This window comes from Vulpes lagopus, chromosome X, assembly GCF_018345385.1.
Source record: "Vulpes lagopus strain Blue_001 chromosome X, ASM1834538v1, whole genome shotgun sequence".
Taxonomy (NCBI): domain Eukaryota; kingdom Metazoa; phylum Chordata; class Mammalia; order Carnivora; family Canidae; genus Vulpes; species Vulpes lagopus.
In genome coordinates, this window is record NC_054848.1 from 105,994,096 (window position 1) to 106,065,308 (window position 71,213).

Here is a 71,213-nt window from a genome sequence, read left to right on the forward strand (position 1 = left end):
CTTCGTGCAAAGAGCCAGGAAATCCTCCACTTAGATGAGAACAGACAGTCAAGTGATACTAGCTCCAGAATTAAGGAGATGTCAGAATGAACTCATAAAGCATCGATCCCAGAAATAACACTTACAAGTCCACGGCGGGGGCACCTGGGTGGCTCAGTCGCTGAAGCGCCTGCCTTCGGCTCAGGTCATGATCCCAGCGTCCTGGGTTCGAGCCCCGCATCGGGCTCCCTGCTTCTCCCTCTCCCTCTGATTGCAGCTCATCCTGCCTGTGTTCTCACTCTCGGGCTTTCTGTCTCTCTCTCCCTCTCCCTCCCTCTCTCTCTCTCTCTCTCTCTCTCTCTAACCAATATGACTCTTGTTTAAAAAATGACAAGTACATGTTCATACCAGGCTCTTTGTAATAGCCAACAGCTCGAAGCAACCCAGGTGCCCTTAATCGGATGACTGTTGCAACGCACCTGCGGTATACCTATACAGCCATACAAAGAAGCAAGTATGGTTGGTTACACAGAATGACTTGGAGAAATCTCCAGGGAATTGTGCTGTTTGTGTGTGGGGGGAGGTGGGGGGGATTCCATCTCCAAAGGCTACAGAGCATAAGATTCCATGTAGAAAACATTCTTGAAATGACAAAATGATGTGAGGGGAGAACAGAGTGGAGCACCTGGGGAACTCATGGGGTGAGCGCCTGACTCTTGATCTCAGCTCACGTCTTGATCTCAGGGTCGTGGGTTCAGGCCCTGCACTGGGTTCTGCACCGGGCACGCAGGCTACATTTAAAAAAAATGGACATCAGACAGATTAGTGGTTGCCAGAGGCCAGAGAAGATCAGGGACTGTGTCACAGGGGTGGATGTGTAGGGCAGGGTGCAGGTGAGTAAAGCCAGGCCTTTCTCATGCCACTATCCTGGATTGGAAGTATAGTTTTTTACAGTCCCCATTGGCCAAACCTTGGAAGAGTAAAAGAGACCTCTCTTTGTGTCTCTTGATTAAATCAGTAAAATATTTTTAAAAATAAAAATAGGTTATGACTGTTTTGCTCAGCATATGAGCAACTGCCTTTCACTTAGAGAGTTATCTTGGTGTCCCGGGATTTAGTACCACAGGCTCCCTGCATGGAGCATGCTTCTCCCTCTGCCTATGTCTCCGTGTTCGTGTTTTTGTGTCTCATGAATAGATAAATAAAATATTCAAAATTTAAATATAATAGTCAGTGGAATAGTATGTGACCCTTGATCTCAAGGGGGGAGTTTCTGCCCCTGCTTCAGAAAAGAGATGACTTAAAAGAAATTAAACATTAAAAATGTTTAATTTAATCACTTTTTTAAAAAGTGATTATCTTGCTTAGTGCTTGAGCATCTGCCTTTGGCTCAGGATATGATCTCGAGGTCCTGGATCATTTCCAGCACGAGTCTCCCAGGGAACGTGCTTCTACTTCAGCCTGTATCTCTGCCTCTCTCTGAGTCTCTCCTGAGTAAATAAATAGAATCTTTACAAAAGACAATTGTAGAAAAAGTAAAGTGACATAAAATCTTTAATAAAAAAGACTTTGCGTCGCTTGGGTTTGTCAGTGTTTGAGGATCTGCCTTTGTCTCAGGGCATGATCCCTGAGTTCCAGGATCAAGTCCCACATTCAGCTTCCTGCATGGAGCCTGCTTCTTCCTCTGTCTCTCTGCCTCTCTGTATTTGTTTCTCATGAATAAATAAATTACTAAATCAATAAGTAAACAAATAATACATAAATAAAAATATTTTTTTCATAAATAAAAATTTTTTTTTAAATTTTTTTTTAAATTTATTTATGATAGTCACACAGAGAGAGAGGCAGAGACACAGGCAGAGGGAGAAGCAGGCTCCATGCACCGGGAGCCCGACGTGGGACTCGATCCCGGGTCTCCAGGATCGTGCCCTGGGCCAAAGGCAGGCGCCAAACCGCTGCGTCACCCAGGGATCCCCATAAATAAAAATTTTAAAGGACTTTTTGGAAGGGTGTCTGGGTCTCAATGGATGAAGCATTTTCGTTTTGCCTCGGTCATGATCTCATGGTTCTGGAATTGAGCTGCGCTTCAGGCTCTGCTGCTCAGAAGGGAGCCTGCTCCTCTCTTTCCTCCACTCATGCTCACTCTCTCTTCCTCTCTCTCTCTCTCAAATAAATCAATCTTTTTTAAAATAAAAGGCTTCTTGTATATTCCAATGCTGATGGACATTGTGTATCACCCTTTGCGTGATGTAACACCTTGTCTAGTTCCCCACTCTTACTGGTCAAGGGAATACTTTATTTACAGAACAGTTGCTAGTATCTCATAGATCTAGTACTCCTTGAAATACTTTGGCAACTCTTTTCCTAAACTTTAAAGTGGAGAGCAGAGCCCCAGGCCCAGGACACAGATGGGAGGTGGTGGGGATCCTTAACAGATTGGCAGTGAGCTTCTAAATATACTTTCCCTTCCCAAATCTGCTTTGTGTGCTGCTGGGCTGGTCATGGTTAGAATCCTTTCTTGTGTTTTATCTCAGATGTTCATGCCCCATTTAAGTAATGTTCTTTCCAAGTTCTCTTAGCCTGTCTTACTGTAAATCCAGGGATTGTACTGGAACTTTTTTAAAGGGAGCAAGTCCGGGCAACTGAATGGCTCAGTCAATTAAGTGTCTGACCTTGGCTCATGTGATGATCCCAGTCCTGAGATGGAGCCCCACATCAGGCTCCCTGCTCAGTGGAGAGTCTGCTTCTCCCTCTACCCACCACTCTGCCAACCTGTGCTCTCTCTCTCTCTCTCTCTCTCTGCCAAATAAGTAAACACAATCTTTAAAAAAAATCAATAAATAAAAAAAAATCAATAAATAAAAGGAGCAGCTCTTTTAATGTTAATTCACAGGGCAAGTAGCTGGGGTCCTCCAAGCCACTAGGAGTCCCCAGTCATTTGCATGGTGCTCCCAAACTGCAGCCTGAAGTTGTGATAGCTCTTAGGCATTTTGCCAGTAGCTGATGACTGGTGGGACTTGAAACAGAAAAACAAGAAACAGTAGAGCTGGGCAATGAAAGCCCAATGTGAACCATGACAAAGATTCATAGCTGGACCTCCATCAAGCTGATGACCACTGGTGACTGTGTTGGCCATGAAGAGGAGTCACCCCCCCAGAGCAAAATTTTTGAGAACCTCTGGGACAAGAGGCTCACATTCAGAGGATGCTATGTGTGGTCATGTCTCTGCACAGCAGGGAGGAGGAGCAGCCTAAGGGGTGGCCTGGTCCTTACCACAGAGAGGTAATAATGGGGACATCAATAAATATAGTTTCACCTGCTCTGGAAGACCAGAGAGGAGGTGCTTTGCCCTCCGCATGCTGGGGAATCCCTCCTGCAGCACAGTAGATGTAGCAGCCATGGCCCTGCTTGACTGGAGCACTGTTCACACCCGCACCCCAAGGTCCTTATGAAATCCCAGGGCGAGACCTGTTGCCCAGCAACGGATATCTATAGGGAGAACTGATGACAGAAGTCTTGTTCTCCTTTCTGCCGGGAGAAGATTTTAATGTCTACAATGCAAACATTCCTTAGACAGCTGTAAACTCAAAATTTTCTGGGACTGGGGCTCCTGAAACCAGATTTAATTATAAATGCCAATTGGTTATGCATTTAGTACATTATCAGCATATCTTGGTGACTCTGTCAATTAAGCATCCCTCTCTTCATTTCATCTCAGGTCATGATATTGGGCTTGTGGGATTGAGCCTGCAGTAAAAGTCCAGCTCTGCACTCAGTGGGGAGTCTGCTTAGCATTCTCTTCCTCTCCCTCTTCCCTTCCCCTGCCACCCCCATGTTGTGCACTTTCTCCCTCTGTCTCTCAAATGAATCTTTAAAAATGTGTAATGCTTTCTCCCTCTGTCTCTCAAATGAATCTTTAAAAATGTGTAATGCTTGGGGCCCCTGGTTGGCTAAGTCAGTTAAGTGTCTGCCTTCGGCTCAGGTCATGATCCCAGGGTCTTGAATCCAGAGATTCAAGCACCACACTGGGCTCCCTGCTCAGCAGGGACTTGCTTCTCCCTCTCCCTTGGCCTGCCACTCTGCTTACCTGCGGTTTCTGTGTCCAATAAATAAATAAAATCTTAAAAAATGTGTAATATATGATCAGCTCTAGAGAATAAATGTAATTACAGTTCATTGAAAAATTTACATAGTAGGTAGAATATTGACATATGTAAGGAGCTGACAGCAGTAAAAAGATTATGACACTGACTTATGTATTTTGATTCTTGACCTTCAAAGCCAGATCTCACCTCTACACCTACAAGGCTGCTCACTATAATCACCTATGACTCTGCCTGAGGAGTTTTTCTCACACTTGGAGCTTGCTGGACATGACACAAGGCCGTCAGAAGTGCCGGAGGTTTATTGATCCTGAAAGTAGCTAGTCCTTTATTAATAATGGTTAGATATTTGGTGGCTACATACTCCAGCTTACTCGTCCCATCCTCGAGGTGGATGTGAAATATGTTCTACAGTCTCCCATAGTGCCCCCCTCCAAATAAACTACACTTGCCAAAATGGTAGCTTGCTGGATCATCCCCCACTTTAATTAGCTGCCTTCCTTGCAAGTCTCATTTCCCCACATCCACTTGGTATTTCCTTTTTTTAAGATTTTATTTATTTATTTTTCAGAGAGAGCACAAGCAGGGGGAGTGGCAGGCAGTGGGAGAAGCAGGTTCCTTGCTGAGCAGGGAGCACAATGCGGGGCTCAGTCCCAGGACCATGAGATCATGACTTGAGCTGAAGGCAGATGCTTAAGTGACTGAGCCACCCAGGCATGCCTGATATTTCCTTTCAAGTAAGCTATTTGTACTGACAGGTTTGTCTCAGGGTCTGCCACACTTGGACACATTGTAAATTAAAAATGCATTTAATTTGGGACCCTGGGTGGCACAGTTGGTTGAATATCCAACTCTTGGTTTCACCTTGGATAGTGATCTCTGGGTTGTGAGATCTCTCTCTCTCTCTCTCTCTAAAATAAATAAATAAATCTATGAAAATAAAGTAAAAGTGCATTTAATTCAGAAACACTAATTCAAAAAGATATACATAGCCCTACTTTTATTGTAGCATTATCTACAATAGCCAAGATATGGAAGAAACTTAAGTGTCCATCAATAGATGAATGCATAAAGAAGTGAGATACACACATTTGAATACTAGCCACAAAAAAGAAGGAAATCTTGCTATTTGCAACAGCATGGATGGATCTAGATGGTATCATACTAAGTGAAATAAGTTAGGCAGAGAAAGATAAATGCTGTATGAGTGGACTTATATGTTGAATCTGGAAAAAAGTGAACAAACAGAAACAGACTCAAAAGTACAAACAACAAATTGGTGGTTACCAGAAAGGACGTGGAGGGAAGGATGGGCAAAATAGGTGAAGGGAATTAAGAGGTACAAACTGTCAGCTACAAATAAGTCACAGGGAAGAAAAGTACAACATAGGGAATATAGTCAATAATACTGTAAGAACTATATGGCGACAGTATATCTATCATCCTAAACATTGAGTAATGCATATAATTGTTGGATCACTATGTTGTACACCTGAAACTAATATAATATTGTTTGTTAACTATTCTCAAATTTTTAAAAAATGCATTTAATTCACTCTGACACGTGTCTGGTTGGAAGTAGATTACCACACTCAAAGTTATTTTCCACCAATATTGGGTTTTTAAAAGATTTTATTTATTTATTTATTTATTTATTTATTTATTTGAGCAAGAGAGAGCACGAGTGGGGGAGAGGTGCAGAGGAAGTGGGACAAGCAGACTCTGCCCTGAATGTGGAGCCCAATGTGGGGCTGGATCTCACAACCCTGCAATCCTGACATGTGCAGAAATCAAGAGTCTGATGCTCAACTGAGCCTCCCAGGTACCTCTCACCAGTATTTGGACAATATACTCTATACCATTCTTTCTTTCTTGTGCATTTCTGCTTGCCTCATTTTCTCCCCTTTTGTTATTCTCTTTTGAGGAAGTATATCAGGAATACAGAAATGTATAGAATATATAGGAAAATAGTGTATACTCATTTCCCAGCTAAGGGAATAGAACTTGAAACAGGGTGAACGATCTGTCCTTCATGTCAGCACCATCTGAATGTGGGATTTGCCATTCCCGCATCTGTGTGACTGTCACGTAGAGCAAGCAGGGGCAAAACCCCAGTGATTTTCTCTTTTTTTCATGTATTTATTTAAGAGATTTTATTTATTTATTCATGACAGAGAGAGAGAGGCAGAGACATAGGCAGAGGGAGAAGCAGGCTCCATGCAGGGAGCCCAATGCGGGACTGGATCTCAGGACTCCAGGATCACGCCCTGGGCCAAAGGCAAGAGCTAAACCGCTGAGCCACCCAGGACTCAACAGTTTTTTCAGCTTCTCCCAAGATCGCCCCTCTCAATTCCAAACCCCTCAGACGCTTCCCTGTTAGTAAACCTCTAGGGCGGATTGCAAGCCACCACCAGTTTGTGGCCTGTGGGTAGCACAAAGGGAGGTCTGAAGTACATAGATCATGGAAAAAAATAACACACCAAACCAAAATAAGTGAAAGCACAGCTTCAATTTTAATGGTTTCATCAGGGGAAGGATTTGTTGATCCACATCATTTTCTGGGATTTCTTATAATCCCCAAGGATCATGCGTGAGTAAGTCACGTGACTTTTTGGCAAATGCCATCTCCACACTGGCGTCATTTGTGTCAGTGTCCACAGCCATTCCATCAGATCCTCATCATTTTTGTGAGGATCCCCAGTTGCCTCCCCAGTAAAAGCTCAGCACGTTTTTAGAGGCCAACATGGGTTTTAGGTATTCATCTGCCTTCTTCCTGGTGTTCTGTGTGGGCATGCTGGGACCCACTTCAGAGAGCCCTTTCTCCATGACCAGTTGGACACCACAAACAGCTTTAGGAAGAAGCACAACTGGAAAAAAACTGTAAAAGTAGATGGATTCGAGAATGACCTATAGGAGAAATAACAAGTGCCCCAGAAGCCCCTCCGCACCTCTATCTACTTACACATGTGTGTTCATGTATCTAAACACACGGACATGCAAACACATACACACACACACACACACACACACACACACCAATTTAGTCATAAGATACTGCTTTGAGGTTGACATCTGCTGTGAAATGCCAGCTTTATCATTTATTTGATCCCCGCATATATGGGAAAATATTTCTGGAATCTCAATTTTATTCCATCTACAGGTTTCTCAATTCCTGTTTCAATTGCTAACCCTATAGAGTATGTTTCAATAGGCAGTATGACAAGCTCCCCCTTTGGATAATTCCTCACATTTTCTCTTCTAGTTCCAAATATACACTCAAAGTCCTATTGTGATTTATGATTGGGATTACACTGAAATCAGAAATTTAGAGGAGAATTGGTATCATTTCAAAGCTTAGTCTTGGGGATCCCTGGGTGGCGCAGCGGTTTGGCGCCTGCCTTTGGCCCAGGGCGCGATCCTGGAGACCCCGGATCGAATCCCACATCGGGCTCCCGGTGCAAGGAGCCTGCTTCTCTCTCTGCCTCTCTCTCTCTCTCTGTGTGTGACTATCATGAATAAATAAATAAAATCTTTAAAAAAAAACAAAAAACGAAAAAAAAAAAACCAAAGCTTAGTCTTGCTTCCTTCTCCCTCCCCAAAATAATTTAAAATATTATTTTAATGTCCAAACATGAAGTACATAAGAAGGTTCATGTACATTTTCCCTGGGTTTTTTTTAAAATTTCATTATAGTTGTGTTTTACAGTGCTTGTGACTAATTTAAATTGGACATTTTATTTCTATTATATTTTCTAGTAGAAACGTACACAAAATTTAAAGGTTTTATGTGTTTAACTTATATCAACTGACCTTTCCTGATCTATTTCCTGAGTGATGGCTTCGGTTTTTCTGAGGAAATCCCTTTAGAGAAAGGCAGTTTTGCTACTTTCTTTTGGTAGCATAATACTGGACACTAATCATAGTTCTTCCCCCTTTCTGTTGTCTTTTAGTCCTTGAACACAGTATCTGAGTGTCTTGACGTGGTTCTATAGGGGGTGGCAGGAAAGTGGGGTGAGTGGTCCTTCCCTGCCTCTCAAGGAAAAACGTATGTACCTTTCATCAGTTCAACTGCATCAGGTGTTACATGAATAAGGATAATAACTTCCCGTCCTCTGGCACCTCTCACTCACTGTTTTCAGCCCTTAACCAGCTGTAATGCAAGTGTTACGTATTCAGATCTTGCATGCGGGCACAAGGTTCTGAGAGTCATTGTGAGTCACCTCTGGGCCTTAGCCAATAAAGCCTGAGGGCTCAGGGAAGAAAAAGATAAGGTAAGGATCTTCCCCTCTCATCCCTGTCCTGTTCCAGACCATCCTCTACAGAAACATGAGTAGTCTGTGAGGTAAGCCATCCAATATAATGTAATATGGTTTTGTGCCATTACCACACTAACCCACCTGGTGAACCCCAATCCAAGTAGCCAAAGGGGAGAGGTTATAGAACTCTCTCATTTGTTCACACTGGCCCAGAGATGCTCTGTAGAGAAGTGAGGAGGGGCACAGCCCCTAGATACTGGCTTTCTCACTTCTAGTCCCAGGTCTGTGTAGCCTTGAGCAAGTGCCTTAATTTCTCTTCTGAGTCAAGGATTGAGAACACAATAAGTACCTGCTCCCCAGCAATAGCACTGCATCAGATTAAAAAAATACTGCACAAAATTGGGGGGGGGGCAGTCTGGGGGAAAACGGTGAGGTATTAGGAGTATGGGGTTTGTGGTCTGGTATCGGGGTGAGTGCAGTCTTCAAACACAATTGGTCATTAGCCTCACAGATAGCCCTGGTCCTCCAGACCTTAAACAGATTTTTCAGCACCTAGTTCCCCAGCCTTAGATCTTTTCCTCTTTGAAATCCTTTTTCTCTTTAACTAACGGTTCTTGTTTGATGTGGGGAATAAGACAGATAAAAACCATCTCGTAGGACTATGTTGGAAACAAAGTATGTGTGGCAGGGAAGTGGCAGGAGGAAGCGTCCCTTGGGGGGGGGGACATAGAATCAACTGAATTTCATCAACTTTTTCAGGTTTACTCCATTGTGTTCCTTTTGTGAAGCCATTTGTGGTGTTAGCCAGTCATGGAGAAAGAAAACCCTGAATTCAAACCCAGCCCATCTACAACCAGTGATGAGAAAAATGAGAAGACAAGTGGACGCTCAAAGCAAACCGTGCCCACCAAGAATGTGTTGCACTTTTTACTGGAGAGGCAGCTGGGGAGGCACCGGAGTGATGTGGATCTGTCTAGGTGGCTGTGGATGCTGACATAGCCACACCAGGGTGGAGGTGGCCCTTGCTAAAAAAAAAAAAAAAAAAAAAAAAAAAAAAACCACATGGGTCTTACCTGCTTATGCCTACCCCAATTTTTGAAAATGCAAAAAAAAATTGATTTAAAATAACAAAACAACTTCCTTGTTTCAGCTACAACAACAAAAGCTGCATTTTCACTCTATTTGGTTTGGTATGTTTTTATTGCCCAAACAGCATTTTAGTAACATGGGACAGGGGATTTCACCATGGTAACCTGGAACACAGGAGCTCTCATAACCTGCAAGGCAGGGAGGTCACAGTGCAGGTCACATCTCTTCCACCCTTAACCTGAAACAAAAGCAAGGGGGCAGTGATGCAGAATTGGGGACCCCCGGGAACCAAGACCCCTCTCCTAGACATTTGAGGAGACACCGCTGTTTCTCACTGGAAAACCTGGCTGCTACTCTGGTGAAAGTTTAAAAATGGGCCTCCCGCAGCATGGGAAGTTTAGGATATCCATATTTTTTATTCTGAGCCTCATGAGGATATCATTTAGAAACTACAGCGTTATGTTTTTGTTGGCTCTATTTCATATAAAAAAAATCAGAGTAGGGCAGCCTGGGTGGCTGAGTGGTTTAGCACCGTCTTCGACCCAGGTTGTGATCCTGGAGACTGGGGATCAAGTCCCGTGTCGGGCTCCCTGCATGGAACCTGCTTCTCTCTCTGCCTGTGTCTCTGCCTCTCTCTCTGCGTGTCTCTCATGAATAAATAAAATCTTTTTTAAAAATCAGAGTACATGGCATTTTAGTATGGGAACGTGGCACCTTCAGGGCCTCCTGAAGGGTAACGGCCCTTCTCTGGCCTGGTGGGGTGAAGCCAGGTGGGCGGTGGCTGGCAGAGGAGAACATACCAGACTGAGGGCCCCAGCTCCTTTCAGCAAGACAGGGGCACAAGAGAAAGTCCCCCCCAGGAGGCTGCGGGGCATGACGATGCCTGGGGTAACAGGGTGCGGGACAGAGGACCTACAGGGCATGGGGAAGCAGCCAGCCTGGGGTGGGGGGCAGCCCAGGGACACAAGCAGGAGTGGAGCCGGGAGCAGTGCAGCCACGGGCACACCTATCCTGGGTGGCGGGGGCCGCCGCCTGTCCCCTGCCCCCTCCTTCACTGCCGTCGGTCCCTCGGGCATGGTCCCCCCACCACTTCCCTTCCTGCCTGCCAGCACCTCAGGGTACCAGCTCCTCCCCGTCCGTCACTTAATTGGGACAACTCTGGCCCTTCACGTCCCATCCTCTGGTCCCCGGGCCTGTCCCCTCACCACACGTAGTCTGACCAGGCCTCTGGGATCCCTGGAGGGGCAGCTTTTTGCCCCAGGTCCCGCACCGCTCACAGCAAACAGAGGTGCCACAGACCTGGACGCTTGGACCGAGTGTCACTGTCATCACCTGGAACAACGGGATGAGCCGCGCTGGGGGCCATCGCAACGTGCCTTCTGGTGCTGGGCAGCATGGAGCACGGAAGCTTGCACACAGGTCCCCGCCCCGGGGCAGCTGCTGGCACTGCCTACCACGCATCTCCCGGAGTGCCTGATTCTCAGTGGAGGCCGGCCGGAGGCAGTGACACACGCCGTGGCAACTCTTGACCGTAAACCCACTGAAGGCGACTCTCATGGGGCAGAGGCCAGGGCAGGGGGCTTGGAAGTTAGAGAGACCTCCTTACAGAGCCTCTACTGTGTGCTGATTGTACTAGAGGAACATCCCTCCGGCACAAAGTTACTGGGGGAATGCTTTTCAGTGTCCCTGTGGAGGGCTCACTTTGTGTCTCCATAAATTAGAAGCACAAATAAGACATTCAAAAGGGCAGGGGCTGGCAGAGACAGAAAGAGACAGACAGGGAGAGGGCGATGGAAAGGAGGGAAGGAAAAGGAAATTGACCCCAGAAGTTAATCCTGGGTCCTTTGCATGGGCTCGTCACATCCACAGCCATCCTCCTTGAGAGCCTCCGACTTTTAGTTTGTTTAGGGTTTCAGACCCTCTTCCAAGAAGAGTCCGATCTATGGGGTTTAACAGCAACCCTGTCCAGTGTCTGGAGAATCACTGCCAAACATCCAGGGAAGACACTACATCACTCCCAAAGGCTCTGGAAGAGGGAACACAATGACCACCCCTCCTCTGTCTTCCTGGGGTTGGAGAAAGGAACAGGAACAAGATGTGAAAATGAAACTGGGGAGGGGTGGGCCACCTCTCTTTCGATCTTCTCAAATGGCTGCCCTCTGCCCCTTCCCTCCACCCCAAGTTAGAGCCATCTGGAAGGAAAGAGGAGGAAGAGGCTCCCTGAAGTGTGTAAAGATGCCCATGCACTGAGTGTTACCAGAGACCCTATAGCAGAAGGGTACGTGGACACACTGCCTGTGCATCATGGATATGTTTATAACTGTAAGAAATCTTTCTTTTTAAAAAGATTGTATTTATTTATTCATGAGAGGCAGAGGCAGAGACACAGGCAGAGGGAGAAGCAGACTCCCTGCAAGGAGCCCGATGCAGGACTCGATCCCAGATCCTGGAATCACACCCTGAGCCGAAGGCAGACACTCAACTGCTGAGCCACCCAGGCATTCCTGGAAGGAATCTTTCTAGAAAAGACATACATCTGGGGGTGCCTAGAAGGCTCAGTCAGTTAAGAGGCCGACTTTTGGTTTGGCAGTGGGTCAAGATCTAGGGAGGGAAGGTTGGGAGATCCAGACTGGCCTTGAGCTGAGTGCTGGGTGCAGAGCCTGCTTGAAATTCTTTCCCTCTCTCTCTGTTCCTCCCCGCCCCCTGCCACACTCATGAGAGCTCTGTCTCAAAAATAAAGAAACAAGTAATTTTTTTTGAAAAAGAAAACATACAACTGTCTAGGAACAAAAGTTCTATTAGCATCAAGTACAGACCCTAAGATGATAACTTCTTTGAAAGCAAAATTGCCATAAAAAGCACTTTGTTCCTTTGGTTACTCTCTTCTCTCATGAGTTGAGTACAGATCAATGTGAGGCAGGCCATCAAACAAACAAACAAACAAACATAAGCGATACACTTTTGCCTGCTCATTTTCCTGGACATAGAACAGTTACAGAAATCTTTCAAACCTGTGTCTCTTTTCCCTGAAATAATTCAATTATTATTCATGAAATCACGAAATTACATTTACTGTCATAACATTTTAGAACTGTTGAAATCTTAGAATATATTTCCTCTTAACGCCACATGTTATGCATAAAAAGCTGAGACTTAAGTAAGGCATCAAGACTTGGAGTGGTCGGTCCATAGTCTGTTGCTCAAATACCCAGATGGAAGCCCTCGGTCCTATTACCTAGAACTCTAAACTTTGTTTCTCCACAGGATTGCAATGGGCATTTTAAGTCTACCCAACTTGATGGCAAGTGGTTTTTTTGTAGAATAGAGATTAGAAATACATTGTGAACCACATCATGGCAGGTGGTGCCCACGGCCATGAACGGGCACAAGGCACCTCGAGTGCTGGCCTTGAGTGGCCTCAGACGCAGTCCTGCAGGTGGCAGCACCTGAGGGCAAGTGGAACCGTAAATGCTCCAGTCTTACAAGCACGGTGAACAACTAGGCCATCTCAAGCTGGTTCTGCTGGAGCTCAACTTCTTGTCAACCACAGGGACCCAACTGACCAAACAGCAGTTCATTCTGGCCGGTAACATTTTGGAGATTGGGGCTCAGTGGAGCATCCTGTGCAAGGACGTCCCTTCCTTCCAGCACTACATGACCCAGCTCAAATGCTACTATTTCAACTGTGAGGAGCAACTCTCCGAGTCAGCCAACATGTACCAGGTCTCAGGCCTCAACTTCCTCTTCCTGCTGTCCCAGAACCGGGTGGCTGAGTTCCACACAGAGTTGGAGCAGCTGCCTGCCAAGGACATGCAGACCAAGGTATATACATCAAGCGTCCTGTGTCCCTGCAGCAATATGTGATGGAGGGAAGCTATCACAGGGTTTTCTTGGCCAAAGTCAACATTCCTGCTGAGAGCTATACCTTCTTCACTGACATCCTGCTTGACACTCTGATGAGATTGCTGGGTGCATCGAGGAGGCCTATGAGCAAATGCTTTTCACTGAGGCCACCCAGATCCTCTTCTTTAACACACCCAAAAAGATGGCAGACTACGCGAAGAAGCGAGGGTGGGTTCTGGGCCTTAGCAACTACTACAGCTTTGTCAGCCAGCAGCAGAAGCCAGAAGATACCACCATCCCCTCCACAGAACTGGCTACACAGGTCATTGAGTATGCCTGGCAGCTAGAGATGATGGTCTGAGCCCACCAGGCACCCAGGTGAGGCAGGGCTTGCGGTCTTTAAAGCAGTGGCAGTACAGGGCTTCCTCCAATAAAGGTGGATAGCCATTCTCTCTTCTAGGCCTTTGTTGCCCCTGGTGGAATGGTGGGGAGACAAGTTCTGTTGCGCGCGCTGCGGCATGTTGCATGTTCCCTTCTGTTGTTGATCAGGGTCCTGAGGATAAGGGGATGAGGAAAATAAAAGTAAAGAGATGGGGACAGGAGGGACACAGTGGATGATGTCCAAGCAGTGCCAGCTTTATTCAAGGTTTTACAACATTTTATAGCAAGAGCAAAACAAAGCCAAGAAGGTGTTTATTTTTAGCAGGTTTGTGAAACCCTCCAAAGTTCCCCTTTCTCAGCATGCAAGACAGACTCACGGGTGCCAGAAGACCTTGGTAAATAGATAAGCTTGTTGCTCCAGATGTGCATACTTCAAAGGAATATTAGGTATGGTAAACAGACCAGCAAGGACAGACAGACCCTTATTTACATTTATGACCAGGTCAGAATAAGTTTTATCTATTGTGTTATGTGGGCGATCACGTACAAGCGAGCCCTGAGAACCATTGCTCAAGCCCTTTCTCAAGCGTCTACCAACTATTCACCGTTTAGGCTCTCGAGCCTTTTGAGTGAATGAGGGACGCAAGTCCGGGCCTGGTTTGGTTCAGTTACTCCAGCTAGTTCGTGGTTGCCCACAAAGTTCCTTATCTCTGAAGAAGTTAGACATTTGGGGGCCCTTTTGGGTCTGAGATAAACCCTCTGTTGGGTCAGTTCCTGTCCAGTGGCCACTGCTCAAGTTCTCAAATGGCTGCCCGTTGCTGGGGCTCAGATGCAGAAGAACACACTTTCCAGGTAGAGGGACTGTTGGAGCCAGCCATGGATGCACAATACAGGAGGACCAGGGCAAGGCACGTGTTTTTCAGCAAAGGGAGTGAAGCATCACAATTTTAAAAAATGTTTGCAATTAAACTGGCATTTTTTTAAGGTTTTATTTATTTATTTATTCACGAGAGACACAGAGAGAGAGAGGCAGAGACACGGGCAGAGGGAGAAGCAGGCTCTATGCAGAGAGCCTGATGTGGGACTCTATCCCAGGACTCCAGGATCATGCCCTGGGCCTAAGGCAGGAGCTTAACTGCTGAACCACATAGGTGTCCCCTAAACCGGTATGTTAAATGAAAAAAAAAAAAAAAACCTCCTCATTGTGATAGCTGTGAATCAAAAATTAAAATATTGTGAATAAAATTCCATCTACAGTAATGGTAGGAATAGAATCAGCTACAAACCACATATAAAGGAAGAATGCAGAGCTCCCACTAGTCTTTTCGGATATTATGTAATGTGCAGATTTCATTAGACTAAAGAAGGGGGCACCTGGTTGGCTCAGTTGGAGGAGCCTGCAACTCTTGATCTCCGGATTGTGTTTGAGCCCCATGTTGGGTATAGAAATGACTTAAATAAATAAAAAAACTTTGAAAAAAAAAACAAAAGAAGGAGAGATGAAAGCATGAAGACAGGCAGGAAGACAGTAGGTCAGAGAGCCCAAAAGTTTCTAGCTCCAACAAAAGGGTATAAAATCAGAGGTGGGAACCACTTAAGAACTACCTTTTTAACTACCAGTGACCTTCCCTTTGTTCATACTCCACACCCATCCCCTCCCCACCCAAACCTGTTATTAAGCAATATCAGGCTGAGTTAGGGTTGCTGTGATTCAAATCAAGTAGTAAGCGGAAGTTTAAATAAAGGAGATAGTGGATTGATGTTATTAGAAAAAAAAGTAAGAAACAAAGAAATAAGAAGAGCAAGGTAACACAACAAAATACAAAAGGCAGAGAAAGTATAATTCTGGAAAAAGAATTACTTCCAGGTAGTGTAAGAGAAAATTAGACATATTCTTTTTTAATAGAATTAAGACATTTTAAATCACGGAAAAAATGAAATTAAAGAAGAAATAAGATAAAGAAGGAAATAGATAACAATGAGCTAGCAAAGCCCCTGTAAAAAGAGGAAGAAATAAAGCCACTGCTTAAATGAAACCACATTAGAAGCATCAGGAATCAGAATGGAGAGTGCTGAAAAACAGAAGAAATGGAGGACTGGTAGAAGGAAATAGAATATAAAAGGAAAAAAAAAAACCAAAGAAATAAAACCACTCAAAACCAGAGATGTGGAAGGAAGAGAACAGTGCCTTAACCTAGGGATTGTTGTGACCCTTACAACAATTTGCAACTGGAGAAGTCATTGTTTTACAAAGGGGAACTAGCAGGCTGCTTTTTCAATTCTCTTCTGCAATTTGTAGTGTCTGAAGGTTTACTAGTTTGCCACAAACTCAGTGGATTAAAAAACAGAAATGGATTGTCTCCCAGTTCTGGAAACTGGAAGTCAGATCATATGTGAGCAGTCTTGTTCCTTCAAAAGGCTGTGAGGAAGAAATCTGTTGGAGGCCTCTTGCTTAAGCTTCTGGTAGTTTGCAGGCAAGATCTGGCATTTCTTAGAAGTGTATTTGTCAGGGTTCCCCGAAGACACAGAGCCAATAGGATGGATGGATGGATGGATGGATGGATGGATGGATGTTAGCATGGGTGGATGGACGAATAGAGAGATAGAGGATAAGTAGATAGACGAATTTATCAGAAAGAAGTGGTTTGCTTTATTATGGAGGCTGAGAAGTCCCAAGATCTCCATTCAGCAAGCTGGAGACACAGGAGAGTCAATGGTGAAGGCTTCAGTCTGAAAGCTGGCAAGCTTGGCACCCAAGAAAAGCCAATGCTTCAGTCTAGGTTGGAAGGCCAGAAAAGATCAATGTCCTTGCTGAGTCAGGCAGGAGGAGTTCCTTCTTATTCATAGGAGGGGAAGCATTTTTTGTTCTCTTCAGGTCTTCAACTGATAAAGGAAGGGCCACCCACATTAGGGTGCAATTTGTTTTACTCAATCTACCAATTGAGATTTTGTTTTGTTTTGTTTTTAAATATTTTATTTATTTATTCATGAGAGACACACAGAGAGAGGCAGAGACACAGGCAGAAGGAGAAGCAGGCTCCATGCACCGGGAGCCCGATGTGGGATTCGATCCCGGGTCTCCAGGATCGTGCCCTGGGCTAAAGGCAGGCACCAAACCGCTGCGCCACCCAGGGATCCCTATATTGGTGTTTGTATGTTAACACTGTTTTAAATATCTTGCTTCAGATCATTTAGCTATAAAATATAAAGTTGGAATCCATTTAGTACACAGTTCACTAAAATGTGTTTAAAACATTTTGCTGAAAAATGATTGTGAAAGTCTTGGCTAAAATAGAGTTCTTCTTGGTTGAAAAGAACACTCAAAGAGAGTTCTTTGAGGTATTTAATAATGCTAGATGTCAATGTGAGTGGATGTCAGTATATAAAATTTCGCTTAACCTCAGCATCCAAACAAATTGTCTTTTCTGTGAGCCTTTTGCTTGATTAGATTTTATGGTTTTTTTTACTTCTATTGAATTGCAATCTTATTTCAAAAAACGAAATAATTTGAATAAACTCATGTTTGTTAAACAGCTGTCCATCTTTAAAACAAAAAAAATAATAAACTGGCTTTAAATATGAACTCTAGACAATCTTGAATCTATCTCTTGCCTTTGAATAACCAAGGACACAAAGGGATCCCTGGGTGGCGCAGAGGTTTGGCGCCTGCCTTTGGCCCAGGGTGCGATCCTGGAGACCTGGGATCGAATCCCACATCGGGCTCCCGGTGCATGGAGCCTGTTTCTCCCTCTGCCTATGTCTCTGCCTCTTTCTCTCTCTGTGTGACTATCTTAAATAAATGAAAAATTAAAAAAATATATATTAAAAAAAAAAACCAAGGACACAAAGCTGTAAATTCAGTTTTAAAAGTATACGATTTTCTGGGTTTTTTTGTTTTTATTTTTATTTTTAAAATATTTATTTATTCATGAGAGGCACAGAGAGCGAGAAAGGCAGAGGGAGAAGCAGGCTCCATGCAGGGAGCCCAACGTGTTACTCCATCCCGGGTCTCCAGGATCAGGCCCTGGGCTGAAGGCAGCGCTAAGACAGTGTGCCACCCAGGCTGCCTGGGGGAGGGGGGTTAAATGTAAGATATAGTTAACTGAGGATCCAGGTAGAAATTCAGGGCAAAGCAATGGAAGATTAGAAAACTAAACTTTGCTAGGTAGGCTGTGGCCTGGATCTTTTGTGACACATGGTCCACCAATGATGCTAATGCTCATCTAAATCCACTGTTGTGGTGGAAACTTTTGTCCCTGGCTGAAATCTAGTCTTTTCTCTATTAGGATTGGGGACCACTTGGCTTGTGAAATCTCTGATGCATCATCCTGCTTTGCTTTCTCTTAAACTGCTTGCATATGTAAATAGAAGTGAAACTACATTAAGGGGGTCGCCTGGGTGGCTCAGCAGTTGGGTGTCTGCCTTTGGCTCAGGGTGTGATCCTGGAGTCCTGGGATCAACTCTCATATCAGGCTCCCTGCATGGAGCCTGCTTCTTTCTCTGCCTGTGTCTCTGCTTTTCTCTCTGTGTCTCTCATGAATAAATAAATAAAATTTTAAAGAAACTATATTAATTCATTGTCCTTACTTTTTGCCGCTGATTTTCCACTGCATTTGTGATTTTTTTAAAAGCTCATCTATTGTTCATTTTCACCATGGTGCTGGGAGGGAGAAGATGAGTAGAAACCATGGAATTGTCTGCACTATTGCCTGGGAACAAGAAAAGTGACTTTTTATATTTGTTTGCCTAGATGATAGTTTTGAAGTATTTAAAGACCATTCCTTTGAAGACAATATAGAAAGGATCAAATTTTAAAAATGAAAACTAAATTATTTATTTTTAAAATGCTTTCATTATTAGTGTTGTCTTTTATCATGATTTTAGCTAAAATTTTAAGTTTGAGAATTATATGTAGGAAACAAAGTAATAATTTATTTCTAGCCCCACAAGTATCAGTTCACGTTATTCAGTGAATCAAATATTGATACAGTTATAGCCAAATCACCAAATTAAACAAAAAACCATTTTAATAATTGATGTGCCAGGGTGCCTGGGTGGCTCCATGGTTGAGTGCCTACCTTTGGCTCAGGTATGATCAGGGGTCCTGGGATCCAGTCCCATATCAGGCAGCCTGCTTCTCCCTCTGCCTGTCTGTGTCTTTCATAAATAAATTATGAGAGAATAAATAAATTAAATCTTAAAAAAAAAAGAATTGATGTGCTGCGGTGCCTGGATGGCTCTGTCAGGTGAACCTATGACTCTTGGTTTCTGCTCAGGTCATGTTCTCAGGGTCATGAGTTGGAGCCCCATGTTGGATTCCACGCTTAAGAGTTGAGACACCAGGAGATTCGCTCTCCCTCCTCCCTCTGCCCCTCCCACTTATGCTCTCTCTCTCTATCTCTCAAATAAATAAATCTTTTTAAATAATTGATGTGCTATTTACCATGTGCTAGTTTGTGAAAGAACCATTATCATCATTTAATAACTATTTCCAGTAAAAAGTGGTTATAAATATATACTCTAGATATTATCAAAGTTCAAATTATCCATGGTTACATTTCGATTTATAACTCAGTATGAAGTCATCCAACCAGTGTCAGTATTTGATAATGTTTTGTTATATATTTGGGGCTACATTAAGGGAAATCAATTTTGTCTTCTTACATTATGATATTGGAAGCAGAAAAAGCACCTTTCCTCTATGCTGTACACCTATTATCTCAACAGGAAATCTTACAGACATGGTCATTGCTTAGCAGAACGACAACATAAATGCAAGTAAATCAGGTCCCACAGCAGCCTAAAACTTGGACTCAAATGCATCTGTGAAAGAACTTTTAACATATCAAAACAGATGCTTGTTTTTGTCCTGGTAAGCTTACAAAAATAAAAATGGCATTTATTTTTATCAGCAAAATGGGTTTAGGAAGAGCAGAGAATTGCAATCTGGGTAGGGAAGCTACAGGCAAAACCATATGCAAGTCTAGAGAAAGGAGAGGAAGGAAAGCTCTTTTATAGAAGAGTGGGGCTAGTTAGGAATGTTGTTTAAACAAGATGTCCATTGGAGAAAACTGGGAATTCGAAGTATAGTGGTTTCTCACTGGCTGAGCTGTGATGTCTCTCATTGGTTGGGCTGTTGCCAGGGGTTTCTTCTTCCTCCTGGGATAACAAAGAACTATCCTCCTGCAGGGTCCTTCTCTTCCTGGGGAGTCTGCAATTGACTATGAGTGGTAGGATGTGAGAGGCGCCCCTGCCAAACCTCCTGAACTGTTACCAATAATGTTCCTATATAATATTTTTAAATAACTCAGAAACTTGCAGTGACTCCTTACTGCCTAAAGAATCAAGTTCAGGTTTCTAAGCACTCAATGATCTCACCTCGTCCCAACGTTTTAGTCTCCTGTCTCCTTGTGCAGGATACTCAAGCACAGGCAGGAACTGTGAGAGTCACAGCTCAGCCAATGAGATCCACAATACTTGGAACTCCCAGTTCCCTCGAATGGACGTCTTGTGCACAACTCTCCTTTCCAACCGTGGTTTTGCCCTAGGTGACTGGTTCCACATTGCAATTCTTTGCTATTCTCAAAGAAGCCCATTTTTGCTGATAAAGTAATTGGCAGTTTTATTTTTAAGGCTAACAAAGGATATATTAGAGGCAAACGGAAACTCTGATGGGCCAGTATTCTATGAAGTAATACAAGTTTCCTAAGTATGCCAGTTCAGAGTCTATCAGAGTGCTCCAGATGAAAGATAACAGGGGCCCAAATTAGGCTGATAACTGTATAAAAAGGAAGATGAGCACAAATCAGCTTTAAGATTTAATATTTCAAAAAAAATTTTGGACAGGCCTTAGCAATTCACTAGATGTGAAGATTGAGAAGGAAGTAGAAAGTAGATAAAGACTCAGAAATCAATTATTGACCTCACTGTCTAAAATCGTAGAAATTTGTTAACTAAAGTAGGGGACAGGAAAGAAGAAACCATTTTTTAAGGATTTTACTTATTTATTCATGAGAGACACAGAGAGAGGCAGAGACACAGGCAGAGGGAGGAACAGGCTCCATGCAGGGAGCCCAATATGGGATTCGATCCAGGACTCAGGGATCACACCCGGAGCCGAAGGCAGAAGCTCAACCACTGTGCCACCCAGGCATCCGAGGAGAAACAATATTTGAGTTTAAGGTAATGGGTTAAGTTTTGGACAGATAAAGTGGGAGACATCAGTGAGGCAATATTTACCAAGCAATTAAACAAAAGCTCCTATTTATAGAGGGTTTATTATGTGTTAGGCAGTTTGCTAAGCCCTTGACATGCATTACATTGCTTAAAACTTATGTTTACATTATGAGGAAGGTTTTGTAATTATCTCTATCTCATGGACCAAGATAATGAGACTTAGAAAAGTTAAGTAATTGGGATGCCTGCGTGGCTCAGCGGTTGAGTGTCTGCCTTCGATCCAGGGCGAGATCCTGGGTTCTGGGATCGAGTCCCATATCAGGCTCTCTGCGAGGAGCCTGCTTCTCTCTCTGCCTGTGTCTCTCATGAATAAATAAATAAAATTTAAGAAAAAGAAAAGTTAAGTAACTTTCTCTAAACCACATACTTGCTAGTAACTGAACCGAGGTTGAAACCCAAGCAATCCTACTATATGGCCTACCTGATGGGCCACCACCTTACCCTGTATTGGCTCCCTGGGATGTGGAGCTTGGGAGAGAAATGAGGGCTTACCAAGTAAATTCGGAACTTTATTCCACAAGCCTTTATTGAACTGCTGCCAAGGCCCAAGTACAGTGCTCTGAGTTTCAAGCACACAAAAGCCATTGGCATGATCCTAAAAGTGAAAATTAAAATAAAGGATTTGAATCAATGAGTGTGAGCAATGGGAAGAGAAGAAGCTAAGGAATCCTGGGTTGGGAACATGAGTAGACAACACTTAAGAAGAGGAAAAAGGGGAGCCTGGGGGCTCAGTTGGTTAAGCATTTACTGTTGGCTCAGGCCATGATCCCAGAGTCCTGGGACCCAGCTAGGAGTTAGGTTTCTCCCTTTCCCTCTGCCCCTCCCCTTGCTAATTCACATGCCCTCCCCTCATCTCTACCCTTGCTCACTCTCTCAGTATCTCAAAAAAAATAAGTAAAATCTTGGGGAAACTGGATGGCTCAATGGTTGAACGTCTGCCTTGGGCTCAGGTTGTGTTCCCGGGGTCTCAGGATCAAGTCCTGCATCGGGCTCCTGGTAGGGAGCCTGCTTCTCCCTCTGCCTATGTCTCTGTGTCTCTCATAAATAAATAAAATCTTAAAAATAATAGTAATAATAAATAAAATCTTTTTTTAAAAGAGAAAAAAATAGGGAGACCTGGGTGGCTCAGTTGGTTAAGTACCTAACCCTTGGTTTTGGCTCAGATTATGATCCTGGAGCCCTGAGACTGAGCCCTATGTGAGGCTCAGTGTTCAGCAGAGTCTGCTTGTCCTTCTCCCTCTGCTCCTCCCCCCATAAATAAAATCTTTAAAAGAAATATTATAGGGGCACCTGGGTGGCTCAGTGGTTGATCGTCTGGCTTGGGCTCAGGGAGTGATCCTGGGGTCCTGGGATTGAGTCCCACATCAGGCTCCCTGTGGGGAGCCTGCTTCTCCCCCTGCCTATGTCTCTGCCTTTCCCTCCATGTCTCTCATGAATAAAAAAAAAAGAAAGAAAAAACTTTATAAAAACAAAAAGAAGAGGAAAAATAAGTAGAGAAATTGGAAGAAAACTCAACCCAGGTGGCAAGAGAATTAAGAGTGGCCAACTCTGTGAAGTGTTCCAGAAAACAATTAAAGAAGATTGAGAGGAGCTGTTATATTTTATAATTTTTGGTGTAATGAATTATCTTCCTAGCAACTGGCCTATCACAATTTTTTAAGAGAATATGAAGGGAAAATGTGAAGATAGATGTAAACCAATGTACAATTGACCCTTGAACAACACAGGGGTTAGGGGTGCCCACCCCTCTGTGAAGTGGAACATCCATGTATAACTTTCGGCTCCCCTAAAACTTAACTCCAAATAGTTTACTGTTGACTAGAAGCTTTACAGATAACATAAACAGTCAACAAGTATTTTGTATGTCATGTGTATTCTACCCTATGTTCTCACAATAAAGCAAGCTAGAGAAAAGAACATGTTATTAAGGAGATGACAAGATAGGGAAGATACATTTACAGTGGCTGCACTGTAGTTTTTTTAGACTTTACTTACTTATTCAAGAGAGACACATAGGGAGAGGAGAAGCGGCTCCTGGTACAGAGCATGATGAGGGACTAGATTCCAGGACCCCAGGATCATGACCTGAGACCAAGGCAGATGCTCAACCGCTGAGCCACCCAGGTGTCCCCTGCACTGTAGTTATTGAAAAAAATCTACATATAAGTGGACCTGCACAGTTCAAACCCATGTGGTTCAAGGGTCAACAACAGTACTTCAGAATTTTGAGCATAAACAGAAAAGCACAGACCAGAGGAAGCGAGAAGCCAGAATCAAAGGGAAGGTTCTGTTTTCTGCTTTCTGCTTCACAAGTGTTGTTCTGATTCTAGAGCCTGAGGGTAGGGTATTCTATGCAAAGTGGAAGCCATTTGTTCTTACAAAATCAGACTTGATGGGTAAATGATCAGGTAATTGAAAATGTGGATTCAAATGCTAAATCATATAGATAACAATACCTGCATACATTAAGCATTAATTTTAATATGAAAACTGTAAATATTCGTTCACTTACCAACTTTTTGCTATGCAGCCAAGGCCTTTTCTTTGCACAAAGGACAGCCAGTTGCATTTCCTCATTGATTGCCCCTATCACCACTATTCACATACAGCCTCCACCCTTTCCAGTTTGAGTCTCTTTATTTTTCTTTTTATTTTGGTAAAAATTTCATTTTGATGTAATCTCTACACCCAGTGTGGGGCTCAAACTCACAACCCTGAGACCAAGAGTCACATGTTCCGGTGACTGAGCCAGCTGGGCACCCTAATTTGAGTCTCTTTAAAGAGAAGCAGACCTTAGCATCCCCTGTGAAGAAACTCAAATACAGAGAACTTCTTTTTTTTTTTTTTAAGGTTTCTTTCTATCTTTTGCCTATTTTTTTGTCATAATAATGCAATGATTTTAGAGAACAAATTTCCAAAGACTTTTTATTATTTATTTTTAAAATGTTTAATTCCAGCATAGTAATCAGTGTTTCTAAAGACTTTCAATCTACTTTAATTTTTTTAAAGATTTTATGTATTTATTCATGAAATACACAGAGACAGAGAGGCTGAGACACGGCAAAGGGAGAAGCAAGCTCCATGCAGGGAGCCCGATGTGGGACTCAATCCCAGGACTCCAGGATCACACCCTGGGCTGAAGGCAGGCACTCAGCCACTGAGCCACCCAGGCATTCCTCAATTTAGTTTTCATAGAAGGATCAACTGTCTTTTCACATAAATATTCCACCAGTTTTTTTAAAAGATTTTATTTATTTATTCATGAGAGACACAGAGAGAGGCAGAGACATGGGCAGAGGTAGAAACAGGTTCCCTGTAGGAAGCCTGATGTGGGACTTGATCCCAGAACCCTGGGATCACACCCTGAGCCTTAGGCCCACACTCAACTGCTGAGTCACCTAGGTGCCCCTATTCCACCGGTTTATACACTGACTGAAGCCTCCACAATGCCTCCAGGCAAGAAACTGGGGGAAAGGATCCATGGCAGCAGAGTAGAGGGCAATGAGAAGAAAAAAATGTCCAGCCTCTGGGACTGAGGATGAAAAAGGGGGGATGTTTCCCAGCCTGGACCAAACGTGGACTCCAAGTGAAAGTCTTACGGACTTAGTCACTTGGGAAAGGACCCCACCCAAGAGAACTGCCTGGAGCAAGGAAAGCTTAGCAGAAAAGCCTGAGGTGTACTGTCAGATGTGAAGTGGGAATGTGTCTTCTGGGTGGAGCCGAGGAGAGGGTTTGCCCAGGTTCCATGTTGAAGGAATGGCCATTAGATGTTCCTAGTGTAAGAATGTCAAGGAAATCCTTGAAATGCATCCCACAGAGGAAAGAATCATTTCTCAAGAGCCATCCAGACCAGGTAGCATCAAAGCCAAGTCATGGCACTACTCTTTAAATAAGACCTTCCCATCCTCAACACTCACCCTTCCCCGTCCCACCTTGACCCTGGAGATGTGTGACCCCATTCAGCAAGCACAGGTGTAAAGACAAAGATTGCAAGGCAGGAAAATAGATTAGAAAGCAACCACATCTCCACTTTTCTACTAGAGAATTTCCTACTTAAGTAGATCCGAACTGGGACAGAAACATGACAAAATTTTACATATTTTAAGGGAAAGAAAAGTTTTTCTCTAACCTCAAGATCTACCAGTTGGATTAAGAATTAAATTTAGGGGGACCCCTGGGTGGCGCAGTGGTTTGGCGCCTGCCTTTGGCCCGGGGCGCGATCCTGAAGACCCAGGATCGAATCCCATGTCGGACTCCTGGTGCATGGAGCCTGCTTCTCCCTCTGCCTGTGTCTGTGTCTCTGCCTCTGTGTGTGTGTGTGTGTGTGTGTGTGTGTGTGTGTGTGTGTGTGTGACTATCATAAATAAATAAAAATAAAAAAATTTTAAGAATTAAATTTAGGGGCACCTGGCTGGCTCACTCAGAAGAGTATGTGACTTTTGATCTCAGCGTCATAGGTTTGAGCTCCACAGTGGGTGTAGAGATTACTTAAATACAACTTTTTTTAAGGGATCCCTGGGTGGCACAGTGGTTTGGTGCCTGCCTTTGGCCCAGGGCATGATCCTGGAGACCCGGGATCGAATCCCACGTCGGGCTCCCGGTGCATGGAGCCTGCTTCTCCCTCTGCCTGTGTCTCTACCTCTCTCTCTCTCTCTCTCTCTGTGACTATCATAAATAAATAAAAATTTTTTAAAAAATAACACTTTTTTTTTAATAACACTTTTTTTAAAAAAAGAATTAAATTTGTATGAAACAGATTAATGAAGAAAAAAAAACCAAAGTTTTATTACACACAGAGGCACAATATTGAAATTGAGACCACCCCAAATGACCAAAGCAGGCACTTTCGCTTTTATAGGAAGAGACAATAAGTCTGTGAGGAATTGGCAGGACAAAGAAAATTTAACTTTGGGAGCATCGATTATTAAAGAATTCTAAAAAGATTTTGGCCTGGGGTTGTACATTAATGCAAAGTAACAAGTGTTGTTTTTACAACCTTCTCAGCTCTGAATTTCCCACCTCTGGTGATCAGATGTCTCTTTACCCCTTGGTACAGGAAGGGCACTTTTCACATGGGAAATTTAATCTTGTTTCAGGGGAACAGAGGAGGGTATGAATGTCCTTTCATAGGTTGTCTCTTAAGCAACTTTTGCTTTAAATAATATGCCAAAGTGGCACGTTTTGGGGAAGCCTGTCTTTGGCTCCTACCATAGTTTGAGATTTTGTTAAAAGAGACTGGACATTTTAATTGTTGAAATTATCTTATTTTTATGATAAAGACTTAGAAATTTTACTATCTAAAAGTAATCAAAATAATAGTAATTGACATCATCACCTAAGGACGAGAGGATACCCAGTTTGGACCCACAGAGGTTTAGGCAAATTTGGAGGTGAAGTACAAGATGGGAGAATCAAGTTCTCTGCTTGCACCCTATAAAGTTATACTAGTCTTGTGCAAAAGTTACAAATAGTGATCAAAAAAGTGTTTTAGCTTCCAGGGTATGTTGATCTTAAACTGAATGATAGTTTTGATCTTTTTTTTTTTAAGATTTTATTTATTTATTCATGAGAAAGAGAGAGAGAGAGAGAGAGAGAGAGAGAGAGAGAGAAGCAGAGACACAGGCAGAGGGAAAAGCAGGCCCCATGCAGGAAGCCTGATGTGGGATTCCATCCCCGGTCTCCAGGATCATGCCCTGGGCCAAAGGCAGGTGCTCAACTGCTGAGCCACCCAGGGATCCCCGATAGTTTTGATCTTTTATTTATATCTTTTGTAATATGATAATCATTATTAATCTTAAAAATAAAACTGCCAGTTATTCTACCAGCAAAAATGGGTTTATTGGAGAATGGAAGAAAATTACAATCTGGAACAAGCAAGCTATGGCAAAACCATAGGCAAGCCCAGAGAAGGAAGGAGAGGAAGGTTTCTCTATAGAAGAAAGAGGTCGGTTGGGAGGGCTGTTGCAAACAAGAAATCTATTGGAGGAAACCGGGAGTTCTAAGTATAGTGACCTCTCATTGACTGAGCTGTGGCTGTCTCTCACCGCTGGGCTGTTGCCATGGGGAAGAGGAAGATTTCCTTCCTTCTGCTGTTTTTAAAGCAGTATCCAGGGGCAGCCCTGGTGGCTCAGCGGTTTAGCACTGCCTTCAGCCCAGGGCCTGATCCTGGAGACCTGGGATCCAGTCCTGCATTGGGTTCCCCGCATGGAGCCTGCTTCTCCCTCTCCCTCTGCCTGTGTCTCTGCCTCTCTCCCCTCTCTGTGTATTCTCATGAATAAATAAATAAAATCTTTAAAAAAAATAAAGCAGTATCCATGTGCCACGTCCCTCTCTTCCTGTTGGATCTGCAATTGACCAGTGATAGGGCCTGAGAGCTCTCTCTAGACATCTAAACTCCATTTTTTTCCCTAAACTCCATTTTAAATGAGATTTCCAGGATACCTGGGTGGCTCAGTGGTTGAGTGTCTGCCCTCTGCTCATAACATGATCCCAGAATTGCAGGATCAAGTCCCACATCGGGCTCCTTGCATGGAGCCTGCTTCTCCCTCTGCCTCTCTCTGTCATGAATAAATTAAAAAATAATTAAAAAAATAAATGAGATTTCCTTTTATTAATTTTCACATCATCCTTCAGGATGAGATAATACTATAGTCATTTAAGTGTAAACAGTGGAGCACCTGTGTAGCCCAGCCAGTTAAGCATCCAACTATTGGTTTAGGCTCAGGTCCCAATCTCAAGGTTCAGGAGATCGAGCGCTTGAGTGGGCTCCATGCTCAGCAGGAATCTGCTTGGATATTCTCTCTCCCTCTGCCCCTTTGCCCCCTCTGTCTCTAAAACAAGTCTTTAAAAAATGTAAACATTATGGAGCACGTGGCTGGCTTAGTCAAGTATGTGACTTGATCTCAAGGTTGCAAGTTCAAGCCCCATGTTGGATACAGAGCATACTTTTTAAAAATCTTTTAAAAAATGAAAACATTAATTTGATATAATTCATGCATGGCTTTCCTTTTTGAGTGTTTTCCATACTGTACTACCTTCTGAATGACTTCCTCTCCCAATATCAGGGATTGGAAACAGGTTTTACTTAATTCTCAGTTTTTTTTTTCCCTATCTCTTACAGATTATAATATCCTTATTCATTTCATAAATAATCATCACAAGGTACATACAAGGCCTTATGGATAGTATAGACATGTATAAACAGAAAGAAAAATAATGTCCAATCCAATTATAAAATATGTTGAGATCCTCAGTACTCTCTGGTTTGCCTAGAGCTTCAGTGGACACTCACGTGTTCACTCGGTCATTTCTGAATCTGTCTTTGTGCAAGGTTAAAGCTGCAGAGAACTTTCTTTGAATAAAACAATATCAGAAGGTACCTGTTTGTGCCATTTGAATCCCTAACAAATATTTTTGTAAAATCTTACTACCACCTGGTTGATAACTAATGAAGTTTGTACATAATACAAGCCGAAATCAAAATGTAAAGCAATATATGGAAACCTCAACAAATTCATCTGTGCAGGCAAATCCATATACGCACCAAGTATTTTATGTAGAGTGAAAACTCAACGTGGCATGGTATGGACCTTCTTTACATTATGTAGATGTTCTCATAACTAATAAAACCATTTATAAACAACAGAAACAGAAGTCACCTGTGACATTTGGGGACAGACGCAACTGATCTTTCAATTGAGGACACTATTCATAAGCTAAATATGATATCGTAGGGATGCCTGGGTAGCTCAGTGGTTGAGTTTCTGCCTTAGGCTCAGGGCATGATCTTGAGTCCCAGAATCGAGTCCTACATTGGGCTCCTGGCATGGAGCCTGCTTCTCCCTCTGCCTATGTCTCTGCCTCTCATTCTCTGTGTCTCTCATGAATAAATAAATAAATCTTTTTTTAAAATAAAAAATAAATATATAAGAGTTTATAGTTGTAATTTGGTTTTAACAGAGCAGAATATGCAAAGAAACCAAGACTTGCAACTTGCATTAAGCATGTAAGCACATCCTTACTTAGTTGATACACTTGATTTGAAGGAGTCATGACAAGATGTGTTCTCCCCATATACACAGCATTTGCAGGCTGTATTGTGTGACCACCAAAGGGACACATGCAGGCTGCGGTGAGATCTTCTGCTTTCCGTGAATGCTTATAAATGCTCTTGTGCTGGGATTTGTAGGCTTCTTTATGTTGCTTTCCTCACATCCTTTCACTCATTAATACAATTTCTGAGGTGAGTGCAATAATCCACATGTCAATTAACTTTCATATTTAAATATTAAAACTGTTATTTGAGTCCATCCTTGATGTTAAAATACAAGCATACACTTTGATGCATGCATTCACTCCCCCAATACAGTCACTATATTCCCATTGTGGAATCAGCTTTGCCTCCATGTTTGACCATGAAACTCTTTTACCTGTATTTCAAGGGCCTTTCTTTCACATTTTTCTTAATAAACATCTTTGGAATTAAGAACTTTCTCAGTCTTTCTATGAACAGAGTGGAAAAGAACACAGGGGAGTGGTCACAGGATTTGAGATGTGTATTTTTAAAATATTTTATTTAAGGATGCCTGAGTGGCTCAGCGGTTGAGCCTCTGCCTTCAGTTCAGGGCATGATCCTGGAGTCCTGGGATGGAATCCCACATTGGGCTTCCTGCATGGAGCCTGCTTCTCACTCTGCCTATGTCTCTTCCTCTCTCTGTGTCTTTCATGAAAAAATAAAATCCTTAAAAAGTATATATTATTTATTTATTTAACACAGAGAGATGGGGGGGATAGAGAGAGAGACAGAGACAGAGAAAGAGAGAGGAGAGAGAGAGCACCAACAGGGGGAACAGGAGATGGTGAAGCAAGCTTCCGAATAAGCAGAGAGCCCAATGTGCAGATGGATCCCAGGACTCCGGGATCATTACCTGAACCAAGGGCAAACACTTAACTGATTGAGGCACCCAGATGCCCCCATAACCTCTTTTCTAATTCCATTTTCTAAACATCTCAACTCCTGGGGTGCCTGAGTGATTCATTTGGTTAAGTGTCTGCTTTTGGCTCAGGTCATGATCCCAGGGTCCAGGGACCAAGCCCTACATGGAGCTCTCTGCTCAGTGGGGAGCCTGCTTCACCCTCTCCTACTCCCCCTGTTCCCACTGCTTGTGCTCTCTCTCTCTGTTGAATACATAAATAAAATCTTGAAAAGAAAATAAAAGAAAAAAAGGGGGATATATAGAGTCTCATGAGGATGATGGTCCAGGGGCTGGTGAGGTCCCAGGATTCCCAGGCTTTTTGTGACTGAAGTGAAGGTCTCAAGATAGACTGTGGTGAGGCAGAGAGTGCTGACATGTAAGGCAAAGGTTAGAATACTTGCCAGGAACATACAGAGTTCTTGGGTGTCCTCCTCACTGTCTTAGGGTAGAGTGGACCTTCTCCGGAAAGTTAAATGTTGGAGGCGTTCCTACTTCAGCTTCCTCTCAGATCCCAGGAATGGGCTGATGAGAGCTTCGGAGAAGTAAGCCAGGTAAGAACAAGAACTGTGCCTTTTCATCTTTTTCACCAGCATTGGCTGAACATGTAACATGATTGCTTTAAAAAGTTAACAAATGAGGGGCATCTGGGTGGCTCAGTTGGTGGACCATGTGACTCTTGATCTCAGGGTTGTGAGTTTGATCCCCCATGTTGGCTATAGAGATTACTTAAAAACAAAATCTTTTAAAAATAGATTTTAAATATTTATTCATGAGACACACACACAGAGGGGGGGGAGGGAGAGAGAGAGAGAGAGAGAGAGAGAGAGAGAGAGAGAGAGAGAGAGGCAGAGACATAGGCAGAGGGAGAAGCAGGCTCCATGCAGGGAGCCCGATGTGGGACTCTGTCCCAGATCCTGGGATCATGCTTTGAACCGAAGGCAGACACTCAATGCTAAGCCACCGAGGCATCCCAAAAATAAAATCTTAATTAAAAAACTGTCGGGGGATGCCTGGGTGGCTCAGCGGTTGAGCATCTGCCTTCGGCTCAGGGCATGATCCTGGAGTCCCAGAATCGAGTCCTATATCAGGCCCCCTGCATGGAGCCTGCTTCTCTCTCTGCCTGTGTCTCTGCCTCTCCCTCTCTGTGTCTCTAGTGAATAAAAAAAAAATCTTTAAAAAAAATCTTGGGGCACCTGGGTGGCTCAGCGGTTGAGCATCTGCTGTCGGCTCAGGGTGTGAAACCAGGGTCCAGGGATCAAGTCCCACATCAGGCTCCCTATGGGGAGCCTGCTTCTCTCTCTGCCTCTGTCTTTGTCTCTCTCATGAAGAAATAAATAAAATCTTTTAAAACAAATACATAAATAAAATCTTAAAAAAACAGATCCAATAAAAAAAGAAAATCACAAACCTAAGATTATTAAAAAGATTAAAATGAAAATGTCTTTAATCAACAAGGAAAAATGCTAGCCTCTCTCCAGAAAGGTACCCTCCCATTTAGCAAACCCACATGAAACTCAAAACATTGTGCTTGAATTAATTGTTGAGGTTTACAAGCTATTTTTCACAGAACACATTTTAAAGCAGGCCCTTTACTGATGAGAGAAGAGAAGCTGCACAAGGAATAAAACTGCTGCTTTCTTATTACTGCCTTTTCACTAGAATCATAGAAATGGCTCTCCAAATGTAGCAGGACTGAATGCTCTCCACCACAACAGCATTAACAATGTCAGATATTTGAGGTGTGTATCCATCAGGTAGCTTCAGGGATTCCAAGGTGAAAAAGATGCTATCATCTATCACCCCATTTCTTCCATGAAGGCTGGTAATACAGACCTGTAATTACAGGTAATAGAAATGTTTATGTAAAAGCATCGTCCACTGTCCTAGAGCCTGCACCACCTCGCTCTGGCTTAGTCTGAAGGTCACTCCTTTCCCAACCTAGCTGCCATGTCAGAAATCCCAGGAGCACCCTGTGAAGCTACCCATGGCGGCCCCCTCCTCACAACAGCTAAGTCAGAACCCCTGCAGAGCTGGTCCTGCTCTAGATTAGAAACTCTATTCTAAATATACCACATGATGTCCATTAACCTCTCTAGTGACAGTTGAGGAAGGGAAAAGCGGTAGAATGAGAAAAGAATGTGGTGGCCAAGAGAAGGCCATCTCCCCACTTCCTGGGTCCCATCCCAAGCACCCTCTGTGCCTTTGTGCAGACTGACTCTTGCACCCATTTCTAGTCCATAGGACCCAAGTCACACCCAGCATTCACTGCATGCTCTGGTTCTCCCCACTAGGCCATTCCTTCCTCCCCTACAATTCTCTCAACACAATTTGCTTTCTATTCAGGGCATTTAAATACCTCTCAAGTAAACTACTGAATTTCGACCTTAAATATATGCATATTGTATATTATTCTGGGGTTACACCCACTCTGGAGCTTGTCTTGTTTAAGGAAATAGACTCTTTGGCCAAGAATGGTTTTGCCAACACACCCCATAGACTCTTTGGCCAAGAATGGTTTTGCCAACACACCCCATGAAATCCCGAGAAGCAGCAAGGATCACTAGAGGGAAAAAGCAGAACTGAGTAACAAGAGCTACCCACAAAGGAGCTACCTCATGCACATGCTTATGTCTCAGAGGCTTCACCGAGAGGGCCTTTCGGCTCAGCGCATCCAATGGGGTGCAAAACTCAACTTCTACTCGGTCCCCCTGGTAAGGCTCGAAACCTAAAACAGCAGACAAACTGTAAGAGACTTAACTAACTCTAGGGAACAAGTTAAAGGTGGCTGGAGGGGAGGGGGTTGGGGGGATGAGGTCACCGGAGGATGGGCATGAAGGAGGGCATGTGAGAGAATGAGCACTGGGTGTTCTATGCCACTGATGAATCCCTAAATTCTACCCCTCAAACTAATAATGCACTCTATGTTAATTAAATTTAAATTAAAAACAGCAACAAACCCTAAAACAGCCACAGAGAGAAATCCAGTTGGAATTAGGTCTTATCTCCTAACTCTGGGAAATGAACAAGGGGTAGTGGAAGGGGAGGTGGGCGGGGGGATGGGGTGACTGAGAGATGGGCACTGAGGGGGGAACTTGACGGATGAGCACTGAGTATTATACTATATGTTGGCAAATCGAACTCCAATTAAAAAAATATACAAAAAAAAGAATTATGTCTTAGTCTTGGTAATATTCAGTTTCAGTGACTTTGATGTTCCAATACCCTAAAATAATTTCTATTACATCAAAAGTACCTTTGGACTTTTTAAAAACAAGTAACCTGTAAGTCTTCCTGCCAGAAAGGATGTTTGTAATCCTCTAGGCTTTGATTCCCACTGGTTTAACAAAGGCTGTTGGGGAGAAGTATCAGCTGGGCATCACAGGCCATTATTATTTTTTAGTATATTTATTTATTTGAGAGACAGAGAGAGACTGGGGGAGAGGCAGAGGAAGAGAATCTCAAGCAGATTCCCCAAGGAGGGTGGAGCCGGTGGTGGGGCTTAATCTCAGGACCCATGAGATCATGATCTGAGCTGAAATCATGAGTGGAACGCTTAACAAACTGAGCCATTCAGGTGCCCCAATTCCCATTATGTTTTTGGCTTTTTAAAAAAAGATTTATTTATTTATTTGAGAAAGAGAGAGCGAGGGAGGGAGGGAGAGAGAAGAGGGTCCTGTGAGAGTGGGGGGGCAGAGAGAGAGAGAGAATCTCAAGAAGACTCCTCCCTGAGCACTGAGCCTGACAAGTGCTTAATCTCATGACCCTGAGATCACGACCTGAGCTGAAATCAACAGTAAAATGCTTAAACCATTGAGTACCTCTCATTATGTTTTATTATTTTTTATTTAAAAAAATTTTTTTTATTGGAGTTCAATTTGCCAACATTTTGGGTGATGGGCACTGAGAGGGGCACTTGGCAGGATGAGCACTGGGTGTTATGCTAAATGTTGTCATTATGTTTTAAATTGGAATTGTCTTTTGCCATTTTCATTAGGTGTCATAATCAGATTAACAGCAGCTATTTTGACAATGCTAAGTATGACTGATTAGGGCTCAAGTATTTTTATTTTTAAAATTTTAAAAAAGATTTTATTTATTCACGAGAAACACAGAGAGAGAGGCAGAGACACAGGCAGAGGGAGAAGCAGGCTCCTCGCAGGGAGCCCAATGTGGAACTTGATCCTGGAACTCCGGGATCATGCCCTGAGCCGAAGGCAGCCACTCAACCGCCACCCAGGCATCCCGGGGTCAAGTATTTTTAATCCACTCTCTTTGAATCACTCAATTTACTTTGCAGCAGTAAATCCCTTCACCTGTGCTTTGGGTCCCGGCCTCTTTATGCCTCAGGACCCTGGTTGCATCCATCCTTCCGGCTCTCCCTTGCACCTTCCATCACTCCCTTTGGCATTACAAACATGCTCAAGTGTTTCCCATCTTGAGAAGAATTCTAGCAAGGGCTACCATTGGTGGTGACTTCCCACTGGCATGGTTATAGGGACCAGGAAATTGACTTCGGAGCTTAGCAATCACAGGGGCTTTTTCTCCTAGAATTGGGTATTTCTAACTAAACATGTCTTAAAATCCCAGATGCCACCAGATAATCATCTTTGGAGACTTCCATGGTTATCAAATAAGGTCAAGTCCTGGCTTTTTTTTTTAATATTTTTATTTATTTATGATAGTCACAGAGAGAGAGAGAGAGGCAGAGACACAGGCAGAGGGAGAAGCAGGCTCCATGCACTAGGAGCCCGATGTGGGATTCGATCCCGGGTCTCCAGGATCGCGCCCTGGGCCAAAGGCAGGCGCCAAACCGCTGCGCCACCCAGGGATCCTAGTCCTGGCTTTTAAATCCCAGAAAAATTAAATGGAAAGCTGCCTGGTGTGGCTGAACTAAGTTCCCCCTTTTTATATTCAAGCTACATAGCAGCTGGTAGGGCATAAACAAGTACAGAATTTTTACTTCTAGTCATCTTCCCAAAGCCAGCCTGGCAGAAGTTGTCCAGCTGGGAAAGCATCTCACACAGGCAGCCTTCCCGTCTCCCCATAGCAGATAGTCATTTTAACTTCTCTGCTCAGTAGAGTTCTTTTCACTATATTCTTTTAATGTCTCCACATGTCTGTCTCTCCCAATTAGACGATGAGCTCTTTACAGGGAGGGTTTAATAAAGTCTTATTTATCTTGTCTTGCCAATACCTAGCACTCTATTGTGAACTGAGCTAAACTCAAATAGCATAAACAAAATAACAACATATTGCTTTTGGCATAAAACAACTAAATGTTAGACCTGATAATTACAAATATAATTCAACAACAGTACACACACACACACACACACACACACACACACACACACACACACAGAAAGTGCTGGAGGAGGCCATCAAGAGGGTGTGATCACCAATGGACCTTTGAGCTGGACCCTGGGGTCCAGATTGAGGCTCCTCACCCCACCCCTGTCCTGGGAATGTGTGTTCCACCCATCACTCCAACAGTTGGAGGCCTAAGCCTTTAGAGAGTAAGGTGTGGCTGAGACCATCTGGACAGTGTACGTGACTGAGCCCAATTAAAGCATCCGTGTAAACTTTTAAGATTCTGGCAGGTGGGTGTGGAGATCAATTCATTTTGGGTCCCCCCAGACAAGACCCATATGTAAGTCTCCTTGATTACTACACTGGCCACTTACCAATCAGGAGTGGCCTGCCTCATTTTTTTTGTCTCTCCTCAGTTCCATGTAGTGGGGGCAGTTTGCAAACCAATAGAAAGGTACAAGGCTATCTCCAAGGCATTTGAAATATTATTTTTATTAGTTTTTAAAAGATTTTATTCATTTATTCATGAGAGACACAGGCTGAGGGAGAAGCAGGCTCCCTGTGGAGAGCCTGTTGCAGGACACCATCCAAGGACCCCGGGATCATGACCTGAGCCCAAGGTAGATGCTCAACCACTGAGCCACCAGGTGCCCTTTGAAATATATATATTGGGATCCCTGGGTGGCGCAGCGGTTTGGCGCCTGCCTTTGGCCCAAGGCACGATCCTGGAGACCCGGGATCGAATCCCACATCGGGCTCTCGGTGCATGGAGCCTGCTTCTCCTTCTGCCTATGTCTCTGCCTCTCTCTCTTTCTCTCTCTGTGACTATCATAAAAAAATGAAATATATATATTTTTAAAGAATATATCTGTGTGGCACCTGGGTGGATCTGTTGGTTGGGCATCCAACTCTTGGTTTCTGCTCATGTCATGAACTCAGGGTCCTGAGTAAGTGCCCCCCATGGGCCTCTGCACTAAGTGGGGAGTCTGCTTCAGGACTCTCTGTCTCCTATTCTTCAAGACTTGCTCTCTCTCTCTCTCTCTCAAATTAATAAGTCTTTGAAAAATTAAAATAAAAAAGAATATCCCTGTATACCCATAATGTTTTTCTGTTAGATTAGAAATTCAGTGCCTGTACAAATAGAAAAATTACACAAATACTAGTAGCTGCATCCAATAAATAAAACGTCAACAAAAGATAGCATGAGTTTTTAAGAACATGATGTACTGTGGTGCATTATTTTCAACTGCAAAGGTCCACCTCCAGTATCAAAGAGCCTCTTATTGGAGACAAGGACACTTAGAGAAGTAGTTCTAATCTGAAAATCCTCTTGCCAAATAGCATGTTCCAAATTTGACCCTAGAAATGATGCCTGTAACCATCAGCAAAGCCAATCTATAAAATTAAAAAAATAGGCAAAATCTAGCTTTAAATTAAAAAAAATAAACTGGGCACCCCAGGTGGCTCAGCACTTTAGCGTCACCTTCAGCCCAGGGCATGATCCTGGAGACCCAGAATCAAGTCCCACATCAGGCTCCCTGCATGGATCCTGCTTCTCCTTCTGCATGTGTCTCTGCCTCTCTCTCTCTCTCTCTCTCTCTCTCTCTCTGTGTGTGTGTGTGTGTGTGTGTGTCTCTCATGAATAAATAAATAAAATCTTAAATAAATAAATAAATAAAATCTTTTAAAAAGTAAACTATACCTTTACAAATGACATCTAGAGAGAAGTAAGTTGTGTGATCAATATAGTTAGCACCTTCCATTAGAGAGGTAATAGAGCCAAATGAGATTCTAGCATAGGAGTCTGCAGGTCCATTGCCATGGCAACTATCACAGAGAGCATCCACCTGTGAGATAAAGAAACCATTATAGCAAACATAACACAGGTTTAAAAAGCAGAAACATGTTTAAATCATTGTTGTTCCAGAAATGACTTAAACAACTACAACAAACATTTCACCTGACCACATCGTAGACGTGAGACGATGATAAAATAATGACTGAGCCTTATATCTTTTATTTATGTTTTAGAGCAGTTTAGGAACCTTGAGCAGAAATGTCCCACACATTCCACCTTGCCCTATTACCAGCACCTTGCATTCGTTTGATTGGTTGAACCAATATTGGTACAGTATATTGACCTCAACTCCATAGCTTATTTTTTTAAAGATTTTATTTATAGGATGCCTGGGTGCCTCAGCAGTTGAGCGTCTGCCTTTGGGTCAGGGCATGATCCCAGGGTCCCAGGATGAAGTCCTGCATCGGGTTCCTTGCGTGGAGCCTGCTTCTCCCTCTGCCTATGTCTCTGCCTCTCTCTCTCTCTCTCTCTCTGGGTCTCTCATGAATAAATAAGTAAAATCTTTATTTTTTTTTAGGTTTTTAAAAAACATTTTAAAAGATTAAAAAAAATCCAGATGGTCTCTGAGCCACCTAGGTGCCCCACCAGTAAAACATATTTAAGGAATCATTGAAGGCGCCTGGGTGACTCAGTTGTCTGTCTTTGGCTCAGGTTGTGATCCGGGGGTCCTGGGACAGAGTCCCACATCGGGCTACATGCTCATTAGGGAGCCTGCTTCTCCCTCTGCTCTTCCCCCTGCTCTTACTCTTTCTCTCTCAAATAAATAAAAAAATAAAATCATCTATACTCATTTCCCCATCTCCCATTTGCTCCTCACTGCTCTCCAATCAGACCTTATATCCCAAATGCTTCTAAAGCTGCTCTTAAAATCACCAGCATCCTCCAGGTTGCCAAATCCCACAGTCAATTTTCTCTGCTCCTATCACTCAACCTCTTAACATCTGATCCAGTTGTAAAACTTTGCCTGGCTTCTGTGTGACCACTCTTTCCTGGAGAGGCTCCATCTCAACCTCCTCTGTTAACACTCCCTTCTTGTTTCCTGTCCCTGAACTGAATACACCAAGTTACAGACATGGTGTCCCATTGGTATCTCAATCTTAGCTTAACACAGACAAAATTTAATGTATCCTGAACTTCCCTGAAAAAACTGTACTCCCCCCCATCTTCTGTATCTCAGAAAATGGCAAGTCATCTCACCTGGACAAGATGGATGCATTCTGGTATGTAAAAATTAAATGGCACAAAGTGAAAGATAGCTTGGGAGGAAACATTAGCAAAACGTTCATATGAGAAATTTCCTAACAAACCTCTCATTTCCATAACATACAAACAACTCTAATGTTCCTACTGTAGAAATAGCTGTAAGAAGAGAAACGTTGCTGTACTCTCCCCAACACTTAAAGAAATGCAAAATAAAATGATGAGACTGCCTTTTTTTAAGATTGGCAAAGATTTCAAAGATTGGAATCTTTCCATTCTTGTCAATATTGGCAAACAGGCAGTTTCCAGAGCCTGCTGTTGACAGTGCCAACTGGTACAATAAAGCTGAAGCATAATTGGACAGTATCTATTGAAATGGTAAATACACTGAGGTGATGGTTGCATGACTATGTGAAATTTACTAAAAATGTCATCAAACTATGGCTTTAAATGTGGAGAATCTTGGGGTTTCTGGGGCACTCAGTCGTTTAAGCATCCAACTCTTGGTCTCGGCTCAGGGCTTGATCTCAAGGTTGTGAGTTCAAGCTCTGTGTTGGGCTCTAGCTGGGAATGGAGCCTACTTAAAAAAAATGGAGAATCTTATGGTACATCCATTGTATCTCAATAAAGCTGCTTTTATTTATTTATTTTAAAGATTGTATTTATTTAATACATGAGAGACACACACAGAGAGAGGCAGAGACATAGGCAGAGGTAGAAGCAGGCTCCCTGTGGGGAGCCTGTTTCTCGATGCATCCCAGGTTCCTGAGATCACAATCTGAGCCAAAGCAAATACTCAACCACTGAGCCACCCAGGTGCCCAAAGCTGCATTTAAAAAGTGGTTAAGGGGGCAGCCCCAGTGGCTCAGTGGTTTAGTGCCGCTTTCGGCCCAGGGCCTGACCTTGGAGACCCAGGATCGAGTCTCACATCGGGCTCCTTGCATGGAGCCTGCTTCTCCCTCTGCCTATGTCTGTGCCTCTCTGTCTCTCATGAATAAATGTCTCTTAAAAAAATAAAAACGGTTAAGAACGCCTGGGTGGCTCAGCGGTTGAATCTGCCTTCGGCTCAGGGCGTGATCCGTTGGTCCCAGGATCAAGTCCCACATTAGGCTCCCTGCATGGAGACTGCTTCTCCCTCTGCCTCTGTCTCTGCCTCTTTCTCTCATGAATAAATAAATAAAATCTTTAAAAAAAAACTTTAAAAAAGTGGTTAAAATGCATGTCTGTTCACCTAGCAATTATATAACAACAAAATAAAAAATCCTTTACTTGGTTGTAAAAAGGACATTGCAGGGAACCCCGTGTGGCTCAGTGGTTGAATGTCTGCATTCAGCTCAGCGCCTGATCCCAGGTCCAGGATCAAGTCCCACATGGGGCTCCTCATAGGGAGCCTGCTTCTCCCTCTGCCTATGAATCTGCCTCTCTCTATGTGTCTCTCATGCATAAATTCTCTTTTAAAAAAAAGAAAAAAGGACATTGCAGAATAATACAGACTCTAATAATTATTAATGTTTACCATAGTTTTAAATGCTGAAGATTAGATATATAATTTACATTTTTATAAACAGAAACCACTACAAAGATAAGAAAAAGTGTTCCGGGATGCCTGGGTGGCTCAGCGGTTGAGCATCTGCCTTTGGCTCAGGGCTTGATTCCCAGGTCCGGAATCGAGTCCTGCATTGAGCTCCCTGCATGGAGCCTGCTTTTCCCTCTGCCTATGTCTCTGCCTCTCTCTTTCTGTGTCTCTCATAAATAAATAAAGAAAATATTAAAAAAAGGAACAAGTGTCTCACAAAATGCAGTGGATTGGACTTCAAATCCCACTCTACATCCACCATACCAGGTCATGTCAGAGAGGCTGAACAAATCAGGAGCAAGGCTGAAAGCCTCCCCCCCCACCCCGGCGAAATGGAGCTGATCCTCAAACTCATAGTAATCTTACTTTGATTGCTTTCAATCCATATGTTTTATCTTCTTCCACAATGGCGGTGACTTCTTGTCCAACTTTCAGGAACACGTTGCCAGTTATAACATCACTGGTGAAGTAGATCAACTCATCAATCAGGCCATAATCACTACAGAACTGTGTCACTACTCCTTGCACAGTTTTTAACCTGGTGTCACCTAAAAGATAGGTCAACAAAATGTTCCATTAACTCACCTCCAAAGCAAATTACACACAAGAAATAAGCCTTACGGGATCCCTGGGTGGCGCAGCGGTTTGGCGCCTGCCTTTGGCCCAGGGCGCGATCCTGGAGACCCGGGATCGAATCCCACATCAGGCTCCCGGCGCATGGAGCCTGCTTCTCCCTCTGCCTGTGTCTCTGCCTCTCTCTCTTTCTCTCTGTATGACTATCATAAATAAATAAAAAAAAAATTAAAAAAAAAATTTAAACTGCTTTAAAAAAAAAAAAAAAAGAAATAAGCCTTACCATGGGAAGATATGGGAGACGATGATCTAAATCTAGAAACTAATTGGGCTTGCTCTGAGACACAGATGACAATGACTGAGGAGCATAGGGATTGTTTGGGAGGCAGAGTGCTCATGCTGAAAGACTGATCCCACCATTTCTCTGCGAGGCCCAGTGGCCGAGTGCCCTTGGTAGTGGAACTTGTAGTAGGTGCTGAGTCTGGAACCAGACTGCCTAACTGTGAACACAGCTCCTCCCTTTACCATCTGTGTAACCCTGGGCACATTTCTTAACCTCCCTGAATCTGTTTCCATCTGGAAAACCAGGGAATTACTAACGTCTGCCTAGGAGAGTAGATCTTATAAGTTCTCACCACACACACACACACACACACACACACACACACACACACACACGATAACTATATAAGGTGTGGATGTGTTAATGAATCTTATTGTGCAATCATTTCACAATATATAGGTAACAAGTTGTCATGCACACCTTATATGCAAATTATGTCTCAATAAAGCAGGGGAGAAAGGGTTGTTACAATTATTAGCTGACACATACATGTCAACTGCTTAAAACTGAATGCCTCCCATAGGTTAGAGCTTACACATTAGTTGTCATGGTTTCTGCATCTAGAGAGTCTTTAAACAGCCATTATTGTTACAGAATTTTATCATCAACAAAAGCAGCAGCAGCAGCACCTGAAGATTATTGAAACATCTCACCGAACAAAACACATAAAGAGATCTGGGGGTTTAAATCTAGCCCAAATGTGGATCCAAAACACTCAGGTTTACTTTTTTATTTATTTCATGAACAAACACAGCTAATAAGCCATAATTTGATATCTGAACCTAGAGAATAAGCCCGCAGAGCCACTATGAACCACAATGCCTTAGGTGCCATGCCAAAGTGAGGCTGGGAGAAACATTGCTTATAATTTGATTTCAGAAGCCAAGAAGATCCTGAAAACTTTTTTTAAAAGGATTTTATTTGGGGAGGGCTTAGAAAATTAAAAAATAAAGATTTTATTTATTTGAGAGAGAGAGAGCACCCAAGAGAGGGGGTGGGTGGAGCAGAGGGAGAGGGAGAAGCAGACTCCCCCCCCCAGTAGGGAGCCCGAGGTAGTGCTCAATCCCTGGACCCAAGACCCGAATCAAAGGCAGACACTTAACCAACTGAGCCCCATAGGAGCCTCTTCTAAACTTTTTTTTTAAATGGGTCAAATTTGTCAAGTGAAATCACAAAACACAAGGAAATGGAAGGTATAAGGGTGACAACTGCCACCTAGGCTCATGAAAATAAATCAGAAACTCTTCTGCATCGTCTCATTGGCAAAAATACGGCTACCGGGTAAGGGATGCGGCGGCAGCGCTTCCGCTCAAGCTTGGCAGCAGCCCTCCTTGGCCCACTGGGCCGAGAATCCGCCAACTCTGCAGGGCTCATACTCCTCCGGCAGAGGAGCTGCAGGCCCAGTCGGGCACCAGGAAGGCTGGGGCCCTGCTGGGAGGACTGCATCCACCAGAGGTGACCCTTTCCTGAATTGGGCCCAGAGCCCGCCCTGCACTCATCCTGGGGAAGGAGGCCCCACAGAGGCGGGAGGGGGGCACACCCAGCAGGGAATGGCTACTTGGCCTCCGGGTCTGGGTTAACACCAGCCGGGTACCCGCTCTCCCCTGGTTGTGTCTCCCTGACCTGTAAAGTGTACGTGACAATACTCCCCGCTCCCTGTGGGGGTCTTCCAGCCCTGAGCCCAGGGCTTAGTCCAGAAAAATGCTCGGCTCATGAGAGGAACACTTCAGAACAGGACCACCGTCCACCTCAGCACACCCTCTCAGTTTTCATGGGGGCTCACCGACACCCTGATGCCTGTCCCGGGCCTCCTGAGTCTCCCCCTCAGTGCCAGACCCTAGACTGTGTCAGGATACAAAGGTGAGCAAGTTAACCAGTGGCCCCCAGCCTCCTACCAGCGACTTGACCACTTGGATTCAAATATACGCATGTTTGGGAAACGAGATCAAATGCACCCTTAAATCAGAGGGATCCACTACTACTGGAAATATGAAAAAGAATCTGTTGTACATACCATACATACAATATAAGTTCCAAGGGCATGGGTCCGGGAGGTAATGCAAGGGTGGTGCATAGTTCCCCAGGGGCCTTCCCTGTTTACACCACCGTCACTTTGGGCAGGATGATTCCGGGCATGCTCAGGGACTCAGGGACCCCTCTCCCCACAAAGAGGCGCTGGCATGGCTATGTGGCGCCCTTCTGAGCCCCGGAAGTTCTGAACTAGGTGCTGGCCCGTGGGAGGGAGAAGACAAATTAAATACCTTCCAATTCCAAGAGCCTCATATGCTGTTCCCCCTCTGCCTCTGACGAGTCTATCTTCCTCCTGAAGACGGCAAGAGCCCTGCAAATCAACCGAAGCATGGTCCCGTTGCTAGGGCAGCCTGCGGCCCCCAAACACAGCACCAAGCTTGCTTTGGTCCACGTCTCTGTCACCCAGCCGCACTCTGACCCCAGCAGCCCCTCAGACCGCGCGCCGGTTCCTCCACACCGCGGGGCGTCTAGTCAGGTGCCTCCATGAGCTTTGGCTCAGGCTACCACGCGAAGGGCCTTAACGTGCCCCAGCCCACCATCCAGCCAATGAGGAACCAGTGCGCTCAGTGCCATCCACTCAGAGGCTGAGAGCTGATGGGTGGGACTTCATGGGCTCCTCCCACCAAGGCAAGGGCGGAAATGCGGTGACCCACCAGAAATAACTTCCAGTGCGAGCTCATTTTGCACCTCTTAGAGTAGAGGTGGGCTCTACTCTGTGGTCTCTGTGGGCTTCTAAGGGAGGGCCTGATGCCTGTTTGAAGGTGGCACAGCAACTTGTCCCGAGGTTGGAAGCATGCCCCCAGACGTGCAGCCCCCACCCCTCACGGAGTGAATTATTTTCTCTTCCTTTGCCTCTGAGTGCCCTCCACAGCCACACACCCACCACCAGCTCCACCTCCTCACCCCTACACTCACTCCTCAGGGAGACTTGGTGGTCAGCTCTAAGCAACGTCTTTCTGTTCAGTGTTAAGTGAAACCAAAGATCCTGTGGAAAAAGCCTAACTTGCACGTCATCAAGGGTCTCAAAACATAGCCGGTGTCTTGCTCTTGGAAGGGAGCCAACTGTGCCAAAGCACTCACTATGGTGCCTAGAGCCACTTTGAAGTACGATCTGGAAATGAGGATGATTAGTTGAGGAGGGCGAGGTGATGTGGCATGATGCAGAGTTCGGATTGCGTCCATATTCTTTTCTTCTGGGTAGCACGCAGACATCACATTTAAAATATTAAATTAAAAAAAAGAATATTAAATATTTTAATAGCAAAATGAGTTTATTTGGAAATAGGAGACCAATTGCAATTCAGGACACATGAACTATGGCGAACTGTAAGCAAATACAGAGTACAATAAAAAGCTTTCTTTTTGTCCCAGCAGACAGGAAGTTGCCATGGGTGGTTTTCAAGGAAAGTCATTGGAAGAGAGTGAGAATCAAGGTTGTGATGGCCTCTCATTGGCTGGGTTGTGGTAGTTTCTCATTGGCTGAGCTGTTGCTGAGCCAGGAGGAAATCTTCCTGTTGGGGGCTGCAAAAGCTGTTTAAGAGTGGTGGTGTGTGAGAGCTCTCCTTTTAGAGCTCTCTGCTCCATATTAAATACGTTGCCTTCAATCATTTTCACATATCCCTCTTTTGATCAGGCTGCCCCGGTGGCTTACGGGTTTAGCACGGCCTTCCGCCCGGGCATGATCCTAGAGACCCAGGATTTTTTTTTTAAGGTGCAGGTATCCTTTTTTTTTCTTTTTTTTATTGGGGTTCAATTAGCCAACATATAGCATAACACCCAGTGCTCATCCCAAGTGCCCCCTTCAGCACCCATCGCCCAGTCACCCCAACCCCCATCCACCTCCCCTTCCACGACCCCTTGTTCTTTTCCCAGAGTTAGGGGTCTTCCATATTCTGTCTCCCTTTCTGATATTTCCTACCCATTTCTTCTCCCTTCCCCTCTATTCCCTTTCACTATTATTTATATTCCCCAAATGAATGAGACCATATAATGTTTGTCCTTCTCCGATTGACTTATTTCACTCAGCATAATACCCTCCAGTTCCATCCACGTCGAAGCAAATGGTGGGTATTTGTCGTTTCTAATGGCTGAGTAATATGCCATTGTATACATAGACCTAGACCACATCTTCTTTATCCATTCATCTTTCGATGGACACCGAGGCTCCTTCCACAGTTTGGCTATTGTGGACATTGCTGCTATAAACATCAGGGTGCAGGTGTCCCGACATTTCACTACATCTGTATCTTTGGGGTACATCCCCAGCAGTGCAATTGCTGGGTTGTAAGGTAAGGGTATGTCTAATGATGAAAATTTCTCTTAATTTTTCTTCATTTCTGAATTATTTCCTCTTCATTTCTGAAGGATGTATTCACAGAGATAGAATTTGTGTTTGGGTAGTGAAGTGAACCACTGATTAGTCTTCCTCCTTACCACCACCTTCAGTTTCTTTGATGCTTCAGGTTTGCCTTTTTTTCCTTGACTGAGTAGGAAGGAATTGCCAGATCAGTGTATATGACTTTGTTTAGTTCCTTAAACAGTTATAGAGAGGCTACAGGGATGCTCAAGTCTGGTGGGGAACAGGCATTTTGAGAATATAAATACTCAGACCAGCTCTCCTTGTTAAAACTTAGGCAGGATCATTGTGAATCTACTTCTTGAAGATAGCTTTTTAAAGGTTATGTGTATAAGCTGGGGTGCCTGGGTAGCTCCATCGATTAAGCATCTGCCTTTGGCTCAGGTCATGATCTCATGATGGATAGAGGCTCAATCCCATCAAGGAGCTCCAGGGATTGAGCCCTGAGTCATCCTTCCTCTGCTCATTCTCTTTTTCTCTCTCTCAAATAAATAAATAACATTTTAAAAAAATAAAAGTTATGTGTATAATCAAGCATGAACATTTCTACAATTTATTAAATATTCTTAAAAAATGATCAAGCTTGAGTTGGATTTGGCTTAGAATAAAGATTAGATGAAACCACAAAAGTGCTTCTAAGCACATCAGCAAGAACTGTCATGAACGAGGGCTAATGAAAACTTGACAAGATCCCATAGAGTAACCAGGACCAACAATGGGTTAAGAGGGGTGCTTAGAAATCACTGTGTGGTTTGAAGGAGTTCAGGACATGCCACGCCAAAATACACTACTTTGGTATATTATTTGAGCTCAAAAAGCACTTGAAAAACAGCCAATGCGGGGAGAGGCTTTCTCTGAAATCCCTGTAAAAATTAGTAAAAGGAAACCTCATTTAAAGTGAAGTCGGAAAAAAAAAATAAAATAAAATAAAATAAAATAATAAAAAAAATAAAGTGAAGTCGGGAGACCAGAAGGGGGAGCTCTTAGGTCCTACCACTCCTTATAAATTGCAGACTTCAACAAGAAGAGACTTATCATGCAGATAGACACTACCTTTGTTATTACTACCTCGGCAGGAAAAACAAAAGCTGTTTTCCCTTCACTCTCCCCCAACAGCCCAGCCCATGAGAGGCAGTCATAACTCAAGTCAATGAAAAGTTAGTATACTTGGAACTCCCAGTTTACTCTAATGGACTTATCGTTTCTAATAGCCACCCCAGCCTACTCCTTTCCTTTTTAAAGGAGTTTTTCTGGGGCACCTGGGTGGCTCAGTCAGTTGGGCAACTGCCTTCTGCTCAGGTCATGATTCCTGGGCTCTGGGATCCAACCCTGCCTGGGGCTCCCTGCTTTGTAGTGGAGTCTTCTTCTTCCTCTTCTCCCTCACCTTCCTCTGCCTCTGCTGATGTGCTCTCTCACTCACTCTCTCTCTCCAATAAATAAATAAGATCTTTTTTTTAAAAAAAAAAGAGGCTTCCTCTCTTTTGTTCTACTGATTTGCTTACCATTATGTTCTTGCTTGCTTGTCTTTAGTTGTAATTCACTCTGATTCCCAAATAAACATTTTGGCTGCTGAATAACTGACCATTTTATTTTATTTTATTTTTAATCTTTTTTTTAATTTTTTTTAAAATTTATTTATGATAGTCACACAGAGAGAGAGAGAGAGGCAGAGACACAGGCAGAGGGAGAAGCAGGCTCCATGCACCAGGAGCCTGACATGGGATTCGATCCCGGGTCTCCAGGATCGCACCCTGGGCCAAAGGCAGGCGCCAAACCGCTGCGCCACCCAGGGATCCCTGACCATTTTATTTTTAAGATTAATATCCCCTTATGGGCCTAAAGAAAGATCCTCCAAGAGGAACTCGATTGTCAAAATCCCTCCTTAGAAATTTCATCGACCAGGGAAATTGATTCTTTTTTTTTTAATTTTTTAATTTTTTAAAAGATTATTTATTTATTTATTCATGATAGACATAGAGAGAGAGAGAGAGAGAGGGAGGCAGAGACACAGAAGGAGGGAGAAGCAGGCTCCATGCTGGGAGCCCGACGTGGGACTTGATCCTGGGACTCCAGGATCATGCCCTGGGCCAAAGGCAGGCGCTAAACGGCTAAGGCACCCAGGGATCCCCGGGAAATTGATTCTGACAAAAGGTAAACGGATGAGAAGTCCACACCACATGCAAACTCTGTCACAAACTAACACATCTTCCATTTATTCTATTAAGAACTCACTCATGTTTCCCAAAAATCATTTAGACTTCCCTAAATTGCCTACATCTCCATTCCCCTTCCTCTATTAAGATGGTATATAAGCTCTCAAATCTCACTGCCTCTCTGGGTGTTTACATTTATTTTCCTGTGATGTCCCCGTGCAGGTAATATTAAAAATTAATAAATGTGCATACCTTTTCTGCAGTTAATTTGCATGTTGTTGATTTATTTCATAGACCTAAGAAGTATGTACAAATAGACTCTAAGAGTATAGAGGGAAATTTTTCTCCCTTACAGGTAAAAGAAGGACAATGGGGAAATTTAATAAAGAAATACACATAATCAGATGGTGTGTGGGCGGGCTGGTAGAGTTGCCAGTGGATTTACTGAGCTATTTTGATCAAGTCCAGCAGACACTTCTGATCCCCCAGAAACTTCAGAAGGCCATCTTTTGGGGTGCCTGGGTATCTCAGTTGGTTAAACATGTGCCTTCAGCTCAGATTGTGATCCCAGGGTCCCAGGAATGAGCCCAGTGTTGGGCTTCCCGCTCAGCTTCCTCAGCTTCTTCCTCCGCCCCTCCACCCACTTGTGCTTGCTCTCTCTCTGTCTCAAATAAATAGAATCTTTTTAAAATTAAAAAAATAAGGACACCTGGGTGGCTCAGTGGTTGAGTATCTATCTGCCTTTGGCTTGGGGCATGGTCCCAGGGTCCTGGGATCAAGTCCCACCTAGGGCTTCAAGTGGGGAGCCTGATTCTCCCTCTGTCTACGTCTCTGCCTCTCTGTATCTCTCATGAAAAATAAATAAAATCTTTAAAAAAAAGAAATACACATAACCAGCAAATATACCAAAAAGAAAAAATGCGTCTGTGGGTTTGGTGAACCTCTACAGTGCTGAGTTAGCAGAGAAATGCAAATTAAAGGTACAATGGATTGCCTGGCCGGGTTTTTTGTGTAGACAGTGCAGAAGGGGGGATAAAGTAAACAGGAGGAGCCTTCCCAGTGGGCTCTCCTTTTATTTATTTATTTATTTATTTATTTATTTATTTATTTATTATATTTTTTTATTGGACTTCGATTTGCCAACATAGAGCATAACACCCAGTGCTCATCCCGTCAAGTGCCCAGTGGGCTTTCCTCACGTTATCAGTATAGCTTTCTAGACCCTCTGGCCCTCCGCCGCGCTCAAGGACACGCCCCAGAAGCGATCCTTGGGGAACGCCACCTTCCAATCCCTTCCCGCCCTCGGGCTCTGCCCTTGGGAGCCCAGGAGAAGGCGGGGCTTGCTGGCGGGGCGGTCCCGTGGACCGTCGCTCTGTGGCGCCCGTGAGGGGGCGTGGCCAAGCCAGGGGCGGGGTTACGCTGGCGGCGGCTGCCCTGGCAGCCGGTGAGGGGCGGAGTTCTCCGTGGGCGGAGCTCCCCATAGGCTGCTGGAGAGGGGCGGTGGCGGAGGCGGAGGCGACAGCAGCCCAGGCTGCATCCCCGGCCCGGCCGGGGAAGGGGTGACCGAAGGCGGGCCGGGGCGCTTCAAGCCTCGCGTCCACTGGGTCGGCGGGCCCGCGCCGGCCGGGGCCCATGGCGGCGTCGGCGGCCCTGTCGGCGGCGGCGGCCGCGGCGGCCCTGTCGGGCCTGGCGGTGCGGCTGTCGCGCTCGGCGGCGGCCCGCGGCTCGTATGGCGCCTTCTGCAAGGGGCTCACGCGCACTCTGATCACCTTCTTCGACCTGGCCTGGCGGCTGCGCATGAACTTCCCTTACTTCTACGTGGTGGCCTCGGTGATGCTCAACGTCCGCCTGCAGGTGCGGATCGAGTGAGCGCGCGCCGCCGCAGCCCCGGCCAGAGGGTCCCGCGGGCCGGGCCGCCGCGGGCAGGGGCGCGGGCATGGACGACGGCCGCCGCCGGGACGCGGCGCGGGCAGGGGGCGGGGCGGCCCGGGCCCCGGGGCCCTAGACCCCCGCGGGAGGACGCCGGCCTCCCGGCCGTGGGCCCACCCTGCCCGGCCCTGGCCCGCGACCCCCCGCCCGCAGCATGGCCGGTGACCGATTGCACAGAAAACTCAACAAACGGGCCCTTTCTGTCGAGCTCGAAAGGAAAAAAAAAAAAAAAAAAACGATTTAAGTGCCGCCGACCTGTTGCCTCACGTTGGCCAGAGGCGGGGAAGCAGCAAGGAAAAATTCTGCAGCAGGGACTTGACTGCCCTCAGTCTTCAAGGTAGGAGGCTGGACCCATGGGCTGGCGGCGGCGCTTGCCATGACATCTTGGTGGCAGGGGGAACTGTGGACCGGACGCCAGGAACCTAGCCCCGGAGCTGCCCAGGCAGGGGGCCGCAGGCACCCCAAACTCCCTGGTCCTCATTCCCAGACGAGGGTGAGGGGCAGCGGCGGCCTAGGCATCTGGGAGGTCAGCCCATCCCCACCCCGCTTTCCTCAGAGGCCCTGGCGTTGCCACCTGAACGCCAGTGAATGGAGGGGAATGAGCTGGGGGAGGCCCCAGGGAAGGCTGTAGAAGGAAAAGATGCTGCCACCCTTTGCTCCCTTGGGGGACCAGACAGGAAAGCTGGTTGTGCTCTTGGCCGAAGCGCTGGTCAGGCCTCTTCTCATCCCTCAGGCCCCTGGGGTCTGGGCAGCTCACACCCAGCGCTTGGCAGAATTGCATCTGCCCGGTGCTGGTGTCCAGGGGACTGCTCTGGGCCTGCTTCTGCTGTGCCTGCTGCTCCCCTTCCCCCAGGGGCATCCTCTGGCGCTGGGCATTTGGACATTTGGAGACCTAGAGTGGAAAGGGCGCCCCGCCCTATCCCTGCCCCCACAGTCTCTCTCTTGCACCATCACAGCCACCCTCCCTCCAGCCTCTACCTCTGCCCTCCCGATGCTGCTGAGTGCCGCCTCCAGCAGTCTCTGTGCACCCAGAGCATCCGGGGAAATGGGGATCTCCTTGAGCAGCCGGCAGGCAGTTCTCAGGCTCCCGTGGCAAAAGCAGGTGGAGGAGGGGCTTGGGAGGAGACAGCACTTGGGGAAAGCGTCACCACTCTTCGTGGGGAGGCCACGCTGTGAAATCTCCATCTCTTTCTGTCTTTCAGGAGCCAGTGTTTGTAAGTGGTGACCCACCCCTTCTCTGGCCTCGTCAAGAGACTCCAATCCCTGCCCACGGGGTGCCCCTGGCCCCACAGCCGCCTGGGAAGCAGCTGGGCAAAAGGCCTGGGCCAGGAGGAGAGAAAGGACCTTTCAGACAGAGGCACTGAGGGGTGGGGTACCCAGTGGTCCCGTTGTTGCATGGGGAAGGGCTCGACCCTGTCATCTCAGCACTACATCTCCTAGCAACACTTTGAAGGAGTTCTGTTCTCCCCACCTGATGATTGGAAAAACTAGTTCTGGGACAGGGAGAGATTGTCCTTGTCATACAGATAAGAAGTGGTGGGGCTGAATCTGATCTGCCCCCAAGACTTTGAGGAAACCTGGCATGGTAGGGGGTGGATGTGGGAGGGAACTCAGGGCCCCTCTGAGGGACCTAAGGGGAGAGAGAGGGGTCCAGGGTAGGGAATGTGGGGGATTGGCTTTTCTTGGAGTGCTATGGGAGGTCACAGGGGAGACAGCGAGAGCTGAGGTGGACTCAGGAGAGTCCTAGAACCCCTTGCAGAGCTGAAGTCTACCCACATGGCCTGGCCTCCCCAGCACCCCACCCCAGGCTTGACCAAGGGCTCCTCAGCAGTTGAGTGGCAGGAGCCTCTTAGTTTGGGGGGCAGGGTGGGGGTGGGTGGTGGCATGGTTCCTGGGGACATGATGGAATCAGGAGGGTGAAGGGATGGATAAACCTAGGATGAGGCTGGGACCCGTGTGTGACTCCGTCTCTCTGTCCCCAGGCTCAGGCCCCCAAGCCCAGGATCACTCAGAGAACCTTCTCTGGATGGGCTTGGATTGGCCCCGGAGGACCCAGGTGTACTGCTACCTGGTGCACCAGGATGGCCAGGCATGGCCCCAAGGGGAGCCAGGAAAGACCCCTGTGCCACAGCTGCTCTGCCACTGGTTGCTCTTGGCCCCCACGTTCTGAATTCCTGGACCTGAAAACCAAAGCAATCTGGTCAGCCCCAGGGACAGAGTGGCCCAGTGTCACACCTCCTGCTTTCCTCAGCTGCCAAGCTGGAAGCCTGATCCTGATTGAAGAGCCTTGCCTGCCTCACCCCGGGGACTGAGGCCAGACGAAGCCACCATGTGTCCCCTGCAGCTCCCCACAGGGTGTGATGGCTTCCTTCCTTGTGCCTAGTGTCCTGGGATCCCTGATCCGGGTAGCGCCTCCCATACCCCAACCCTTTCCACCGAGGTCCAGTTCAGGAAGCCTGCCAGCCTGCTGACTCCATCTACAGATGTCTGGGGACAGCCTTCAACAGCCACCTGGGGCTGTCTGAGAGGAGAGGACGAGGGGCCTCCTTAGGGCTGATCCACTGATGTGCCCCTTTCAAGAACCCCCCCCCCCCCCCCCCCCCCCCCCCCCCCCCGTCTCACCCTCAAGTGACCTGCTCCCCAGCTGCAGTCTTGTGGCTCAGGTGGAGCTGCCTGGGGCCTGTGACATCTCTTACTCCCGCGGAGAGGGGTGGGGAAGCCTCAGGGCTCCCCTCCCCTGCAGGAAGGTCCATCCTGTGCCACCCCCTCCCCCAAGGTACAGGGTGTCCCAGAGCAGCCCCCAAGGGTCAGGGGAGGGGATGCACGTCTTTCGCCCGTGTTCCTGCCACTGCTTTTCTGACCGGTTTGGCCTTGAGTACTTAGCGCGCTTCTTCCCCACCCCTTCCCTCTCCCGCACTGGGCCCTGGCTGCCTGACAGGCTCTCCATGCACTTTATTTATTTGCAGTCTGTGTTCCAGGCGGCAGAGCTTCTACAGCATCAGAGCCAGGGGCTGAATATGATGACTGTCACTTTCCCGTGTGTGATTAACTGCTGGTCAGCGCCGCCTGCTCAGAGGAATGGGCTCGTTTCTGCTGTCAAATCCTGTCACTCTAAGTTAAAAAGAAAACCCTCCCTAAGTTCAATAAAATGAAATACAAGTGGAGGCCATCCTTCTGGTGTGGCGCAGTAGCCTTCGAGGAGGGGGCCAGTGGTGACATCACGCTGCAGGGCTGCGGGGTGGGGGGTGGCGGTAGGGGTGGAGGCCTGCTCCGGAGGTGTGGGGAGATGGGCTGGCCTGGGCCACTGCTCCTTGAGGAGAAGGCAGCAGTGGGGCCTGGCCCAAGGAGTGGGAATTTGTCCTACTCACAACCTTTATCTGAATGACCAAGCACCTCTGTCTTTTCTCCATTTTCGAGCTGGGCTTCAGAAAGCACTTAACGCCGTGGAGGCTTGAGGGTGGGCTGGGGAAGGTGGGGTGAAATGGGCTCTCTGCACATCTTTTTGGGGCCCCCAAAAGCCACAGCAGGTGGCGAGGACCCCTTGCCTCCCTGCTAGTCCGGTGGGTGGGTGCCCAGATTTGGAAAAGGTAAAGTATGGGGACTGGGAGCCTGCTGCCCTTCCCCCCAGCTTAGACCCCACCTGTCCCTTCAGAGCCCCAGCCTGGTGACTCCTCAGAGGCCTGGCCATGGGCTCGACGGGTTGCAGAGCTGAGGGTGGGTATGCAGGCAGAGGCCTGGTGGAGGGGGCCTGGGGAGCACAGTGGCCCAGGTAGAAGAAGGAAAGCTCTTGGTCCCCAGGGGGCAGGCCGCCGAGGAAGCAGGGTCATGGTCACACGGAGGAGCACAGCCTGGGGCAAGGGCCTTGGGTGTGTTCCCCTTGCTGGGAATTTCTGGGGGTCCAAGCAATTGGACAGGAGAGAGACCCTCCTGACATCTGCCACCACAGGAGAGTGGACCTCAGTCACTGCCAGTGCCCGGAACCCGCCCTTCACTCATCCTGTGGAAGGAGGTGCCCCAGAGGCTGGAGGGGGGGGCACACCCAGCAGGGAATGGGTGCTGGGCCTCTGGGTCTGGATAACACCAGTCAGGTGCCCACTTTCTCCTGGTCATGTCTCCCTGACCTGGCTGTAAAGTGGACATGACAATAAAACCCCCTCCTTGTGGGGTCTTCTGGCCCTGTGCCCAGGGCTTAGCCCAGACAAATGCTCGGCTCATGAGATGAACACTTCAGAATACTAGCAACAAAATTTTAAAAATTGGAATAAAGAAAATATTTTATATTTTTATTTCATTCACAATAGCCTAAAAAGAGTAGAACACTTAGGGATAAAGCAGATAAAATAGGTACCAACCTTGCATACTAAAAATGAGAAAACATTGCTGGGGTATGCCTGGGTGGTTCAGCAGTTGGGCTTCTGCCTTCTGCTCAGGGTGTGATACTGGAGTCACGGGATCAAGTCCTGCATCGGGCTCTCTGCATGGAACCTTCTTCTCCCTCTGCCTATATCTCTGTCTCTCTCTGTGTCTGTCATGAATAAATAACTAAAATCTTAAAGAAAAAGAAAACATTGCTGGGAAAATTTAAAGAAGCTCTGGATAGAGGGGTGCCTGGGTGGCTCAGTTGTTTAAGCGGCAGGGTCTTGATTTTGGCTCGGATCATGATCTCAGGGTCCTAGAATGAGCCCTGCATGGGGTTCTGTGCTCAGAAGTGAGTCTGCTTGAAGATTATCTCCCCCACAACCCTGCTCCAGCTCTCTCTCTCTCTCTCTCACTCTCTCTCTCATATATATATATATATAAAATGAAGAATGAAGGTATAGAGACATTTCATAGTTTGGAGACTGAATATTGTCAAAGATGGCAATCTTCCCCAAATTTATCTGTAGATTGAACAGATGCTCTATCCAGATCTCAGCTGAGTTTCCTGTAGAAATTGACAAGCCGAACCCAAATGTAGGTGGAAATGTATATTACCTTAAATAACTAAAACATTTTGAAAAAAGAAAAAGTTGAGGATTCACCATACCTATTTCAAAACTTAGTTTAAACTACAGTAAGAAAGACAGTGTAGTATTGGAGCAAAGATATGTGTATTAATCATTGGAACAGATTGAGAGACTTTAAAGAAATCCTTACATTTATGATCCATTGATATTTTTTTATTGTGGCAAAATACCTATAAGATGAAATTTACCATTTTAACCATTTTAAAGTATACAATTCAGTGGCATGGAGTACAATCACAATATTTTGCAACTGTCACCAGTCTCAGGTTCCAGAACATTTTTATCACCCTGAACTGAAAACACCATATGCATGAAGCTGTCAATCCCTGTTCCCTCCCTACCCCAGCCCTTGGCAACCAAAAATGTGTTTTCTGCCTCCATAGATATGCTTCCTCTGGGTATTTGATAAAAATGAAATCACAGATATGTGACTTTTATGTCTGGTTTCTTTAACTTAGCATAAGGTTTGGGAGTGTCATCCACATTGTTACATGTGTCAGTACTTTGTTCCTTTTGGGAGGTGAATAATATTCCACTGTATGAATATACCACTTCTGTTTATCCATTCACATATGCTGATGGAGATTTGTGTTGTTTAGAACTTTTGGCTCTCAAAAAAAAAAGAACTTTTGGCTCTTTTGAATAGTGCTGCTAGGAACATTCATGTACAAATTTTGTTTGAACACCTGATTTCAAATTTTGGGATCCATATCTAGGAGTAGAATTTCTGGATCACATGGTTATTCTACGTTTAACTTATTAAGGAGCCACCAGACTATTTCACATAGAGCTGCATCACTGTATATTCACTGTATATTTATGATTTTGCCACATCCAACCCTATAATTGTTATTCTCCTTTTTTGAAATTATGGCCTCCTGGCGGGTGTGAAGTAGTATCTCATTGTAATTTTTTTAAGATTTTATTTATTCATGAGAGACGAGAGAGAGAGAGAGAGAGAGAGAGAGAGGCAGAGACATAGGCAGAGGGAGAAGCAGGCTCCATGCAGGGAGCCCGATGTGGGACTAGATCCCTGGACTCCAGGTCACGCCAAAGGCAGACACTTAACCGCTGAGCCACCCAGGCATCCCTCTCATTGTAATTTTTATTTGCATTTCCCTAATGACTAAGGATGTTGAACATCTTTTCATTTGCCTGTTGGCCATTTGTATAACTTTGTAGAAAGTTTAGTACTTAGGGATAAACTCGACAAAAGATATGCAAGACCTGTACGCTGAAAACCTGAAAAGAAATTCAAGAACGAACATAAATGCAGAACTATGCCATGCTCATAGATTTGAAGACTCTGATGAAACTGACATATAGATTCAGCGCATTCCCAACAAAATCATAGCAGGACTTTTTAAAGAAATTACCAAGGTGATTCCAACATTTATACTAAATACAGAAGGCTTAGGACAGCCAAACAATTTTGAAGATGAGCAGAGTTCCAGGGCTTTGACGCCTTCATTTCAAGACTTACTATAGAATGTAAGCCATCATCCGGGCCTTGTGGTATTGCAGAAAGAGATCAATGAACAGAAGAGAGTTCAGAATGTACTCAGAACTAGGTGGACAATTGTCTTTTGACAGAAGCGTCAAGGCAATCCAATAGAGAAAGGATAATATTTTCAAGAAATAGTATTGGGCACATCGGAAAGGCCTGCCTGGAAAAATGAAACTTGACCCTAACCTCACATCATATACAAAAATTAATCCAAAACCATGGCATGCATGTAAGAGACGAAACTGTAATACATGCCACTTGTGGGTTACTGTAGTTCTCAGCTGAACTGCTGCTGGTTGTGCTTCTCTCCGATGTCAAATTTTTTTCTTTTATAAGATTTATTTATTTATTTATGATAGACATATATAGAGAGAGGCAGAGACACAGGAGGAGGGAGAAGCAGGATCCATGCCCGGAGCCCGACACGGGACTCGATCCCGGGACTCCAGGATCATGCCCGGGCCAAAGGCAGGCGCCAAACCGCTGAGCCACCCAGGGATCCCCTCTCCGATGTCAAATTTAATAAAAAAGTCAGACCAAAAAAAAAAAAAAAAGTCAGACCACATCACCCTGGCGATAAGGCTAAAGCAGATGCCCCGCAGGCTCACACTGACTCCTACATCCCCAAGCCCCTTTTGGTGCCCCAAGACCTTTCCCCTTAAAAACTGCTCCGCATGGCTGACTGCCGCCCCTTAGTGGAAGGCGAGAGCAACGGCCCCGCCAGGCTTTCTTATGTAGTTCGAGGAACTCGCCAGGAGATGGCGCCACGCTCAGCACAGGCCAGATTCCGGGAGCGCAAAGGGCCTTTCATCCAGCTTTGACAGAATTAAGCTGCCTGTAAACTAGGAAACCCTGAAGATGAGATAGAGGTTTCCCAGTTACCCGAGGTGCAAGATCTTGAGCAACGAAGACCCCTGAACGGATGATGTGCTGCCGATTCTAGGCATGCTGCAACCATGATTCTCAGACACGGGGGTAGCAGGGCACCCCCGTGTCACCAGGGTCTGTTCAGAACCCCGTTAATACCAGGAGATGGTCAGTCCCATCCTTAAACCGGGGCCCGTGCGGTCCTGGCAGGCTGGGGAAGCGGAAAGCAGCGGGGTTTGGACCCTGGCTCTTCGGGTTGTGAGCGGGCACTTCTGCCAGGCCCGCATACTCTCTGCCCCCCCTTCTTCGTCTGCACAAGGATTAGTGACCCAGGGGTCTGTGGGGAGTCGGTGAACACATGTCCGTCAATGAACAAGCATCGCGCGGGGCCGACACGTGGAAGCCGTGGGGTAAACAAAGACGAGTCTTTATCGGCGCTTAGCCGTGTGGGCAGCTAGTCACACAGGCTGTGCGGGGTCAGGGACGCCAAAAGGCAGCCCCGTGTCCGCGTCAGGGCCACAGACCTGGTGGTGGGGGTCCCACAGCTGCACCATCTCTCAGCCGCCGTGGGGAGCGAGCGCCCTGGGCCGCCCGGAGCCCCAGCCCCGTGACTGATGGTGACACTGGCAGGTGCCACAGGGTCTTGGCGGGCTGTCACGGAGGCGGGGAGGGGGCGCACGTGGGAGGGGCCCCGAGGGGCCCGGCTGCTGTGGCACCCCGCTGGGCAGGAGCCCGGCCTGCCACGCGTGGTCCCCCAGAAACGCCCCCTTCCTTCCAACGGGTGCGCGTGGGGTGCTTCACCTTTGCTCAGGGGCTCTCAGCTGCAGGGGGGTGGGGGCTCGCGGGGCAGCGGGGCGTGTGGGTGTGGGAAGCGCAGGGGTGGGGGGGTAGGGGGATAGGGTGGGGGTGCGCAAGGGGGCGCAAGGGGGCTTGGGGGTGCGGGACGCGGGGGTCGGCCTCGCAGCAGGAGAGAAAGGAAAACATGAAACAAAGGGGAAACAGTCTGACGCCCTCCACAGCCTGGCCGCATCCCTGCCTGCTCTGTTCTGCCGCCATCCTCCACTCATCCCCTTCTATGCTCTTCCATCATGTGGGGCTCCCACGTAGCACAGGGACTTCCTCAGCCTCTTATGCTACAGAGGGTGTAAAATTGCAAAGTCAGCCACATTTCTTTCTGGGGAACCATCACATAACTTTAGATTCCTATGCCTGACCTGGGGCTCCTGAGGTCCTTATATCTGCACTACTCAGTTAAAATACACTTGTCCTGGGAAACCCTCCCCTTGAGAATAACTTCTATTGTCTAAATTCATGTTTGTAGTGTATCCTGACCATTATAGTTCTCCATCATGACAGGTGGTTGACGTCCTAGTTTGTAGATCAATCTCCGGTGAGTTTACCTCAATTCTTGACTTGTAAAAATGAACTCATTACCCTGCAATGCCAAGGACCAGGCTTTAGCCATGGTAACCACAGCAGTTGTGATTAAGAATCTAACTGCTAATGGCACACTCAAATATTTAAACTCAAAATGCTCCAAGTTGAACTTTTCATTTTCTTAAAAAAAGATTTTATTTATTTATTCATGAGACACAGAGACACATGTGTGCAGACACATAGGCAGAGGGAGAAGCAGGCTCTTTGGACTCAACCTCAGGACGCTGGGATCACAACCTGAGCCAAAGGCAGACTCTGTGCTCAACCACTGAGCCACCCAGGTGCCCCTGAACTTGTCTTTACTAAAAACCAAAAATACACTTCTTTTCTTCTGTGGCTCCCTATCTTGGGTGGTGTCAAAAACTATCCACCCAAAAATCAGGAATCATCCCTGAGTCAACTGTATTCTTCTTCCTCAAGTATCCAGTTAGTAGGGCTCCCCTTCCCATGGCTTCTGGAATCCATCCCCACTTTCCAATCCCCATCAGCCTTGCCTTGGTTTAGACAGAGATTATTTCCCCATTGCTTCTCGACAAGTTTCCTGTCATTGTTTACCTCCTCCCAGGTTTTCAGCCCTGCCCCCTGCCAATGCAAAATTCATCCTATCCCTGATAATATGATTCACCAAAAACATAAATATGGCCATGCCACTCTCCTTTAAACATCTTTTGAGAAATCTCAGCGTTTAGGAGTGGGACACTTCTCTCCAGAGCCTCTGATGCCTCTTCTCTGAGTCTAATTTCCAATGCATAGAGGCACACTGAGGTTTGTTTTCTTGCTATCCAGAGAATCACAAGCTTAATAAAGCACTTGATGTTCAGGAGGACCTGGATTTGCGGTTGCTCTCCAAGGCAGATTGCATTTCACAAACATCATGGAAACGATCAAGCACAGGAAAGTTGAACAATAATATGAGAAACTCCATATTCCCATCATCTGTTGACAATAAGTATCAACCCATACTTGATCACACTTGATCTCTGCCCCTCTGACTTTCCTACTACCACAGGATTATTTTTACATGAATCTTATACATTACATATGAGTATGTATAGGAAATAGCTCTCAAAAAGAGGACCAGAAAAGCCTTATGAAGAACTCCAAGTATGCAATTTTCAGATCTGTTGTATTCATCCATTTTATTGGCTTGTGAATTACTTCCGACATCTCCAAAGCCAGGATGGGGTTGCTGGGGTGGCTGATGCAGGGATAATTTTTTGAGTTTCTGGTATGGGAAGGTAGCTGGGTACCTAGGTTTCTAGGTGCCCAGATCCACAGGCGAATAAATCTTTGCATGTGACTCTGGCTGTGATGCAAGCAAATGTAGTAGGCGGTATGATGCACTGCATATTGGGTTGCTGTATGAAGTCTCTGGCCAGCAACAGGATGGGATTCTTCCTGCCACATACTTCTAAATATTTTATTTATTTATTTATTTATTTATTTATTTATTTATTTATTTATTTATTTATGGAGGTGGTGTGGGAGGGAGGAGCAGAGGAGGGGATCAGGAGGGGGAAAGAATCTCAAGCAGACTCCATGCTGAGCACCGAGCTCACCTCCTCAGACTCGAGGCTGTATCTCATGACCCTGAGATCACGACCTCAGCCGAAACCGAGTTGGATGCTCACCCAACTGAGCCACCCAGGCGTCTCCCCCAACTCCCCTATATTTTTAGGTGAAGCTGTGCCCTCTTTACCTTTTCATTACCTTTCTTGGATTAATACCAGATCCTGCTACTAGGAGACTTAATGCCCCATCATGAGAAACCAGATCCCATAATCTGTCCTTCCCAACTGGTGATGCCTGAGGTTTATTAAGGAAAGGAAGAAGGTAGGTAAATTTATAGGTCCCTGTGAAAAGTGATCCTTTGGGCCACTACATAAAGGCCATAGATGAATATGTGAGGATTTGAGGATTATAGAGGTGTTGAGGGAAATCTCCTGATCCTGCTAAGGCAAGGCAGAGCTAGCATGACTAATATAGTCTTAGAAAAGGTCATATAAGAGGACAGGAGTGGGGGGCGCCTGGGTGGCTCAGTCGGTTAAATGTCTGCCTTTGGCTTGCGTCATGATCCCAGGGTCCTGGGGTCAAGCCATGCATCAGGCGCTCTGCTCAGTGGAGAATCTGCTTCTCCCTTTGCTCTTCCCACTCTCTCATGCTCTCTCTCTTTCTCAAATAAATAAATAAAATCTTTAAAAAAAGAATACTTTAAAAAAAAAAAAGACAGGAGGATCTGACACCAAAAACAATAAAAGGGAAAATAAACAAATGGGACTACATCAAACTTCTGCATAGGGATGCCTGGGTGGCCTAGTGGTTGAGCATCTGCCTTTGGCTCAGGTCGTGATCCTGGGGTCCTGGGATTGAGTCCCACATCAGATTCCCCACAGGTAGCCCACTTTTCCTCTGCCTGTGTCTCTGCCTCTCTCTCTGTGTCTCTCATGAATACATAAAAATAAAATCTTTAAAAAAGAAAGCTTCTGCACAGCAAAGGAAACCTTGTCAGTGAAATGAAAAGACAACCTACTGAATGGAAGAAGGTATCTGCAAATCATTATCTTATAAGTGATGAATATCCAAATATATATAAAGAATCCATACTACTCAATGGTAAAAAAAAAATTTGATTTCTAAATTGGCAAAGATCTGAATTGATATTTTTGCACAGAATGCATACAGATGGCCAACAAGTACATGAAAAGATACTATGCATCATTTAATCATCAGGAAATGGAAATCAAAACCACAATTAGATATCACTTCACATCTGTTAAAATGGCTAGTATCAAAAAGCCTGGAATTAACAAGTGTTGGCAGGAAGTGGAGAAATGGGACCCCTGTACACTGTTGGTTGAAATGTAAATTGTAGCCATTATGGAAAACAGTATGGGGTTCCTCAAAAAATTAAAAATACAATGACCATAATCTAGCGATTCCATTTCTGGGAAAACAGAAATATTAATTTAAAAAATAGATGCAACCCTATGTTCATTGCAGTATTATTTAAAATAGACAAGATACAGAAACAACCTAAGTGTTCACTGATGAATGAATGGATAAAGAAATTGAGATACAGGGACGCCTGGGTGGCTCAGTGGTTGTCTGCCTTTTACTCGGACTCCCGGAGTCCTGGGATCAGGTCCCACATGGGGCTTCCTGCATGGAGCCTGCTTCTCTCTTTGCCTGTGTCTCTGCCTCTCTTTCTGTGTCTCTCATTATAAAATAAATAAAATCTTTTTAAAAAAATAAGAAATTGAGATACACACACACACAGGAATATTATTCAACCATAAAAAAGAAAGGAAATCTTGCCATTTGCAAAAACATGGATGGACCTCCAGAGCATTGTGCTAACTAAAATTAAGTCAAATAGCAAAAGACATATATCATATGATTTCTAGTATATGGAGAATCTAGATATATATACATGTAATACTATACATATATGACATATATACACATATTAAACAAATATATATATTTGCATACACACACACACACACAAAAAAAAACTTACCTTATAGATAGATACAGAGAACATATTTGTGGTTGCCAGAAGCAGGGGATTAGGGGTGGGAGAAATGGGTCAATTGTTTTAAGGTTATTTTTTAGTTTGTATAAAATTGAAAAAAAAGAAGCAATAGATGTTTAGAAATATAATAACTTAAGGGTCACCTGGGTGGCTCAGTAGGTTGAGTGATTGACTCTTGATTTTGGCTCAGGTCATGATTTCAGAGTCATGAGATTGAGCCCCCATGGGATCTGCACCCAGCAGGGAACCTGCTTGAGATTCTCTCCCTCTTCCTCTGCTTGTCCCCCCTGGCTCGCATGCTCTCTAAATTATAAACAAACAAACAAACAAATAAATAAAACAATTTTTAAAAGAAAATAAAAGAAGTACAATAACTTAGCAGTGAAAATTCAAAGGAAAGTGGCAGAAGGTTGTATATCATCGCCAGCTTTTGAGGCCTACTGACTCATATGCTCTCTTCCAGATGGTTGTCTCAGATCCCTAGTAGATGAGAATTCATTACACAGGGTGCTTTTATAAATAAATCTAAGGTCTTACGTATCAAATGAACATTGTGTTAATGAAAGGAAAGAAAAAAAAAGAGAATGAGAGTTTTTTTAAGCCCTAAGCATATATACTTTTCTTTAGCCTCATATTTAGTGAGCCAGGGGTGGGGAGGGCACCTTTGAATTCCAGTAGTTTCCAAAGGGGATATCTGTCTGTTTTTTCCCCTCTTAATTAGTTATGTTTCTTGATAAAGCAGCTACGCTATCAGAGGAAGCTCCCTGAGGTATGGATGTTGTAATTCTCAAGTTCAAATAAAGTTGAACAAATAATTTGAGTTGTTGATTGATGCATTCTACTATGTAGATGAGCAAAGTTCTTTCTAGTGTTGCTCAGCACTAACTACTATGAAGATGAGAAGTAATAATAAAAATAAGCACAATACAGACTCTGTTTCTTTTTAAAGATTTTGTTTATTCATGAGAGACACAGATAGAGGCAGATAGAGAGGCAGAGAGGGAAAGCAGTCTCCATGCAAGGAGCCCAATATAGGACTCGATCCCAGGACTCCAGGATCACGCTCTGAGCCAAAGGCAGGCACTCAACCACTGAGCCACCCAGGTGTCCCCAGACTCTATTTTTCAAAATATTTTATTTATTTATTTAAGAGAAAGAGATTGAGATAGCGACAGAGATAGAGAGAGCAGGAGCAGGGAGGAGAGGGAGAATCAGGCTACCCACTGAGTGGGAAGTCCAATATGGGGCTTGATCCCAGGACCTTGGGACATCATGATCATGACCCGAGCCGAAGGCAGATGCTTAATCAACTCAGCCACCCAGGCGCCCCCAAACAGACTATTAAATACAGAGAACAAACTGGAGATGGGCAGATTAGGTGAAGGAGATTAAGAGGTATAAACCTCCAGTTATAAAATAAATAAGTCACAGAGGTGAAAAGTATAGCATAGGGAATACAGTCAATAATATTTTTATATAAAAAAATAATAATAATAATAATATTTTTATAATGTTTTGTGGTGACACTTGTGATAAGCCTTGAGTAATGTATAGAATTGTGGAATCAGTACTTTGTACACTGGAAACTAATATTACATTGTATGTCAGTTATATTTCAATTGAAAAAGTAAGTACAGTTGGGGCACCTGGCTGGCTTAGTTGGTGGAGCATGCAACTATTGATCTCTGGGTCAGGAGGTTGAGCCACACATTGGGTTTAGAAATTACTTAAAAATAAAATCTTTTTAAAAATTAAGCACATGGGGATTCCTGGGTGGCTCAGAGGTTTAGCACCTGCCTTTGGCCCAGGGCTTGATCCTGGAGTCCCGGGATCAAGTCCCGCATCGGGCTCCCTGCATGGGGCCTGCTTCTCCCTCTGCCTGTGTCTCTGCTTCTCTCTCTCTCTCTCTCTGTCTCTCTCATGAATGAATAAATAAAATCTTTAAAAAATAAATAAAAATAAAAATTAAGCACAATAAACGAGGGGCAAAATATTAAACAAAAGAGTGCACTGATGAACATGAAAGTATGAATTTAGGTAATTCTCATTAGAAAGAAAAAAATCTGGGGTGCCTGGGTGGCTCAGTCAGTTGAGTGTCTGCCTTTGGCTCAGGTCATGATCCCAGGATCCTGAGATCAAGCCCCACATCAGGCTCCCTGCTCATCTGGGAGCCTGCTTCTTCTTCTCCTGCTCCCCCTGCTTGTGCTCTCTCTCTCTCCTCCTCCCTGTCAAATAAATAAATAATTTAAAAAAAGAAAAATCTTAGAAATGCCATAACTGAGATTTATTTCCATGATAAAATTAAATTTGAATTCATATTATTATTTAGAGGGGGGGCAGAGAGAGGATGGGCAGAGGGAGAAGAAGAATGAATCTAGAGCAGACTCTATGTACATGAGTCCTACATGGGGCTCAATCTCATGACCCTGATATCATAACCTGAACTGAAATCAAGAGTCTGACACTTAATCAACAGAGCCACCCAGACACCCCTTGAATTCATATGATTATTGGCAGTATATATTGGAATGGGTAAAACTTATATCATTATTGTCATTAATAAATTTTATGACAGATAACTGTACTGGATTTCAGGGTGTGACTTTTTTTTCTGTGTTGAATTGATGCAAATCAGCCTTTTTCTTGGTCTCTCTTAGGGTGATGTCTACAGATTTTGTGCAGTGCAGTTCACTGGTTTGTCCAGATATCTCTCTGTACAGTGAAGCCAGCCTTTTAGATTCCTGCTTCTCCTAACACAGACAAGCCTTGGAAAAGTGCCTAACTGATTATTTTTCTAACTCTAACTTCTCATGTAGACACAACTTTGGTTTTCACTTGGATTTGGCAGCCGTGGAGTTTGTTTTGAGGCTCTATATAAAATCATCCAAATTGGCAGCTCCAACAGCATAGTTGGGACTAATATTACAATGAACAAGTATACTCAGGGCAGAATTGCTGGAATCATGACAACTTTCAGGCATTATCTCAGCTTCCTGAAAATTTAAAAACTGCTCTGTAAGAAACATGTTATTTATCATTAATCTTCTAGAGTCTTAATTTCTTTTTCTTGTATTTTTGTATATACATTCTTAGGGCCATTAAACACACACACACACACACACACACACACACACACACATCTGTTCACAGCCATTACTTGGATTCAACTCACTGTCAAATCTACCAGTTTTTCTTTTCTTTTTTTTTTTTTTTTGCTTTGTTCTCCACATCTTTGGAAAAATAAAAACACCTAAAATTAATATAATATTGTATGTTAATTCTACTTAAAAATAAAAACACCCTCTGGGCACCTGGGTGGCTCAGTCAGTTAAGCATCTGCCTTTGACTCAGGTCATGATCTCAAGGTCCTGGGATTGAGCTCCAGATCGCTAAGCAAGGAGTCTGCTTCTCACTCTCCCTCTGCCCCTCTCTCATACTCTGTCTCTCTCCTTCTCTCAAATAGATCAATAAAATCTTTTTAAAAACTCACCCTCCATTTTCTTCTCTCCATGAAAAGAACTGGATTTTTTCTCATGTTTTAAAGATTTTATTTATTTATCTCATGCCTCACAGAGAGAGGCAGAGACATAGGCAGAGGGGAAGCAGGCTCCATGCAAGAAGCCCGATGCGGGACTCGATCCCCGGACTCCAGGATCACGCCCTGAGTCAAAGGCAGATGCTCAACCGTTGAGCCACCCAGGCATCCCTGGATTTTTTTTAAATGTAAATAAACTAACATGGAATGAGGAGACTTGTGTTGATTATGGACTGAAAGTGGATAATGGATTTAGTACATGTTATTCAACTCTGCGGATGTATTGAAGTCAACCATGTAAATCAGACTGTGTAGTGAGACCTAATCAGGAAACTGCCAAGTGAAACCAAATTTAGCAAGTTCTGCTGCTCTCTTCAGATACTATAATTTTTATAGGATCTTCATAGGAATGTTGTTTTGTGCAAGTGCTTTCAGCATACCTATTTGATCTTTTTTATAGGGAAACTGTATACATTCTAAGTTATATATTGGATACACACACACTCACACACACATGTCCCCTGCTCAGATGTTTTCAGATGCATGTAAATTCAGATTCAACTTCAGACAATGGTATTGAACCAGAACCCAGGCTCCTGCTGAAATCTGGTCAGTTGGTCCTATGATTATGGGATCATTTTGATGCCAAAAAAAAAGAGAAAGAACTCAGGAAGGACAGAACTGGAAAAAGCGGGCACACAGTTAAATCCTGTTTAAACTGGTATCAGAACCTTGGTTCTTTAACTCTGAAGAATCTTCCATTACATCACAGTGCCTGCTTTTACAAAATCATTGCAAGGGCAGATTCAGAATAGATAAGTCATAGGTCTGCTTCCGGCACTGCGGCATGAAGAGCTCCATGGGCCTGCTCCCATGTGAAACTGGTGAAAATTATTTCAAAATCAGCCATATAAAGTCTTTGGAAATGGGGCTAAGGAATGCAGTAAATGAAGAAACATTCATTTAAGAAAACCTTCTAGGGATCCCTGGGTGGTGCAGCGGTTTGGCGCCTGCCTTTGGCCCGGGGCGCGATCCTGGAGACCCGGGATCGAATCCCACGTCGGGCTCCCAGTGCATGGAGCCTGCTTCTCCCTCTGCCTGTGTCTCTGCCTCTCTCTCTCTCTCTGTGTGACTATCATAAATAAATAAAAATTAAAAAAAAATAACAAAGTCTTTTAAAAAAAAAAAGAAAACCTTCTAAAACAGCTCTTGATGGGTTTGATGTGATTTGTATTTTGCCGGGGTGGGGAGACTGTGACTTTGGCTTTGCCTCTGTCTTTTGGTTGCTTTCATTGTTTACAATATGTCCATTTGTGCTTACACAAAGGATCTTGGAATTTTATACATGGAAAGATGTCAAGACGTATCTGTGCCCTATTTGTTTCCTACAGGGTGAAGGCAATTGTCATAGACTGTTTGAACTACCCCACCGCAGGCACCTTTTCTCTGAGAGCTGTCCACTGCAAATACACCATTCTCCTGGTTGTGTGACAGAGTCCTTTGGCCATAGCGACTTGGTTTGATACTGGTTGCCTCACCCTAGTTAAGGCAATCATAGTCTTTGTCCCATGAATTTTAGAGTATTGAACTGGACCCCGAGTGATTTCCTGCTAAGTCTCTTTAACATCATTTCTTTTGAGAATTTTACTTAGATGACCCACTGTTGGTTTCTCCTAAGCTACCCTTGTTCCTGTCCTTGTGACACTTGTTCATTGGCTTGGTTCAAATTGGATTTTGTAAAATACTTGCATTCTTTTAATTTTTTTTTTATCTACGATAGTCACACAGAGAGAGAGAGAGAGGCAGAGACACAGGCAGAGGGAGAAGCAGGCTCCATGCACCGGAAGCCCGACGTGGGACTCGACCCCAGGTCTCCAGGATCGCACCCTGGGCCAATGGCAGGCGCCAAACCGCTGCACCACCCAGGGATCCCTACTTGCATTCTTTTAATAAAATTTTTTGCTGTTGTTGGAGAAGCTCCTGTTTGGAGATTTTTATTATTTGCAATGAATGCAAATGTGATCAGGAAAGCATGTGCTTCTGCCATCAAGGGTATATGCCAGGGCAGAACTCCTAGCTCTGTAATTTGAGGCACTGATGTCAGGTGGTTGGTGGCAGGGTGAGGGGCCTAAGGTAAGAAATGTAGTAGATAATCCAACATATAATTCCTATAAAAAGTGGCCACTTCATGAAGATTATAAATACATGTTCAGATACTATGGGGGTGATGGGGCATCTTCTCTTCCTGCTAGAATAAGGCAGAGGTAGGGTGACCAGCCCATTCTGCCCAAGAACAGTTCAGAAGTCATGAGACTCAAAACTGGAAGCAGCAAGCACGCAGTCAATTCCCGGTCAAGCCTGTGTTAGAATCTTGGTCCCTTAAAAATATGAAATATTTCTCATTATTCTACACTACCTGGCCTCAGAAAGTCTTATTAAGAGCAGAATCCGGAGAGGCAGGTCAGTGAAAATTATCTGTGACACTGTCCCTTAAAAATATCAATATAGGGGTGCCTGGGTGGCCCAGTCTGTTAAACATCTGCCTTTGGCTCAGTTCATGATTCCAGGGTTCCGGGATCGAGCTGTTATTGGGCTCCCTGCTCAATGGGGAGTCTGCTTCTCCCTCTGCTCCTAACCTGCTTGTGCTCTCTCTCTCAAATAAATAAAATCTTTAAAAATAGATATCAAGACATTTCCCACTACTTATATAAAATTTTCAATTAACTACTATTGCATGTCCTCTGTACAGCTGACTATGATTTAAACATTTGTCAAATAGCCTTATCAATGTCATGATTAAAATCCCCCCACCCCGGGACGCCTGGGTGGCTCAGCGGTTTGGTGCATGCCTTTGGCCCACGGCATAATCCTGGGGTCCTGGGATCGAGTCCCACATCAGGCACCCTCCGCCTTTGTCTCTGCTTGCCTCTCTCTCTCTCTCTCTCTCTCTCTCTCTCTCCCTCTGTGTGTGTTTCTCTCATTAATAAATAAATAAAATATTAATAAAAAATAAATAAAATCCCCCCCATGAGAAGGGACAGCAAGACTGTGGCCATCTGTGGGACACAGGTCTCTCCCTGGGATTTCATAAGGATCTTGGTCCATAGGTGTGAGCAGCTCTGTTCTTGCCTCCCAGTCAAGAGGGACCCGCCTGCCACATCTCCCGTGCTGCGGGAGGGGTTCCTTAGCATGCAGAAGACAAAACACCTCCTTTCCCTGTCTCCCAGGGCAGCTGGAATTGTATTTATAAATATCCCCATTATTACTCTCTCTGGGGTAAGGATTGAGTTGTCCATGGAGCTGTAAGCCACTCCTACCCAGCTATGCTCACCCGCACTGCAAACAGTACACTGTCTCCACAGTGTGTGTCCCTGTGAGTCTCAGAAATGCTCTTCCGTGCGGTGACCAGTTTGTGAGGGACTTAGGGGTTATGTGGGCAGACGGTCAGTGACACATGGGGTATTTTAACTCACGGGACAGCATTTCAGCACTGGCAGAGCCACAAGTGGCAACAGATGGTCTTTCCAAGCTTCTGATGGGGACTCAGTAATGAATCTTTGTCACAATTCAGATTTGGCTTGGATGCCTGTCTCCACTAGCTGCTCAGTGATAAAGGAAATTTTCAACTTTTAATGTTTGTGGAACCTGTTCCTGGGCTCCCAGGGAACCTGTGCTTGAATATTTACTGAGGTTAAAATGGCTTAGCAAAGCCTCAATGCATGGGCTATATTTCTGCCCTGAGCCCACATAATATATCTGCCTTATTAAAAAAAAAATAAATAACCAAAAAGGAGAATTCTAAACATAAAGATAAGAAAAACAACAACAACAACAAAATCCCTCCCTGATTCCTATGAGATTATCATCATATGGCCTTGTGCATACTAAAAACATAAGGTAAGGTCTGTAACTTTCTGGAATCGCTTTCCTCATTACAACTTGTAACTCTTTATATAAAAAATAAGTCTAACCCTGCACCAAATGTTCCTTTCCCAGGGACTTCCTTCTTTGTGAAGAAGGGCAGCTGCCTATCCTGAGCTTGAATAAAATGCTTTTCCTTTCTCTTTAAACATTTTGTAAAAGGTTTGTTCACTTTCTATGGACACCAGCCAAGTGTCTTCCCTCAGCTGTTAGAGATTCTCTGAGCTGTCACCATGCACATACCAGGGAGTGCTTAGGGTTGGTTGCGCCCGGCCCTAACTCCCCCAGAGAGATTTTAAGTGCCAATGAGAGTCCAGCCTGGATTGGGAGGGAGTGGTCTGGACCTGGAGAAAGAGACATTGGAGCGGGAGAGAAGCATGTTATTAATTGGCCTCAATAGAGAAATATGATCTGCAGGGCAAGAAGCTAAACAAAACTATGGGAGACATAGGGATTTCTCACATCTGCTTTCCATTTGGGGTCAGCAGGGATAAACAGTCCCCCACAGACGCACACATATACACACAGATAAATAAAACAGGCAGCCTGGGTGTTTGCTCTTGACAGTAAGCCAAGGCAATGAAAGGGTTCACCGGAGGTAGTGTTTCACTCTTAGGAAACACTACCCTGGCTGCTGGATATTAGAAAACTGTCATTTTATATGCGATATATATATATATATATATATATATATATGATTTTATTTATTTATTCATGAGAGAAACACAGAAAGAGGCAGAGACACAGGCAGAGGGAAAAGCAGGCTCCATTCAGGGAGCCCGACATGGGACTCGATCCTGGGTCTCCAGGATCAGGCATTTGGCTGAAGGCAGCGCTAAACCGATGAGCCAACCGGGCTGTCATTTTATATATTTTAAAGGCTTTTTTTCTTGCAAATAACTCTGGATTGGCTAGGTCTACAATAGATATTTTGCCCTTGAAAGATCATGCGGGCTCTGGGCACTGTTGCAAGTCAAGCAGGTTGAAGCAAATTTTCTGTCACCTTATTGGTATGGGCAGCAGCTGGCTCTATAGCTCATCTAGTTCCAGCTGGGTCAATTCTTCACCTTCTCTAACTGCTAAGGCCACAATTGCACGTCTTGGGGTGCCACCCAATCCATATTTCCTCACACATGGAAAATGAGTATCTTTAAGAAGTTGTGCTATTATGTACCAGACCTGAGCATGCATTTCTGCTTGAGTATTCTTTTGTATACCTCTTTAGCATTTAAAAATGTTCTTTACATGGCTTTTATAATTTTTCAAGTATATTCCAAGGTATTTCTTTTTAATTGCTTTTTCAAATTTAGTCATTAACAAACTCATCTAACTTATTTTCTCCATATATGAAAGATTGTGGTGAATTTATATTACTTTTGTACTCAGCCGAACAAATGAATTCAGGTATAACCTATAATAGTTTCCCCTCCTTCAATAGATTAATCTCTGTTATTCCTTTCCTTTATTTTTTGGCATGGAAATGTAAGTCAGGTTTGGAAAGCATTCAACACCTCTTCTTTTGTCTCTTGGTTTCTATACTGATAATCCTCTTGTTTTATAAAAAAGATTTTATTTGCTTCTTAATGAGGGACACAGAGAGAGGGGCAGAGACAGGAGAAGCAGGCTCCATGCAAGGAGCCCAATATGGGACTCAATTCCGGGCCTCAGGGATCACGCCCTGAGCCAAAGGCAGACACTCAACCGCTGAGCCACCCAGGCGTTACTGATAATCCTCTTTTGACCTTGTATAAAACAAATTCAGAGATTTCTTATCATTTTTTAAAAGATTTTATTTATTTATTCATTCATGAGAGAGAAGCAGAGGCAGAGATATAGGCAGAGGCTGAGACATAGGCAGAGGGCCAGGCAGGCTCCCCAGGGAGCCCCATGTGACACTCAATCCCAGGACCCCAGAATCATGCCCTGAGCCTAAGGCAGAGGCTAAACCACTGAGTCACCCAGGGATCCCAAGAGATTGCTTGTATTTAACCCTCTTTACACTAATGATGTCATGGAGCATCATTCTTTGGTTACGAGGTTCTGGATAATATTTGCTAATATTTGGGGCTTTCCCATTATACTGCAAGGCAACTACATCTAAACCTCTCAAGTAAAACTTCTCTAGCTGAGAAAGCTATGATTAAGCAGGAAACTGTTCAAAGAAACTTTCTCAAGTGGTGTTCAGATGCAAGACTCCACAAATATAGGCCTCAG

At 44.8% G+C, this 71,213-nt stretch overlaps 3 protein-coding genes across 7 annotated transcripts; 2 read left to right on the forward strand and 1 right to left on the reverse strand.

Annotated features, from left to right (window-relative positions):
- Positions 1-10,300: 10,300 nt before the first annotated feature.
- Positions 10,301-13,631, forward strand: LOC121482678 (26S proteasome non-ATPase regulatory subunit 8-like). Its single transcript, XM_041740495.1, is given in 5 exon segments — positions 10,301-11,056; positions 12,864-12,906; positions 12,909-13,252; positions 13,255-13,378; positions 13,381-13,631. Coding segments are annotated over 5 exon segments (1,518 nt in total).
- Positions 13,632-31,331: 17,700 nt separating this feature from the next.
- Positions 31,332-43,057, reverse strand: CT55 (cancer/testis antigen 55). The gene is made up of 5 exons (XM_041742136.1): positions 42,984-43,057; positions 40,173-40,354; positions 36,875-37,019; positions 32,475-32,587; positions 31,332-31,695 (listed from the first exon to the last, which is right to left on the reverse strand). Exons 1-5 carry the CDS (start codon positions 43,003-43,005, stop codon positions 31,504-31,506), a joined length of 654 nt encoding a protein of 217 aa, XP_041598070.1. The 5' UTR covers positions 43,006-43,057; the 3' UTR covers positions 31,332-31,503.
- A 5,696-nt stretch (positions 43,058-48,753) lies between these two features.
- Positions 48,754-52,360, forward strand: LOC121482270 (small integral membrane protein 10-like protein 2A). Of its 5 annotated transcripts, XR_005985582.1 has the most exons (4): positions 48,754-49,116; positions 50,394-50,405; positions 51,174-51,967; positions 52,158-52,360. XR_005985582.1 is itself a non-coding variant. In XM_041740102.1 (3 exons), exons 1-3 carry the CDS (start codon positions 48,895-48,897, stop codon positions 51,501-51,503), a joined length of 564 nt encoding a protein of 187 aa, XP_041596036.1. In that variant the 5' UTR covers positions 48,754-48,894; the 3' UTR covers positions 51,504-52,360. The 5 variants fall into 5 exon arrangements, 2 of the variants coding, with proteins under 2 accessions (XP_041596036.1, XP_041596037.1); XR_005985583.1 differs by lacking the exon at positions 52,158-52,360 and having other exon boundaries at positions 48,754-49,528; positions 50,394-50,558; positions 51,174-51,310; XR_005985584.1 differs by lacking the exon at positions 52,158-52,360 and having other exon boundaries at positions 48,754-49,528; positions 51,174-51,300.
- The last annotated feature ends 18,853 nt before the right edge of the window (positions 52,361-71,213 follow it).

What these genes read in the sequence shown, in the direction of transcription:
- CT55 (XM_041742136.1), bottom strand. Translation starts at nt 43,005, where the DNA reads ATGAGGCTCTTGGAATTGGAAG. An exon ending in GAGGCTCTTGGAATTGGAAG is followed by an intron (nt 40,355 to 42,983) that starts GTATTTAATTTG and finishes CCTATCTTTTAG; the next exon opens with GTGACACCAGGTTAAAAACT. An exon ending in TCTAGATGTCATTTGTAAAG is followed by an intron (nt 32,588 to 36,874) that starts GTATAGTTTACT and finishes CTGCTGTTTTAG; the next exon opens with GTTTCGAGCCTTACCAGGGG.
- LOC121482270 (XM_041740102.1), top strand. Translation starts at nt 48,895, where the DNA reads ATGGCGGCGTCGGCGGCCCTGTCGGCGGCGGCGGCCGCGGCGGCCCTG.